The following is a 60,948-nucleotide window of genomic DNA, read 5'->3' as shown; positions in this document are numbered from 1 at the left end:
TCTATTCTGAGACTTCTCCCTGCTGGCACAGCTGGACCCTGCTCACACTGATCATCCCAGGGCACAGAAAGGTAAAAGAGCAGCAACATCTGTCTGATTTCTCTGTTACTGGAGGGTTCTCCTGTTGTCTTTTCTGTGCCGTGTTCCAAAGGGGATTTTCCAGGCACTGCCTTTCTCCACCCACCCGAGTCAAGCACTGCTGCTCTTCCATGGACATGTCACAGGTGAAGACCAGAAACTTCCTGAAAGAGTCAGATATTAACTGGTTGAAGGCTGCATCCCAGTTAAAGCCTCTCACACAGCTGGGATTGTTTCCATGTTTTCCAGCCTGGCTGGCTGTGGAGATGCAGACCTGGATGCAGTTCCAGGCTGAGCAGAGCAGCAGGAAGGTGCTGAGGTTGGGTTTTGTTTGGATTCTCAGGTTTCCAGTACAGATCTGATGCTGACAGGCACTTGGGAGAGGCTGTCCCACTTCAGGAGGGAACTTCAGCTCTGACAGAACCATCACACTTGGAGCTGTTAATTTAATTTTATCCTTTCGTTTTTCTGAGCTGTTCTCACACCAAGTGATCTCACTTGAGCTCCCAGTATTCTCTATCATCCCAAGCCCTGGCTGATACCATTAAAATGCAGCTTTGCCTCAAACCGAGATAACAATCAACAACTCCCAACAATTTCTGCAAGTCCAAGAGGAAATTGAACTCCCTCATCCCCAAGCACGAGCCTTCTTCCAAAACCTCCCCCTGCATCAGCACAGAGCATTCCCAGGGTAGGTGTTCCACAGAACTATGGAACTCTGCTTTCTGTACAGGAATTTTATTGAAATCAAGGTAATGGTTTTTTACACTAATGCCTCAGTGCATCTTCGAGAAGGAAGGGTTTTCTTTAAAAATTGTTTGTACATAAGACAAGAAATCATCCAAATGAACATGGTACAGCACAATCCCTAAGCATGCACAGCTGGACCTGGGGCTGCAGGAGCTGCAGGGAGGGGGCTCCACCTTTACATTCAGAACAGAAAGAAGCAGGTGCCAGTGGCCACTGGCACTTCATGGATATCTAGATCCAATCACCCTTGGTGATACTTCAGCCTAGCAGAAGACAAATCCAAAGGAGCTATTGTTCCTAGGAGACTGTAACTTTACCTGGGCCCTGATGGGAAGCTCCATGGTCAGTGCCACACGGGAAGGAGCAGCAGAGCCACCTCCCCCCCCTGCCAGTGTCACCAGGACCTCATGGCACCAACTCTGTGCCCCAGCTCAGGCACCAAAAGAAGCCTCCCCTTCCATCCCTCGCCTTCCCTGGGCCAAAAGCAGATTCCTTCCCCCCTGAAGCGTGTTTCCATTTTCTCCCTGGGAAAGGAGCCCCTCAGCTCCAGGACAGAAGTGTCCCCAGCCCCCTCCCAGGCCCCAGTAGCTCCAGCTCCTCAGCCAGGCCTGGCTTGGGATGGAGATGTGCAGCTGGCACAGAAACAGCACCCCTGAGCCTGCATTTGGTTACCAGCCTTGGGTTTGGTATGAAATCCTCCCACAGGACAACATTCATCCTCTGGCAGAGCTTTTCTCCCTCACACCTTGGAGAAAGTCACCAACCACCAACTCCAACACTTTTCTGTCCTCCAGTTTCAGCGCACACCTTCCAGGAGAAGCACAAGCAGCAGCTCCCTGACACCTCAGCAAACCAGATTGGCCCCAAATTCACAGTTGCCAGTGCCAGAATTATACTCATTGCAGTCCACCCTCCAAAGAAGAGCAGGAGAAATCATCTGTGAGGAAGCAGATCCAGAACCGTGTGCAAACGGCCCCGTTGCTGTGTCCGTTCAGCCACCAGCCCAGGGGGAGATGAGGAAGAAGTGAGGATGAAGAGGCAGCCATTGCACATGCTGAGGTGACCCCGCACCCTCCTCCTGCCTGCAGGATCCCTGCAGGAACAGGGAGGTGTCCCCAGCAGCAGCACCTCCACCTGTGAGTGCACAAAGCCCAGACCCCCTTTGCTCCTACCAGGGTGACACCGTGACCTCCCCATGGTGCAGCACTGGGAGCCACCAGATGTGGCCAGATGTGCAGGAGAGGCTCTGTGGAACCCCAAACCCACCTCTGTCCCTTTTAGTTTGGCTCAGCCCACCCTGAACCTCCTCTGTGGGACAGCTCCATCGCAGGTGGGAGAGCTGCAGCCACTCCTGTCCCCACCCAGGGGAAGCCACACGGACACGGGGCCAGCATGCACAGAACCCCCTGCAGGGGTGGCATTGGGACAGCAAAAGGAACACAAAAATCCTTTCAAGTAATTAACCCAGCCCACTCTTGAGGTCACTGCAGAGCAGTGACCAGCTGGGTCTGTCTGGGTGATAAGGCAAAAAGTCTCGAGTCCTGGAGGGATGGGAGGTGGAAGGTGGCAGTGGTGACGGGCGGGAGTCACTCCGGAGGTTCCTTCTTCACACTCTGCCTCATCTCCTGGTGAGCAGCTCCAGCTCCAGTTACTTCTGCACACAGCTGGGCCAGGCCAGCCCGCCACACACAGCTGACAGGATGATGTACAGGATCACCTGCAGAGGGAATTAGGGATTCCCAGCATTCACCAACTGCCACAGCACAGACCTGGACACCCCAGATGGTCAAACCCTAGAAGAACCTGTCTAACACTCTCCTGTCCCTCCACCCCTGCAGCTGAGAACTGTCCCCATGGAGGTGACAAAGTGCTTCTCGCCCTGACCCTGCAGTTGCTCCATCCACAGTCCTCACGGCTGGAGGGGAACTGTCACACCAAAAAAGCCACTTCAGAGTCACAGAACAAGATCCCAGCAGGACTGAGAGCTCAAAAGCCACCCCAGCTCAAGCAGGGCATCTCAGCTGCTCCTGGGGCAAGCAGGGGCAGCTCCTGGACACAGTGTTCCCATCTCCTCTCAGAGGTTGGAAAAGACCTCCATGATCGAGTCCAACCTTTGATCAAATCCCCTCACATCCACTAAACCATGTCACAAAGTGCCACATCCACTCATTTTCTGAACACCTCCATGGTGACCCCAGCACTGCCCTGGGCTGTCAGGGAAGGAATTTTTCCCAATATCCAACCTGAACCCCCCCAATGCAACCTGAGCCCATTTCCCCACTTGCCTGGGAGAAGAGGCCAATCCCTACCCCATCACAACCTCCTTCCAGGTGCTTGTAGAGCCAGAAGGTCTCCCCTGAGCCTCCTCTTCTCCAGGCTGAGCCCTCCAGCCACTCCCTGCAGTACTGACTGTCCAGGCCCTTCACCCTCTCCTCATACAAGCCCATCAGGAGGCACTGCCCTGGTTCTTCCCTCCCAGGCAGAGCTGGGCACACAAAGATCCCAGGACAGTGACAGGGGTTTGGAGTTTCCAGGGGTTCAGCCTGGCACAGCAGCTCCACACTCACAATGGACACAATGATGATGACGATGGTGAGCTTGAGGTTCTTCATACACATGGCTCGGGCAAGGTTCCTGCTGGTGGTTTTAAAAGTGACTGACTGCAAGAGAAAACAAGGGAAATCCCAGGATGGATTGGGTTGAAGGGACCTAAAGCTCATCCAGTTCCACCCCTGCCATGGCAGGGACACCTTCCACTATCCCAGGCTGCTCCAAGCCCTGTCCAGCCTGGCCTTGGACACTGCCAGGGATCCTGGGGCAGCCACAGCTGCTCTGGGTAACCTGTTATGGAAAGCTTGTCCCATCCCAAGTGTCCTCTCTGTACTCTGCAATTTCATGCATTCAAAATAGGGTTTGGGCACCAAATGACCCAAACCTCCCCAGGATGGATCAGCCATTCCCACACCTATTCCCACACAGCTCAGGAGGATGCACCTGCCCCTGGAAGCAGCCACTCCAGCAGCTCATCCCACTGGGTAGTGCCAGCTTTTCCTACAAACCACCCTCCTGAGGCTGCAGCAGGCAGGAACCACATCCTGGGAGATGCAGTTCTGCCTTGGGGCCCATTCCCAAGGTGGGGAACACCAGCCCTGGATCTCCAGGGATGCTTCCTCCTGGGCTGTGGGACATTCCCACTGAAGGATGCTCCATCCCTTCATCTCCCTGTGCTTCACAAAAGCCCACACTCCCTGGGACAGGTCCTCCATGAGCTCAGCCCAGCTGCTGAAGGAATTCCAGTCCCTTTCCCTAAAGCTTTACCTGAGCTTTCAACCCTGCCACCACCTGAGGACAGGGGAAGGTTTGAACACCTGGGAGCTCCAGGACTGCTCCCTGCTGGATAAACTCCAGGCATGTCTTCTGCCCTCCAAAGCAGGAGGGCTTTGGGACAGCTCAGGGATGTTTGGATCCCCACAGCTGCACACAGGAGCTCCTGGCACTCTCCCAGCCCAAGGACTGGATGCCACAGGAGCTGGGCACCAAGCCAGGATGCTGCAGAGGAGGATGCTGAGCCAGGGCCAGGGATTCCCAAAGGAAAGACAAAAAGCTTCCAGAGTGCACAGTACTTTGCTAGATAACTGTGCTTTATAATTACATTAATTTGGGGTTTTTTTAGTCTTCATTTCCTCAGAAACACTCCAAGAAGCTCCAGAGTCTTTAAACATTATTTAGATGCAACAACTCAGCTTTTTTAATTTTAAATCAGCCACACTTTCCCTGCTGGTATCAGAACAACTCCACAGATGCACATTTTCCAGATTATTTGCATCCAGCTGCCTTCAGCCAGGCTGCCAGGGAAGTGTAAATTGTGATTTTATCTCTCCTATCACTGCAGATCACGAGAGGGTTTCCCCCTCCTTGGGCACAAGGGATGTGTCACCCTTGGCTGGCTGTGGCACAGGGAGCAGGGGGAAGCTGAAGCTTTCCCAAACTGGGAAGCAGCTGGGAAACAGCTTGGAGGGGGAAGGATTCCCTGCAGGTCTCAATTCCTCTGTGTCCTTTAAGTGCCTCCTGGTGCTGTCCCCACCTCCCTGCTCCCTGGTGCAGTAACACAACTTCCCCACTTCCAGGACCTCCCCAGACTCACCGAATCCACGAGATTCTCTGTTTTATCAATCAGCAGCTCCAGCTTCTCTCCTCTTTGTGCCACAAGGTCTGAAGAAAAGAGACAAAAAAATCCAGCTCTGAAGGTGAAATCCCAGGGCAAAAAGCTGCTCCCAACACCCAAGCCCAAGCCAGGAGCTCCTGGCTGCAGCTTCCAGCCTTCCTGGGATAACCAGGGACTTCAGAAACAGCCTCACATCACACAGGCTGCATTCTGGGACTGAATTGTGCTCAATTCCAGATCTCACCCTCTATTTTGAACGGTCAGACTTGGCAGCACCCAAAGCCCAAACAAAAGCAGCTGCAGGGAGCATTTCCCAGGGAAGCAGTACCTATGTTCCGGACCATGATCCCTTTGAGTTCGTCGATCTGGGCTTGTGTCTCTGCCACCTGGTCTGGGCCCTTGCTCTCCGAGTGGTATTTCTGCAACAGAGAACAGCAGCTTTTACTCCTGGAGCTAGGTCTTATGAGCTCTAAGAGGAATTTATTACATTTGAGACAGGTCTGCTACTTGGAATGGTATAAAATTAGTAGGATGGTTTTTAAGGTTGTGTTGGAAACATAAAAAGGTTTAATAAAAGGCAAAATAACAAAGATGATAATAAATAGTTTAATAAAGTTTAATAAAAGGCAAAATAACAAAAGGCAAAATAAACAAGTTTTTCTTATAGAGAAAAACTTGACTTAGGGGTAAGAGGTTTGTACTCTTGTTAAAACACTCCATAAAAGTGATTATTTCTTGTGTTTTATTTTTTTAAGTTAATTACTGAGGTGGGACCTCGGCTTCTGTCTAATTGGGTAGCTCTAGGTCTGAGGGGAAGTCTTAAAGGTCTTATGAGATGTCTTTTTACTAAATTGAAGAGAGAAACTTTTGGGCTTTTTGCCTTTTTAAGCAGACAAAGAATCACTTGGTCACTCTGTCAACAGGGGTTACATTCCTAAAAGAACAGGCAGGGAAAACAGGACCCTCAAAAATCAGGAGCCAGGGAAAACAGGTCCCTCAAAAATCAGGAGCCAGTGAAAAGAAGGGCCTCAAGAAGCCAAACCCAGTGAAAAGAAGAGCTTCAAGAAGCCAGCAGTTTGGGAACACCACACCAGATGGTGAAGGTGGCCAGTTTGAGCGGCCTGACAGCTCTCCCCAAAGGAAGGGAGCAGCCAGGAGCCATCCCATGTCCTGGAGCCATCCCAGAGGATCTCCCCTGTCACCTCCTGGTCCAGCTGAGCTCTCACTGACAGCTCTGCTCCTGCCAGGCCCTCTGGTGTTTATCCTGAGTGTTGTTCCTGTCATCCCTCCCCCTCCATTCCCTTCCCGAGTGACAGGGACTTCCCTCAGACTGTCCCCCCATTTTGGGGATCCCAGGGATCCTCTGGTGACTGCAGAGCTAGGGGTGGGTGAGAGCAGCACGAGCCAACACCAGCTTAAAGGAGCCAGAGTGCTTGCAGAATCCAAGGCCCAGTCAGCAGCAGGGAACTGAGCTCTGCTGTTCCTGCATGGATTTTAGTCACTGCTCACATCACAACAGCTCTGCTCCATCATCACCCACACAGCTGCTTAAATCCTGATTTTCTTCTGGTTTGGAGTTCAATTTCTGACAGCACAGGGAACCAATCTGACACTGCCACCCCCACCTGGGCAGTCACAACTCACAGTGAAAGCACCAAATTCAGCAGCTCCTCCACCTCCACCTTCTCCTCAGGGGGAGATTCCCAGGAGGTTTCACACTGGCCAGTGTCAAAGCTGGGCACTGGTTTTACTGGAAGCACGGCGTCCCTCTCCAGGATTATCTGAGTGCTGCACTTGAGCTGGGGCTGGATCTCTGCCTCACACAGGAACCTCCTGGAGAACATCCCTGCTCCTGCACAGCAGGGAATGTCAGCCCTCACATCCCATGGGATCAGGGGAGGGAAGGGCTCTGTCAGCACTGAACTCCCCTCAGCTGACCCCTGGATCCCAGCGATGTGCAAAAGCTCAGGCAGGCAGCTCCTCCTGTGCTGAGGGAGATGGAAAGGCTGAGATTTTAGAGGAGTATCAGCCCCATGGCTCCAAAGACAGCCTGGCTTTTCTGATAAAGCAATTCCAGCTTATTCCAGCCCTGTAGAGCTTATAAAGAGATGAGTCAGCAGTTTGGGTGGTTTCACCAAAGTGCTGGTGGAGAGGAAAAGCTCCTTCCTCAGACACAGAAGTTAATCCTACTCATTATGCACTGGCATTGTTATTCCTTGCTCTCCCCCTGCTGTGGAAGGCAAGGAGCAGCTCCTGGAATGAACTCCTGTGATTCTCCCTGCTCCAAACCACCTGCAAAGCCCCAGATTCCAGTCCAAACTTCAGGCAGGAGCAGCACAGGTGCAAATCTTCCCTCAGAGCCCTGGCCTCACCCTGCAGCCACCACACAACTGGTACAGCTGGGACTGCTCCACAATTCCTGCACTGGGGAGGGCTCTGCTGTGTAGCTATGATATTATGAAAATCCTTTGCTGGGATTTTTCCTCTCCTGAGAAGCTGAGGAGCCTCAGGAGAGAAATGTAAACAATTACTACCTGCTGCTGTGGAATGCAGCAGGTGCATCTGTGATTGGTGCATGTGGATTGTTTTCCATTGATGACCAATCACAGCCACCTGTGCCAAGGCTGTGAGCAGTCACAGGATTTTTGTTATTCTGTTCTGTTCTATTCTTGTTGTAACCTTCTGATCTCTGTTCTTTTAGTATAGTCTTAATGTAGCATTTTAATATAATATCTAACATAATAAATCAGCCTTCTGAAATGGAGTCAAGCCTCGTGTCTCCACACGCGGAGAGTCCTCAACACTGCTGTGCCCACAAAGGGCCCCTCCTCCTGCAGCTGTGACACCCCCAAACCCGGCCCTTCCATGGGATAAACCAGCGAAAGAGCCAAGCCCTCCCTGGAGAACAGCCTGGGGACACAGACCAGAGGCTGGGGACAGCCCTAAAGCCACCGTTCCCAGGACACCTCATCTTTAATCCAAGGGACACCTCCAACTCTCCCAAACCCCGGCCCAGGAGGGTTTCTGGGGAAGCTGGGCTGCAGGGAGCAGCAGGGCCTCACCAGCTGCGCAGCCAGCACGGAGGAGAACTCGCTGTTCATGGCGTAGGGCAGGGCGGTCTGCGCGCGCGAGCCGTACGTGGTCTGGAACCGCTTCTTGATCTCGTTCAGGAACGTGAAGGCTCGGGAGCGCTCAAAGTCCTGCCAGCAGAGAGCAGAGTCACAGCGGCAGCCTGCGGGGCTGGGGGCTGCAGCTCGAGCTCCGGCTGCCACACTGGCAGCCCCAGGGCTGGGCCAGCTCCACCCCTGCACTCAGGGGGAGGATTTCCTGCAGCACTTGCAGAATTCAGGAGCACCAGGCAAATTCCGCTGGCACCCGGAATGGGCTCTGCACCACCAGCCACTGCACTGAGACAGAAAGTGGGCTGAGCCAAGAACTTCACCCCAAAACTCCCAATCCACAGGAGTGGAAGCTCCCTCCCATGGCAGGGCTGGAATGGATGATATTGAAGGTCACTCCCAACCCAAACCATCCCACAACTCCGATTTGAGCTCCAGGCTGGGTTCAAAGCTGTAACTGAGGTTACCGCAGCTCCAGTGGGAGAAAAGGCACCTCAGAGCAGCCCTCACTAATAACTGCCATATGGAAACCAAAATTCCCCGATTCCCAGGGCCTGCCCTGGCTGCAGCTGTGTCCCCAGTACTCACATCATCTGTGATGCACAGGTAAATGATCCTGTCCTGGCAGATGTAATGGAACAGGTAGCTGCAGGGAATGGAAAGGAACAAACAAAACGTCATTGGAAGCTGCCACATTTCCAGAAACCACTGCTGCCTGTGGGGCCTTTGGGGACTGGCAAGAGAAAATCCCAGTTATTCTACAGAGCTGGGACACATGAACATGTCCAAAGTAAATTCCCAAAAAACTCCCACTCCAGGGAAGTGAGGCTGGGACACAGGTCTCTGCCCTGAAGGACTGTTCCCATAAAAAAGTTCAAAAATCCTTGCACATCCACAACTCTCCTGGAAGGAGTGAAGTGAAACTTGTCAGGTACTACCCTGCAGACTCCTCAGAGAGGCCAAGAAGGATCCCAACAGCAGAGAGAAACCCAAGAATTCCTGATGCCAGAGGGCTGCTTTTCCTTGGAGATTTATACAAAAGACAGAGAAGTTGTTCTTAAAAACAAAAAGAACTCATTAAATGAATTTAAGGAGTTCAGAGTTCAAAGAAACTCAAGGTTTTCCCGTTTCAGAACAGGATGAACTATCGTGGACAGAACCCAGCAGGTTTTTCAGCCTATAGGCTGGGAGGCAGAGGATCCCTGGGAGGTTCCAGACAGGAGGAACAACTCCAAGTGCTCATCGAGCTTCACAGCTCCCACATTCTGCCCAGTTACCTCCAAAAATGCACCACAGCACTCCTGAAACTCAACTTTTCACTTGGTTGAACAGCACTCACAGCAAAGTGATTTTAAAGGAATAATTTAAAATATTACAATTTATCCTTAAAATTCCAGCAGGGGAGAAGAGCTGCAGCATCCAAGGTGTGTCAGACTCCAGAGCAGGCACTGCCTCCAAAACATCTCCCACAGGCACTGGCTGTGCTCCTGAGCGTGTGGGAAGCCCAGCCCAGTTCTGCATCCTCAGAACAGCTCTGAAACAGCAGTTTGGGCACCAGAGAGGATCCAGCCATGCTGCCAATTCCAAAAAAAGAGCTGGAATGGGCTCCAACACCTCTAAATCCGTTTTTTTCCACAGCTGTTCTAGTTTGTTCCCATTGACTCACCCACTTCCCATGTGCAGGAAGTCAGAGATGATGAAGCATCTACTCCCTGTCCTACCAACCCTGACTACAGGTTCAGAGAGCTGGGAAAATCCTGGGAATAACCCCTCTGTCCTGCAGACTCGATTTGGGGCAGCACAGGATGACTCCATGTGATCTGTGAGCACAGCTTGTCTCAAAGCCCCCAAGAAGGCTGACAGTTTCACTTAAAGCCACGTTCAAGCCTCAGAAAATCCAGGGAAAGCTTCCAGAAGCCAAACTCCAATTGTATAAAAATGGAAAATTTGATTTTGTATCAACTGCCTTGTGCTGCTGCTGGAGCTGAACTCAAATCCTGGTTATGCTGCAAAGTTCTGGGGGACAGAAGCAGCTGTTCCATCAAATGGGAATTCGGATGGAAAAAACCTGCAGAATCACAGAAAAACCCCCAAACACACCCAGTTTATCCCTGCCCTCATGCATCCCCAGAGCCCAGGAGAGGGGTTACTCACTTGCCATGGGAATAGGTCAGCTTGTTGTTCTCGGAGGGGATTTTGGCCAGGATCTGCTCAGTGACCTCCAGGAAGTTGCCCCCACACCAGGCGTGCTTGGCCAGGATGGTGGTGCCCCTCGCCACCACTGCAAACAGGATGGCCATGGCTGCTCTCCTGTTGGGACAAAACAGGGTGACATCAGGAGTGGGGGCACCTGCAGGGTGCCACAGGGACCTGCACAGTGTCCCCTGGCACAGGGAGCAGGACATGGCCAGGACTCAGCCAGGACACCACAACCACAAAGGTCTCTCATTTCCCCTTTTAGGCTCTGCTCATGATGACACTAAACCCTATAAAAAAGGTTTTTATCACCTCTGTGCCCTGTGAGGGTGGCAAAGCTGAGGTTACCCAGAGCAGCTGTGGAGCCAGCATCTCTACCTGAAGAGCAGCCAAAGCAGAAACCAGACCCAACAAGTTTATGAGGATGAAAGAAAATGAAACCTTGGATAAATCACATTAAATGCTGCTCACAGCAGAGGAAAGGGCAGCCCCCACAGCCAGAGCAGCTGTGGCTGCCCCTGGATCCCTGGAAGTGTCCAAGGCCAGGATGGATGAGGCTTGGAGCCACCTGGGGTAGCAGAAGATGCTGGGAGTTGGAACTGGATGAGCTTCAAGCTCCCTTCCAACCCAAACCTTTGTGGGATTCCCTACGTCTCCAGAGCTGGAAAAACATCCCTGCTGCCACAGAAAGGGACACTCTTAATCAGCTCAAGTATCAGCACATTAATCTACAGCCAGAGCCAGATCTAACACATGGAGCACATGTCAGAGCCCAGCTGGGACAGCTGCCCTGCTCATCCTGCACATCCATAAGCCTCTTTTCTGCTCAGGAAGGACTTAGGATGACTTTGGACCCTGCAAAACCCAAAAATCTCATTTTTCACTTTGTACTTAGGCCCTACTTACTACCTGCTCTGTTCTATGCCTCAACAGATCTGGCATGATCCCAGACCTCTCCTGAATCCTCCAGGAGAGCTCTCTGGGAATAGCCACAGAGCAGGAGGGCTGGCTGAGATTCTGGATTCAGATTTTCCATCCCCCTGGCGCTGCCTGGTGAGAATGAGGGATCTCTTCTGGATTAACAAGGCCATGAAGGGAGATCCAACCACCACTCCAGCAGGGCTCACCTGGGCAGGCTGAGCCCCACAGATCCAGGCCTGGCCAGCACCAACCAGAGCATCTACAAACCTCCCACAGGTCTGAGAGCAGCATTGGAGGGGAAAAGGATAAAATCATGGATTTACTCACAGGACAGACTCCACACAACCACCTGGGAGCACTGCCAAGGGGAACAGAACCATGGAATGGCTAGGGTTGGAAGGGACCTCAAGACCATCCCCATGGCAGGGATACCTTCCACTGTCCCAGGTGCCTCCAAGCCCCAGTGTCCAGCCTGCCTTGGACACTTCCAGGGATCCAAGGGTAGCCACAGCTGCTCTGGCTGTGGGGGCTGCCCTTTCCTCTGCTGTGAGCAGCACTTAATGTGATTTATCCAAGGTTTCGTTTTCTTTGATCCCCATAAACTTGTTGGGTCTGGTTTCTGCCTTGGCTGCTTTTCAGGCAGAGATGCTGGCTCCTGCAGAAGCTTCCAAGGAATTGCTTACTCCTTTACGTTTCAGCTCTGAGTAATCTCCACTTTGGCTCATTTTCAGGTCGAAATGCTCCTGTCTTAAATAATATTGTGAGCTAACTCAGCTCAGGGAATTCACTGCACCCTCCTGTCCCTGCAGAGCCACTGGACACAGGCTTTGGCCAGCCCAGGGCTGCCCCAGGCCTGTGGAGCAACAGCAGGGCACAGCCTGGAATCACAAACACCTCTTGAGCAATCAGCTTAATGTCCAGCACCAGGAAACCACTGTCTGCTCCTGCAGTCACCCAGGAGCCACAGAAAGGAGCAGCTGCAGCAGAAAACACACTCCAAACCCTGCCCAGCTGAGACTCAGGGTACAGAGCCCTCACACAGACACCTCAGTGCCCTGAGCAGAACAAATGCAGCCCCAGCTGAGGATTGTGGTTTAGACAATTCCTACAAATCTCTGCTCATTTAATACTGGATATTGGTGGAACCTGAGGTGAAGCTGGCACTGCAGGATCCCACAGTCCTCAGTTCCCTGAGTTCCTGGCTCTCACCTCCCTGGATTCACACCCTCAACTCCCCGAGTTCACAGTCCTGACTCCCCAAATTCCTGGCCCTTGCTGTGCTCAGGACACAGGAGCTCTGTGCCTGGCAGTAACACTAGCCCCAGCTCTGAGCAGAAGGAGTTAAATGAAGGAAAAGAGATTAACCAAGAGCATTTTTCTCCCTGAGCAGCCCTGTACCAGCCCAGTGTTACTCCTGTTAGTAACACAAATCTGTTAAACTGCCACAGAACGTCCTTCCTCAGCAGTTACAGGAGTCAGAAATGAAATCCCTTTACATCAACCCCCCTGCAGAGCTTTTTTACATCTAAACTTACAATATTACACAGCTGGAAGCAGCCAAGACCAAACCTTCCAAAAAGACACTGCAAGATGCACGAGCTGCTGTCTGAGGTCCCTCTGGGGATTGAACTGAAAGATCCTGGAAACACAGAAGGGTTTGGGTTGGAAGGGACTTCAATCCCATCCACTGCCACCCCTGCCATGGCAGGGACACCTTCCCCTGTCCCAGGCTGCTCCAAGCCCCAATGGTCAGCCTGGCCTTGGGCACTGCCAGGATCCAGGGGCAGCCACAGCTGCTCTGGGCGCCCTGTGCCAGGGCTGCCCACCCTCACAGAGAACAAGTCCCCACCAATACAAGGGCACAGAAAAAACCTCTTAAGGAACATCAGAAACACAGGCTCAGTCTCCAGCACGATGTTTAGAACTCCTGTAAGGATGATTTACTATTTTCCAGTGACTCTTCTGGCCCAGAAGAGCCAGTGAGCCATGGAAGGTCCCTGCCTTCACTTCCAGAAATCCTCTTAACAGAAAGCAAAGGGCACCGCTGCCGTTTAAGCAGGGAACAAGGGAACAACGGGAGGTGTTGCAACCCAGCGAGCTGCAAACTGCTGCAATAAAGAGATCGTTTGAGCAGGATGAGCTCAGCAGAAACAGCCCTGGCTTCGGGCTTCCCTTTAACCTCTGCCGGGCAGCTGGAAAAAATCATTATTTCATTACAGAATGTTCCACCATGAAGTCCTGGGGCTCTCCTGTTCATTTTGAACCTGAGAATTGCAACATTTGTGCTCCAACTTATCCCACGTTCAGCCTCCCTTCTGCACACAGAATTTACTTCAGGTTCCCCCACTGCATCACTACAGAAACAAATCACCAAGGAAATCAATCCACGTGGTCTTCCAGCCCCATCGCCTTTCCTGGAAGCAGCATTGCAGGGTTTGGAAAGGGGTAAGGACACACAACACGACGGTGATTGAGTAAGCAGCTCTCTGAAAAGGGAACACGTGCAGCCCATGGAATCGGGGAATTGGTGAGGTTGGAAAAGCCCTCCAAGAGCACCAAGTCCAACCATTCCCCAGCACTGCCAAGGCCACCCCACCCCATGTCCCCAAGTTCCACATCCACATGGCTTTTAAATCCCTCCAGGGACGGGCACTCCACACTGCCCTGGGCAGCTGTGCCAGGGCTGGACAGCCCTGTCCACGGAGGAATTTTCACCAATATCCCATCTAACCCTCCCCCGGCACAGCCACGTCCTGACATCCTGTCGCTGGTCCCCGGAGCAGAGCCCGACTCTCTCCAGCCTCCCCACGCCCCCTGCCAGCACACCTGCGGTTAATTAACTCATTCATTAATTAAACCATGCAGTGCAACATCCACAACACCGTCCACTCCTAGACACACCAGTACCAAGCCAGTAACACGCTAATAATACCCCGGTAACAGGCCAGTAACACACCAGTAACACACTAATAACATCCCAACAGCGTCCTGGTAACAGCCCCGGTAACAGGCCGGTAACACAGAGATATAACACCCCAGTAACACAGAGATATAACACCCCAGTAACACGGGAATAACACTCCAGTAACACACCAGTAACACCCCCGGTAGCAGGCCAGTAGTACACTAACAACATGCTAGTAACACTAATAACATCCCAGTAACATCCCAGTAAGACATCAATAACACCCCAGTAACATGGCGGTAACACCCCCGGTACCAGGCCAGGAACACACTAATAACATCCCAGCAATAACATCAATAACACGCCAGTACCACATCAATAGCACACAGTACCAGGCCAGCAGCTCTCCCGTGACACGCCAATAACACCCCGGTAATCCCCGGTCACCCGCTGTGCCCCCGTGCCCCGCTCCCGGTGCCGAGCGCGGCCTCCTCCCGCCGGCAGCGCCTGCCGCCCGCGGGGCAGGGCCAGGGGCTGGGGCTGTGCCCGGCCGGAACCCCCGCACCCAAACCCCCCGGCCCAGCTCAGCCCAGCCGGGGCTCCGGGCACCCGGGCCCCCCGCGCTCACCGGCGCTCCCGGGCCCCGCCGGCCCCGCTCGGCCCCGCCCGGCCCGGCCCGACGCGTTTCCGGCCGCGGGGCCGCCGGGAGCCCGGAGCTGCGGGCCCGGAACCGCCATGGCCGGCAGCGGCAGCGGGCCCGCGCTGGAAACCGTGAGGGGGCACCGGGAACCGGGGAGTGGGGTCGGGATCGGGGTAGGGAGGGGGGTCTGCTCGATCCCTTCCATGAGGCGGAGCAGGGAGCCGGGCCCTGCTCCCGAGGAAAAGCAGCTCACGTTGTGCCAGGGAGGGTCAGGCTGGATATTGGAGAAAATTCCTCCGTGGACAGGGCTGTCCAGCCCTGGCACAGCTGCCCAGGGCAGTGTGGAGTGCCCGTCTCTGGAGGGATTTAAAAGCCGTGTGGATGTGGCACTTGGGGACATGGGTTGGGGTGGCCTTGGCAGTGCTGGGGAATGGTTGGACTTGGTGCTCTTGGAGGGCTTTTCCAAGCCAAATGATTCCGTGCTTCCATGATTCTGTCATTCCCAAGCCTGGCTTAGTGGTAGGGCACCCTCGCGTGTGGTGGGGTGGCATCAGCATCAGGACAGATCACGTCAGGGTGGCTCCAAGGGATACCCTGTCATCCTGTGGTGCACAGCAGCAGGTGGAGGTCAGGACTAACCTGGTTTAAAACTAGGTGGAATTTTGGAGCTTTCCCTCCTCTCTGAAGGTGTTTTGGTCCCACAGCAGCACCAGAGGTGGCCCAGAGAGACCTACAGCCCTCCTAGCTACTCTGGGAAGCTGAGCATGGGAGCTGATCTCACCCTTCAGGTGTCCCCAACTCAAGGAGGTCACAGCTTCTCTCCTCTCGCACTGGTGACAGATCCAGGCGGATGGGACAGACGGGAACTGTGTCACGTTCGTGCTGCACGACGAGGATCACACCCTGGGCAACTCCCTGCGCTACATGGTCATGAAGAAGTGAGTGAGGCCTCTGAGGGGCCTCCGTGCCCTGCTCTGGCCTTCTCCTAACTGATCCACACTGCAGCTGTCCCTGGGATCAGGCAAACGATCCCAAATCCCCTCTGTGCACACCCTTCCAGCCTTTGTGTCAGACATGGAGCCCTGCTCCCACCTGCTGCTCCTCCTTTTCCTTGTGCTGTGTCAGGATTCCGAGAGCACCAACAGCCCTTAAAGGGCCTGACCAGCCTTTCCTGAGCCTCCACCCACACCCTCCCCTGCCCAGGAACATAAGTTAGGCTCAGCCCAGGGCTTTCAGTCCCTCCTGAGCTGCTGGAGGAGTAACTGGGTCCTGGACTCCCTTTGCTGCCCACAGAGACTGTGGATTTCCCATCCCTGGAACTGTCCCAGGTCAGGCTGGATGGGGCTTGGAGCACCCTGGGGCAGTGGAAGGTGTCCCTGCCCATGGCAGGGGCTGGGACTGGGTTGCCTTTAAGGTCCCTATGATAAATCACTATGACAACACAAAAGAAGCTGCTGGCCAAAGCTGGGGGCAAAGCTCCAGCACTCAGCTCAGCTGGAGGGAGAGGCCCTACAACATTTTGGGAGCTCCTCCAGTGCCCTGGACCACTCAGCCTCTTCCACCAGCAGAGCAGCAGCAGGTTTGGTTACAAGGAGAATTGCAAGCATCCAGGATCCCCTGTTTGGATCTGCAGAGCTGGCACTGCTCTGGTTTTGGCACCAGCTGTGTCTTTGCCTGCAGAGCTCCAGCTCAGCTCAGAGAGAGATAGGTGTGAGGGAACAAGGTCACACAGGGAGTTTCCCCTCAGCACATCCCTCCCCTAAGTCATTCTGGAAACATCCAGAGCCCCAGCAGGCCTGGCATGCCCTGAGCCTCTGTCTTCCCTGGGATTTGCTGTGGACTGGCCTGGGTCTCACTGCTCCCTCTCCTCTCTGCCCTCCTGCAGCCCTGACGTGGAGTTCTGTGGCTACTGCATCACACACCCCTCAGAAAGCAAGATCAACTTCAGGATCCAGACCAGAGGTGAGCCTGGGGCTGTCTCTCTGTGGCTGGGGCCCTGTTCTCATGGAATTCCCCTTGCTCATGCCAGCTTCCCAGGAGTCTGTTAAGTAAAAGAAAGCCCTTTCTCCCTGTCCTCTGCCAGGCACTGCAGTGCTGAGCCCTTTTGCTGAGCCTCAGAGGCTGCTCCCAGAATTCTGCTCCAGCTGCAGTGGGAAGCAGCATCCCTGGCTCCAGGCACCTGGGCTGGCTGGGAGCAGTCCTGGCACTCCAAGCTGTGGGGCTGGGGAGGGGGCACACCCCTGGGAGGTAAGGACTGCCCTTGGGAAGCCACGTCCCGTGTCCCTAATCCATCTTTTCCCAAAGGGGCCCTTCCTGCTGTGGAGCCATTCCGGAAAGGGCTGAATGACCTGATGGGTGTTTGCCAACATGTGCTCAACACCTTTGAGGTGAGACATTCCTGGAGAGCTCAGGGTCAGTTCTGTCCCTTGGGCCATTCCTGGGGAGCTCAGGGTCAGTTCTGTCCCTTGGACCATCCCTGGGGAGCTCAGGGTTGGTTCTGTCCCTTGGGCCATTCCTGCGGAGTTCAGGATCAGTTCTGTCCCTTGGGCCATTCCTGGGGAGCTCAGGGTCAGTTCTGTCCCTTGGACCATCCCTGGGGAGCTCAGGGTTGGTTCTGTCCCTTGGGCCATTCCTGCGGAGTTCAGGATCAGTTCTGTCCCTTGGGCCATTCCTGGTGAGCTCAGGATCAGTTCTGTCCCTTGGGCCATTCCTGGGGAGCTCAGGATCAGTTCTGTCCCTTGGGCCATTCCTGGAGAGCTCAGGGTCAGTTCTGTCCCTTGGGCCATTCCTGGAGAGTTCTAGGTCAGTTCTGTCCCTTGGGCCATTCCTGCGGAGTTCAGGGTCAGTTCTGTCCTTTGCCATTCCTGGGGAGCTCAGGGTCAGTTCTGTCCCTTGGGCCATTCCTGGTGAGCTCAGGATCAGTTCTGTCCCTTGGGCCATTCCTGGGGAGCTCAGGGTCAGTTCTGTCCCTTGGGCCATTCCTGGAGAGCTCAGGGTCAGTTCTGTCCCTTGGGCCATTCCTGGAGAGTTCTAGGTCAGTTCTGTCCCTTGGGCCATTCCTGGGGAGCTCAGGGTCAGTTCTGTCCCTTGATCCCAGAGTGGGAGGCTGAGACCTGTGTTGGAGACACCTTTGGCAGGACAAGCTGGGAGGTTTTTTGGCCAGGCTCTGCCTGATCCATGGCATGGCCTGTCTCCCTTTCCCTTGGAGTGACTGTAAAGCTCAGTCACTTTCAAAAGCACCTGGAGCTCTGTCAGAGCTTCCCAGCCTTTCCAGGCTCCGGCCAGAGCAGTCCCAGCACAGCAGGGTGGTGGCTCTGTGTCACCCCAGGTGACATTTGTGCTTTGCTTTTGTTTCAGAGGAGCATGAAGGAGTTCAGGGCACAGAAGGAGGAGGAGATGCAGTAGCCTTTGGGAATGGCATGGATGTAACCTCTGTGTGTTGAATTCCCTGTGTCCAAACTAGGTCTGTTTTGTTGTTATTTTTTATTTTTTCATGACTTTCCTGCAAAATGTATTTTCTTTAATAATAAAGTTTATTAATTTAGATGCTGTAGAGTTCACACTGTGTCCTGCTCAGCACAGGGATGGAAAATCATAGAACATGGAGACAGATTGCTCCACAGATTGGGAAATTTATGGAAAATGGGCTGGTCTTGAAATTCCTCAGTCTCTGTTTTCCTTGAAACCCATTTGTCTTTATGATTTATTTGTAAAACACATTTCAGTGAAAGTTAAGCTAAAAGCCCACCCCAACACCTGGAAAATGTTTTAATTGCATGTCTCATCTCTTCTCCCCTTTTCTTCTCTCCATTTTTTTCTATGACAAGGTAGAAGGGGCAAAGAAGGAAAAGAGAGAGGGAAAAGAGAGATGTGGGAAAACCAACAAAAATCATCAAAATCCTGATAAATACAACTTTTTCGTGTAGTTTTTGTGAAAATTTTGGCAAGAATGTTAGAATGGAATCACATGGATTCACAGTCACATGGAATCACATGGATTGCAGTCACAGACTGGTTTGGGTTGGGAGGGACCCCCACTCCCTCTCCTCCCACCCAATGGATAGGGACTCCTTCCCCTATCCCAGGGTGCTCCAAGCCCTGTCCAACCTGGCCTTGTTAAAATTGCTGGCAAATCACCTGGGGATGAATTATTGCCAATAATAAATGCGAGAGAGCCCTTTCCCATATTTTACTTGGTTCTGGTGGCTCTTCCAGCTGAGATTGGACCTTCTCCACTGCCTTTCCCACCTCCACATGACCTCGAGGATGTCTCTGTCCCTCACAGGGATTTACCCAGGCTTTCCTGGTTTTTACAGCTGGGAATTGTCGCTCTTTCCTCCTCACCCCACAGAGTGACCACCCCAACATTCCTTCCCTTCCCACACGCATCCCCCCGCCCCACGTTCCACCCTGAGGCAATGGCCAGAAGTCCCTTGGTTTTCCTGCGAGGAAATGAAAAATCCTGTGAGGATGTGAATGCCCTTCCCTCTCCTGCAGAGGTGACCGCTGGGGTCAGGGGCTGGGCTTGGAGCTGGTCCTGGGGAATGCTCCAGCTCCTTCCAGCTGGGTTAGGACACGACGGCAAAGCTGATTCAGGCCCAGCCAGGAAGAGCCTGGGAGAGGATCGGAGGGGTCCTGCTGTCCCTGTGCCTTGTCCTGGACAGTGACACGGATTTAGGAAGAGCTGTACTTGTTGCTCAGGCGGGAGCTGCTGCGGTCCAGCCCCAGCTCCTGCCCCGTGGCTTTCCACTTCCCAACAGATCCCTTCTCATCCGTGGGGGTGATGCTCAGGGCCGGCCTCTGGCACCAGCAGCACAGGCAGGACTGGGGAGACACAAGGGGGAGAGGTCACACGTGGGATATGCGAAAAGAGGGGGAAATATCCCCGTATTGTCCAGCAGGTGTCCCTGCACAGTGCCAGGCTGGGAATTGCTGAGCCTTGCTGTCCCGCAGCTCTGCTGGGAGCGGGTTTGCCAGGATACAGCTGGTGAGGGTGGGAAATGATACTGAAATCTGGGGCATTTTTTTATTATTGTGTGTTCTCGTCATTAAGGGACAGAAAATACAGATGATGCTTAGCTTCCATCCCAACTGGTGTGCTCAACTCCCATCCCATCCCATCCCATCCCATCCCAATCTCCTTCCCTTTCTTTCTCAGGGCTTCACTACTGCAAATTATGTCCCAAAGTCTTGGGTTCAAAGTCTGGAGCAGCCCCAGCCCCTGGTGTGATGGTTTGTGGAGATGTTCCTGTTCCAGAGTGACAAGGAATTTTTGGCTTGTCCTAAATCCTGCTCTGGCAAAAGCCTTCCGCCAGCAGGGCACTGAGCACTGGTGTACTTGGAGAAGAGAAATATCTAATGGGGAAAAATTGGGATGAGGAATAAGATCAGCTTGTGCCCCTGGGCCTGGGGGTCATTCCTACCTGGAAGCAGTTCTTGAATTTCCGGCTGACAAAGTACAGAGCCACGGGGTTGATGCAGGAGTTGAGGGAGGCCATGTTGATCCCAAAATAATCCATCACCAGGAGGAAGCTGAGATGGGAAGGGAGAGAACAGATGTGTCAGAAGCTCTTGGAGAACAGAGGGAATTTCCAAACTGCCTGGCCTGGGATCCTGCTTCTGTGGAGGAGCAGTGACTGATAACAGAGCCGAGCACAAATCCATCCTTCCCTGAGAAAAATCACTTTTCCTTGCATGGAACATTCCCTGAGGAAGCCAAGAACAGGAGCTGTGATTTCTCCTGGTGCTCCTGATGCTCCCAAACCCCAGCACAGCAGCAGCCCCTGGCCTGGGCTGATGGGTGGAAGGGGAGACAGACGGGCACCTCCCACCTGGCAGAAAGTGAGGAGCCCTCATCCCTGCTGGGAATGTTCCTGTGCCCAGGAGACCTCAGCATCACAGAGACATTCCAAAATTTAATTTAACCCTTCTCATGTCCCTCCCACCCTCTCCATGCCCATCAGGAGGGCGGTGCAGTCCGGGCAAGGAATTACTGAAAGCAGGAGGTGGAAGGCAACTCCCCCAGTCTGGCCCAAGCCACCAGGGCCTGTGCTGGTCCCTGGCTCCCAGGGCTGGGGGCTCCCAGGCCGGTGTCACCTGCTGGGGACCCTACCTGAGCAGCTCACAGCGGTTGGGATCCGTCTGGTCGTAGATGGTCTTCTTGAGGATGCGGCTGAGGTGCAGGGGCAGCCAGCAGAGCGCGAAGATCACCACCAGGCAGAACACGGTCTTGGCCACCTCCCGGCGCTGCCAGACAGGGTCAGTGGGGAGGATGAGCACAGGGGATTCCAAATTGTGGAATCATGGAATGGTTTGGACTGGAAGGAACCTTAAAGCTCATCTCATCCCGTCATGGGCAGGGACGTTTTCCAGGTTGCTCCTGGAACTCTGTATCAGGTCCAGGCTGCAGAAAGGGGCAGGGCAGCAGCAGCTCCACATGGGCCAGACTCCTCCCCAGCACAGCTCCTGGTGGCTCTGCTGGGATGGTGTTCCCTGGGACACGGGGCCTCCTCCATCCACCCAGCACACTATTAAGGTGACAACCAGCTGGAGCTCCTCAGGGAATCATTCCCAAAGTGTGGGAGGGGACAGTGAACTCTTCCCTGCACCCCTTGTCTGGGATTTGGCACATCCAGCCTTTGGTCCAGTGTGGTGTGGGCTGGGATAAATGACCAGGAGAGCTTTAATGAAACTGGGCTGCTGCCAGAAGGGTTTGGGGTCATCCCCAAGGCTGGAGATTATGGAGCTGAAGGCCCTTTTCCCTGCAGGTAATCCCTGCACCAACGTGCCAAGATCCACTGTGAGGATGTTGGATCCACTTGAGGATCTTTGCCAGCTCATCCTGTCCTTCACAGGGATGGGAAGTATCCCCCCTCCAAGAGCACTCCCTCCTCTTTGGGAATGCCAGCATTCCTCCCTGGTTCTCTCACCCGTTTCATGTGGTCGTTCAGAGCGATCCTCATCCCGTTCCTCTTGCTCAGCATCTCACAGGACATGAGGGTGTAGAAGATGCCCGTGCACACCAAGGGCAGGCAGAAATAGAAACCAAAAAGCCACCAGTCCTTCACATCCCGGTAGAACTGTGGGGGAAAGGGCAGCTGGAAATGGGGCAAGGGCAGCAGGGGTAACTTGGGAGGTGCATGTACCCTCCTGGAGCAGGATTGGGATTGGGATGCACAGGTACCCTCATGAAGTGGGATTGGGATTAGGATTGGGATTGGGACTGGGGTTGGGGTTGGGGTTGGGATGCACAGGTACCCTCATGAAGCGGGATTGGGATTAGGATTAGGATTGGGGTTGGGGTTGAGGTTGGGGTTGGGATGCACAGGTACCCTCATGAAGCGGGATTTCTGCTCCGAGGCCAGCATGCACACCCACAGGTGCTGCTCCCAGTAGCTCAGCTCCACCATGTCGAAGGCGATGGCCTCGGGCACTGCCAGCACGATGGCCACTGCCCAGATCAGCAGCACCTCCACGGCCTTCCACATGGGGATCCCAATGCCCTGGATCCGGCTCCAGGACGCCACTGCTCGGTACCTGCCCGCATGTGGGAACGTGACAGGAGCAGGTGGGAGTGAGAAGAGTGGCCAGGGAGGGGAGCAGAAGGTGCAGGTTAGAATTGTCCCCAAAGGTCCTTTACTTCACGCCTTCCTCCTCCACCTCTGAACCTTCCCAAGTGTGGGAATGGGAAGCAGAGGCTCAGAGGATGGATGGGATGGGGGCTGTCCTTAGCCACCCTTCCTCACTACCCCACCCACACCATGATTCTCCCATCAGCCTTTCCCAGCAGGATTTCAGCTCTGTCACCAGAGAGCTCCTGCTGGATTGCAGCTCCATGAGAGCAGTCTGTCCCCATCTTGGCACTGGCCTGGGGACGAGCTCCTGGTTCTGCCGCGGGTCCCCGCCAAGGGACAGGGACAGGCTGGGCAGGGCGGGGGTGGCTGTTGTGTCTCACCTGTCAATGCTGAGGGCACAGAGGCTGAGCACCGTGATGCCCACGGAGGCTTTCTGGATGAAGGGCACCAGCTTGCAGACCTGCACCCCGAAGGGCCAGTCCTTGGCCAGGAGCTGGGGAGGATCCACAGGTTACCAGACTGCTTTGGGAACTTGCTTCCAGCTTCCTCTCTGTGGGTGCACCCACGAGATGTGGGGAGCCCACAGAGAGCAGGCAGAGCTCCCTGAGCTTCCCACCGCTGGGAATGTGGGCACTTTCCCACGGTTTGCTGGCACTGGGAAACTTTCATTTCCCTGACTGGACACAGAGATGAAGGATGGTCCAGACACCAGTTCCTGACTCCAGAGCCTGGGGGGTTTTGAATGGATCTGAGTCCTAAACTCCACACTAGGCTGCTTTAGATTGTTTTCAAAGTGAGAATGAAAGTCATGCTCTGACACAGCCAAAATCCAGCCTGGACAGCTCCAAAGCTGTGTGTCCTAAGCCTTTTGCAGACTCTGACCCCTGAGCACACTCACTTTCCTGACAGAACATGGGCTCTGTGGCCCCACGCTCAGCTGGGACAAGCAGAGGTGGGGAGAGTGTGTCCTGATGGCTGAAGAAATCCAGGCCACTCATTCCAAAGGAGAATGGGGCTGAGCTCACAACCCTTCTGCTGACCCCTGGAGCCCTTCCTAAAGCTACCCCAGAACCAACCACCCATTCCAGCTCTTTCCTTTGGCCTCAGCAGCAACACAAACCATGGAATTCCAGAAGGGTTTCAGAGGGACCTCAAAGCCCATCCAGTCCCACCCCTTGTCACGGCAGGGACACCCTCACTACCCCAGACTGCTCCAAGCCCCATCCAAGCTGGCCTTGGGTACTTCCAGGGATCTGGGGGCAGCCCCAGCGTGCAGCAGCTCCTCCCAGGCCCCCGAGGTGGGAGCAGCCCCATCCCGGCGGTGCCAGGCAGAGCTGACCTTGTAGACGTTGATGGGCAGCGCGATGAGGATGTAGAGCAGGTCCCCCAGGGCCAGGCTGGCGATGAGGACGTTGGGGCCGTTCCTCATGCACTTGTTCTTGTAGATGATCCGCAGCAGCGTGGAGTTGCCGATGATGCCCACGATGAAGATGGTGCAGGACACGATGGTGTTGATGTACTTGAAGACGTGGCGGATGTCGGCGGGCCTGGCGCACACGGGCAGCAGCGGCGGCTCCGAGGGGCGGCTCCCAGCAGCGCCGTCCGACGCGTTGGACACGGGCACGGCCCGCAGCAGCCCGGGCTGCGCCAGGCCGCGGGCCTGCTCCTGGCCCGGCACCTCCAGGGACACGGTGCTCTCCTGGAAGGCCCGTGGGGTCTGGCTGTGCGCCCCGGAGAAGAGGCAGCTCAGGACAATGGCCAGAGCGGCCGGGAATGGGATTGGTCCTGCGGAGGAGAGGACGGCGAAGCTGGGAGCAGGAGTCCTCATGGTGCTTGTGGAATGTCCCCGGGGTCCTGCTGGGATCTGCCAGTGGAGAAGAACCAGGGAGAGAAATTGTTTAGCAGAGGAGGGAGAGATGGGGTATTGGAGAGAAGGAAAGTTGTCCAGCCTGGAGAGGAGAAGGCTGAGCTCTGACCTCATTGGGGTCTGAAAGCTCCTCACAAGAGGCAACTCTGATCTCTGCTCGCTGTGAGCACGGACAGACCCCAGGGAACTGCTGGAGCTGTGTCAAAGAGGGAATGGCTGGATATCAGGAAAAGGTTCTTCCCCCAGAGGGAAGCACTGCCCAGGCTCCCCAGGGAATGGGCACGGCCCCGAGGCTGCCAGAGCTGCCAGGGATGCCAGGGTGGGGTTGTTGGGGTGTCTGTGCATGGCCAGGGGCTGGGCTCGATGATCCCTGTGGGTCCCTTCCAACCTGGGATATTCTATTTTATGATTCAATTCTATTTATGAGTTGCTGGAGAGCTCCATCATCCCAGCAAACAGAAACAATGCCAGACTGGATCCCACCAGGCCAGAACTGTTGACCCTGAGGGTGGGGTTTGTGCTGCTAAATTTAAACAGCGCAGTAGAACAAACTGAAAGGAGAACAACCCGTCCCTTGTGCCTCTGACGTGGCCCTGCAGTGGCTGGGACACCTGCCTGTGCTCAGGGACTGTGGGAGCAGGGACTGCCCCTCCCGCATTGCTGCTCCTGTGGACAGTCCCAGCTCCCTTCTGTGCCCATCCCCTCCTCACTTATAATCCCAGAATCACTGACATTGGAAAAGCCCTCCAGGATCATCGAGCCCAAGCTGTGCCCAATCCCCACCTCCTCACCAGCCCAGAGCTCTGAGTCCAGGTGTTCCTTGGACACCTCCAGGGATGGACACTCCAAAGCTCCCTGGGCAGCCCCTGCCAAGGCCCAACCACCCTTTCCATGGGGAAATTCCTCCTGGTGTCCACCCTGAGCCTCCCCTGGCCCAGCCTGAGGTTGTTCCCTCTCCTCCTGTCCCTGTTCCCTGGGACCAGAGCCCGACACTCCCCAAGCCCCCATGGCTGTCCCCTCCTGTCAGGGAGCTGTAGGGTTTAGTTTTGGGACATTTAGTTCCTGACAGGTTGAAGTTGCAGTTTTGGGGCACCTCTGTCAATGCCAGCACATCTGGGCAGTTCTGCAGTCCCACCTCGGGGTCCAGAGAACCAGCAGAACTTTTCCAGCTCATTCCACAGGGAACCCGAAGCCTCACCAACTTCCCCCTGCCCAGCTGGTCCCACGGCTGCCCCTGCAAAGGGAGGGCTCAGCACAGACCTGCTGAGAAAACACTGCAGGGCTTTTTCCAGCAGTGCCACACTGACACCTGAGCTCTCACTCCACCAATGTGCAGCAGCACAGCCCCTCCTTGCCCATCCTCACCCCACTAACTGAACCCCTTCCTCCCCAAACCCCCTGCCTGCCCGGCTCCCTGCTCAGGGCTGCTCCCTGGGCTCTTTCCAGCCCTGGCTCCTGACACAGGGAAAGGTCTCCAGGGCTGGAGCACCAATGAATATCCCCGGAGTGGTTTTGTTTGCACAGCTCTGACCAGGAAGGAAGAGCCCAGGGGCTGCACCACGACCACGGGAGAGAGCTGAGGGTGGTGGTGGCACCATCCCAGGGGGTGGGTTTGAGGAAGGGGTTCTGGGACATCCAGGCTGAGAAATGAGCCCAGAGAAGGAGAAGGAGAGGGCAGCAAACTCCAGCCTGTTCCTCAAACAGGGATAAATCTGGGGGCTCCAGGATAGAGTGTGTAAAGAACACTTTTGTCAAACTGTGAAACTTCCCAGCTCTGAAAGAAGAAGAAATTGCTGTGTCTGGACTGGGAACTGGAGCCTTTGTGAGAGTGCCTGGGATTTCCCTGCTCCAGGGAACAAATGAGGCAGGGATCAGGGAGCCTGACTGGGATCAGAGCGGGGACTCAAGCTCTGCTCTGACGCCTCCAGGCAGAGCTGGGATCTGATCCCAAACCCACTGCACCCCGGGACCTGCTTCCAGGAGCAGCCATCCAAGGCACCCCAGGTTGCAGCAGGGCTCTCCTTGCCCATGGCAAGGGGAATCCCAGGCCCAGCACAGCTCCCACCCTGGGAGGAGGTGGCCAGGAGCCCCCAGGACTGAGCACAGCTCCTGTGGACACGGCTGCACCTCCCCAGGGGCTCGACCTTTCTGGAAACGCCTGGGCTGGGCTGGAAAGGGTGAAGAAAGGAAGGAAGAGATGGATAAATACCCTAAAGGTTCACAAACGTGGGCACAAATCCCTGCTCTGACCTGTTCCAGGGATTTCAGCCTCACTGAGCTCCCCAGCCACACCTGGCACAGGTGCCAATGGGGCTGTCCCAAACTCTCCTCCCCACCGTGCCCACGGGGTTGCAGCTCTCAGGGGAGGGCAGACCCCGCTCAGAATTCCTGCCCAAGGTCCCTCAGGGCTCTCAGGGACAGCTCTGGATGGCACAGCCACTCGTGGCTGGGGGACAGCGGTGGCACTGGCAGAAAGTGCCGGAGTACCCCTGGAGTCGTGCCCAGAGCCCCCCACAGCCCTGGGCTGTTTCAGGAGCCCAGCCTGACCTCAGAGCTCTGGTAAAGAAAAATGTAGAAGCATAAAAACCCTGGGGCTTGGCAGAGGAGCTCATGTGAGGGAGGATCACAGGACACGGCTCCTGCCCAGCCCCTCCACAGCACAGCTGCAAAGCACTGGAGAGGAAAAACACTTCCTCCCCAGCTCGCCTTAAACTGAATCAAGTCTTGTATTAAATCCAAAATTTAGGCAAGGAGAAACTGTTTTCTCCTGTCCAACTGCCCATTTACTCCTTGCTCTTCCCATCTTAGAGTGCTTAGAAGCACAGCTCTTCCTCAGCTAAGGGAAACTGAGGCATGGGAGTATCAAGAAGCTTGTTCAGATGGGAAACCAATACCAGCATGGTTAAACCCCAGATCCAGAACTGCTTTCACCCATCCCAGTAGGCATTTTAACTGTGCCAAGCCCAAATGACAGCTGAAGTCATGGGAATCCTGACATGGATTCAGGGAAACAGGGAGAGATCCCAGAGAGAAACTCAGACTGAAAACTGTCACCTCGACCCTACAGAGCCTGATCCTGTCTGAAAGGTGCTGTAAATGGGATTGGACTCCCTCTTCCCTGGAAACCCAGGAGAGGCCAGCACCTCCATCCTCACGTCCAGCAGCCTCTCCCTCCATCCTCCTTCTCCTCTTCCTCTCCCTCCCTTCCAGAGCATTCCACCTCTCCAGACTCATCTCTCCAGACACCAAACACAGCTTTTCTGTGGATAAATATTGCAGCACAATCTCTGTGGATGGAGGAGAGGAGGGAGAAAGGTGACAGCAGCACATCCCACTGCTCCTTGCCCTGAGCCCAGCCTGCTCCAGGAGCAGGAAGAGTTTCTACCCCAGGAGTGATGGATTTCTCCTCTCCCTGCCACATCCCGGACCTGGTCCAGGCACCATGATCCCTTCAATGCCTCCCCCAGAGGGGGCTGAAAAAATTCACCTGACACAAGGAATCATTTTGTCTGCAGATTAATGCACAGAAGAGCAAAGCTCCCCATGGGAGTCGTTACCTTCCTGCTGACCATGGAATTCGGGAGCTGTTCCTCAGGGCTCCTTCCCCCTGCGCGGGACGCTGGGCATGTCCTGGGGGAGCTGCAGTGGTTCGGATGCTGGAGTTGGCTTTTGTGAGGGGGCTGGAGCTGCGGGAATGCTCCTTCCTGCCGTGGCTCCGCAGTGGGTGGTTTTATAGAACATCCCAGGGCTCCCCCAGTACAGCCCCTGCGACCAATGGCTGAGGGCGGGATGGGGACGGAGGAGGGAAAAGCGGCAGAAACACGGGATAGCTGTGGGAAGGAGTGAAAATAATAAACAAATAAAGCTGCACAGGGGGTGGCACTGTCTGCTCCATGAGTGACAGGATCCTCATCTCAAGATTTGTTCTAAGTTGCTGATGAGAACTGGGCCAGCCTTGCTTTTCTCAGTGGCCAGCATTTGTAAATAGGGTATAAATCATCTGTACATGCAGGAAAAGCCAGGTTTAGTGGGAAGGACACAGAGGCAGAGTCAGGTTTAAGTGGGAATGACATGGAGGTAGAGCCAGGTTTAGTGGGAAGGACACAGAAGTAGAACCAGGTTTAAGTGGGAAGGACAGCAGGAAAAGCCAGGCTTGGTGGGCTGGGCTGGATGGACACAGCCCATCCCTGGCCTTGACTGGAGCACTCAGCTGCTGCTCTGTTTTGTCCAGTAATACCCAGAGATGTTTCCACCCTGTGTGACCCAGAGTTGACTCTTGAGATCAGTGGATCATTCCTGCACCTTGGTGTATTCCTTGGACTCTGGGGCTGGACTTTTGGTCTGGCCCACGGGGGAGCAAACAAGTCCATTGCCAGCTGGAGGCTCTCAAGGGCAGCAGGAGTGACCTGGCCCTGTCCCCTCTGCTCGCTCCATCCCAGGCACAGCAGGGAGCAGCCCCTCAAAGGGCTCCTCTGCCCAGGGCAGAATCCATGGGTTTAACCACCCTTTAACCCTTTGGCCTCTGTGAGGAGCTGCAGCTTTTCCTGGGCTCTCTTCCCAAAACAGCGGAGTTTGGGGCGTGCAGGGCCCCCTCCCTGCCCCTGGGGGGTCCTGCAGCCTATTCTGGGCAGTCACGTTCCTGCACGGGACAGGGCATGAATGGCCTTCTCTGTTCTGATGGGGACAAAGGATGACTCCAACCCCTGGGAGACCCCCAGGAAAACCCAACCTTGCCCAGCCAGAGGGTCCCTGACACACACTGGGGTCCAAGGCTGGTGCTGAGTCACTTGAAGGGTGAGAATGAAACCCCAGAGTGACACCACGTCCCATGCTTTGTGTCACAGCAGGAAAGCAGGAAAGCTTCCTGGGGAGCCCAGGGATCCCTGAGGCCTGGGGAGAGCCACAGCTCAGGGCACCCATCCCTCACAGCTTTACCAGCTGTGGGAATGTCCAATGGCTTTGTAGTCCAAGCCACGGGAACAGCTTTGCCAGACAGGGCTTGGGGAAGGAGAATCGCTGCTGCTTCCAGCTGGAATCATGGGGTTTAAGCTGCAGGTGGACAGGTGTGGAGCTGCCCCACAGAGGCTCAGCTGGGCTCTGCTTTGGGGTGAGGACATTGAGAGGAATCCGATTTACAGGTGTGGTCATGGAGCAGAGAAACATTGGGGAGAATCATTTGGGAGGTTCTCCTTTCCCCTCCCAAATCGCAGTCTGGGTGCTCACCCCCATGGCAGGGGGAATGCAGCTGTGTGCCTGGGGATGTGCCTTGGGATGTGCACAGGAGGGGATGGAGAACCCCCACTACTTGCTCTAAATATGGCACTAATTAGGGCACTAATTACTCTTCACAGCCCTGACCCCCCAGCCAGGCCCCAGACCCCATTTCAGTTCAGCTGGAGGATTCCCAGTGCCCAGGTGTGGGTCTGTGTTATCCCAAACACTGTGGGAAAGCAGGGATGCCTGGGAGGAAGGAACATCCCTGGAGGCATCACATACAGAGCCTCTCCTCTGGGAGCTGGACAGGAAAACTCGGAGACAGTCCCTCGGGAATTCAGACAGGTAAAACATTACAGAGAAGTGACTGCTGGGGACCTGCAGCGACAAGTCCTTCAGGAAGATGCTTTTCCAGGGTTGTCAGCTGGCAAATTCTGCTTTTGGAAGGCCTGGTGTCATCTGACTGAGATGCTGAGTGTATTTGTGCTCAGGCATCCTCTGGAAAGGCTTGGATTTAGTTTTGCACACTGGGAATGCTGAAGTGGAAAGTTCAGAAACTGCCTCCCAGCCCAACACCTCCACTGGCATCGCTTTAAATAAATAAATAGAAGACTGTGCCTGCATTTCTGGTCATACTGCTCAAGTTCTGCTGCCAGCATTCCCTTTGCCCTGCTTCTTATGCCAGAGGGGTCTGGAGTGCTGGAGAACAGCTCTGGCATCTTTCCAGCAGTGCTTTTCTGCTGCAAATATTTTCATTCACATCAAGTTCTGGTCTATGAATTTCCCCTTCTCCTTCCCCCCTCCAGGCTGATATTCCCTAGTTTTAACTCCTGGAGCAGCCCAGCAGTGCAGCAATGAAGAGTGAGGAGAGTGAGAGGTGGTGCCAGTTCCTGCCCTGCCCTCTATTCCTTTCCTTTCCTATCTTAGGGAGAACTGAGGCTGAAGTCTCAGAGCTGCCCTCCAGGTGAGCCAGGAAAAATGTCCCAGTGGCTTGGGAAACATGGAAGCAGTGAGGTGCAAACCCCCATTTGTCCCCTGTTGCTGGCCCTCATGCCCATCCTGCCCCATCAGCCCAAGAGGAACTCAGGTAATTCTCCCTGGATTTAATACTGGAACCTCCAGCAACTCCGAGCTGGATCCCCCAAACCGGGACATTCTCCTGTGCAAAGAGCTGGAAAACAGGGATTATTTCAGTGTCTGCAGCCCCCTCCCTCCCTGCAGCTGGGATGGGTGGGTGCAGGGAGGGGATTGCTCAGGCCCACGGGACTTTCCCTTCCCGGGAGGAGGGGATGCCTCGGGAAGCGGAGCCAGATCCCTGCTGTTCCCACGAGCCCGCGCTGACCCCGCACTTGAAGTCTTTTCGCTCATAACTTTCTTATCAGCCGGGGCCGAGCGAAGTCAAGTTCTTTGGAGCTGTTTGGAGGGGGACGGGGCCTTTGCAGCCCCGCCTGGGCGGCGCGGGGACACGGGACAGAGACAGGGACACGGGACAGCGACAGGGACACGGGCCAGCTGCTGCCGCTGCCCGGGCTCGCACGCTCTGTCCCGGGGTCGCGGCTCGGGGTGTGGCCGTGCCTGGGCTCCTTCCCGACATCAGAGAAACCGGGGCTTCTGATGAGCCTCGTGCTGTCTTCAGATGGCCCCGACGGCAAAGATCAGAGGCTGGGGGGCTGTGTCCCTTGGGGAGCAGGAGCCTTAAGGAAGTCGCAGGGGTTGGGGACATCTCTGTGTCCCAAAGATGTGGAAGGCAGCGATGGCAGGATGTTGATCCTAGCTTGGTGAGAAGAGAGATTAAAATCACAGAATCACAGAGCTCTTAAAGTGGAAAAGACCTTTTGGCCACCAAGTCCAACCATCAGCCACCACCATGAGCACTGCCAAACCTTGTCCCCAAGTGCCACATCCGTGTGGTTTTAACCCGCTTCCAGGGATGGGAATTCCACCGCTGCCCTGGGCAGCTGTGCCAGGGCTGGACAACCCTTTTTGTGAAGAATCTTTTCCCAGTTTCCAATCAAAACCTCCCCTGGCACAGCCTGAAGCCATTTCCCCTCATCCTGCCCCTTGTTCCCTGCGAGCAGAGCCTGATCCCACCTGGCTGCTCCCTCCTTGGCTTCTCCAGGAGCCCCACAAGTCCTAAGGGCTCTCCAGTGGCAGAGGGGAGGCACCTCCCAGGTGTTCGCAGCCACAGGGTCGGGATTACTGCTCTCCAGGTGGTTGGTGACTGCAGGTGACAGAGGATCCCCCAAAGTGCTGGTGGAATTGTCCCTCTCACCTCGAGCTCTGCCACGGCTCCCAAGAAGGTCCCTGCTCTCCTGGGTGTGCCACTGTGGTTCCTCAGGATCCATAGGTTGCTCCACAGCTGATCTGGTGCCAGGCTGGACATGGGAGTGAGGCACACGGACACAGAAATGGGATTTCTGCCAGGGTTTTATGTGTCACAAGGTGCATTTCCCTGAGGTGTTTTGGGGAGGTCTCCCACAAACCTCCCTCTGTTGGAAGCACTGATGCCATTTGCTAATGAACTTGATTAAAGGTGAGTACTGGCTCCTGCAGCAGAGCTGGGACGTAATTATTATATTAATTTCTCTTTAGTAGATCTTTGAATTCTAAATACTGTGGGCTTTAAACCTGAACAAACTCCCCTGCCCTGTGTAATTGTTCTAACCTTAATTAATCCTTTGCTTATACACACCTATGTATGGAAAAATATTGTTATTAATTGATAGAAAATGGGAGTGGATTTGCGCTTTTTGATTTCTGAATGCTGTTTATTATCTTCATTATTTTGGTAAATCTACTTAATTTAAGTAGTTCAGCTCCAGAACTGTGAATATTTTGAATTCAGGGCCAAACTTCCTAAAAAATTGGAATTGAAGTAAATCCAAGCACTGTCAGTACTAGAGTGGATCCAGACGCTTCATGCGAAACCCACAAAGATGTGGGGAGATCTCCAGATCTTCCCAGTGGCTGAAGAGCTGAGGCAGATCCTTGGTGGCTTTGGCAGGACCACGCCAGCACCAGAGCTCCCACAGCCACAGCGTCCAGAAGCTCAGTGGGACATTCCCTGGATTATTTCTCAGTGTCTCCCACCTTCCATTCCCTCCTTCTGCTTAACAAGCTTCTGAGAAAAGCTTGGACAAATGGGTTATTGCTCCTGAAATGATTGCAGATAATTATAGAGAGATTAATGGCCTCTCCTTGAAGAGCCACCGACAGCTTCAAGTGCTATTGACCTTTCCAGGAAACAGGAATGAGGAAAGGCAGCAGGAAACAGCTTGGACAAACAGTGTGGAATTTAGAGTCTTCAAAGTTCTGGGGAGGCCAGGACTGCTGAGATTCCCCCTATTCAGCCCATGGAACCCCCTCAATGCTCACCAGAGAAAGCTGGCAATGGGGAAGTGAAAAATGCCTCGTTGGTGGTGGAAAAAATGCCTTGGGAATGAGAGAAAGCAGAGGAAAACACAAGTGGGGATCCCCTCCCTGGCATCTGGGAGAGGACCTGTGCTCTTCCTTGTCTGGGCTTTGGTTATCCCTGGGGAAGGAGGGTGAAACAGCCAGGAATTCCAGGCTGCCCTCACTCTGGGATTTGCTGGATCACTTCCATACCTTGGTGGCCAGCTAAGGAAAGAGCCAGGAAAAACCAGAATTTAATACAGGTGGTGGCAAAATCACAACTGGGCACTGCTGAGTTCAGACTCCCCGCTGAGCCTGGACCCTGTGGGAAGAAAAAAACATGGATGCCATCCAAAAAAAGGAGAATCCCTGGCCCTGGGAGTCCCCACTGCCTAAAGAGGATCTGATCCTTTTTTGATGAGTTTTGCAGTGGCACCTCCAGCAGGGATCTGGAGGAGGCTTGGAATGAGCCAGCTGAGTTTTAGAGCTCTGCCCATTGGAGCCACCCTGGAGAGACAATTAAAGGAAGGATGGAAATTGCTTTAGGAGCGTTGGAATCCTGCCAGGAGATGTCTCCTACTGAAGGTGAGAACCCTGAAGTTTGGCAGCCCCACCACAGCCTGGGACAGCTGTCTCTGGATCAGGCACTCGCTGTTGAGGTCAGTGTCCACAAAAATGTTTGAGGAAGACAAGAAGTGTCCCATCTTTAATTCCCTGGCTGCTTCAAGGGAATCCTGGAAGGAGAGGTGGGACGAGCACATAGTGTGCATGTGCAGAGCTGGCTTTAGCAAGGAACCATCAGCTAAAAATCCATCTCAACACAGGAATCATCCCATCTCAGTCCCAGGGAGATCTTCCTGCCCTCAGCAGTTCCAGTCCAGGATTTAATGCCATGAACCTCTAAGCTTCCCAAGCCACCCTGCCTCCTGATGGGGAGGGGCACTCCAACCAGAGTGGGCAAATCTCCCTTCATAAATGTGTTGGAGAGCATCCCAAGGAGGCCTAAGAGGTGGTGAAGGATGGAGGGGAAGCCCAGGAGTGGTGGCTGAGGTGACTTGAGAAGGGGAAGCTGAGGTCAGACCTCACTGGGGTCTGAAAGCTCCTCACAAGAGGCCACTCTGATCTCTGCTCAATGTGAGCAGGGACAGACCGCAGGGAATGGCTGGAGCTGTGCCAGGGAGGGTTAGGTGGGAGCTCAGGAAAGGTTCTCCCCCAGAGGGTGCTGCCACTGCCCAGGCTGCCCAGGGAATGGGCACGGCCCCGAGGCTGCCAGAGCTCCAGGAGCCTTTGGACAGCGCTGCCAGGGATGCCAGGGTGGGATTGTTGGGGGGTCTGTGCAGGGCCAGGGGCTGGATCCACGACCTTTGGGGTCCCTCCTGGCTCAGGATATTCCAGGATTCTCTGCAGGAGGGGATGTGCTGGGGGGACAGTGTGGAGCTGCCCCTGGAGCCCAGGGTGGGTCAGGTGACACGGGGGAACAGAGGGGCTCAGAGGGGTTTCCATCCTGCTGGAGTGGGGCTGGAGTGACACTGATGGAGGGGAGAAAAAACCATGGAGAAGAGGAGTTGCCTTGTAAATGAAGGATGGCCTGGGGGCAGAAGCAGTCACGCGTGTCAGGGCTGACTGGGCCATGTGAGGAGCCTCAATGGGGCTCTGTGAGGGGACACTGGGCCCTCTGTGAGGGCTGCACGTCCCCACAGCGCCGCTGGGTCACAAGCACCACATGTGACTGGACACTGCCACCCCATCCTGCTGGAATGGGGAGTTAAGGACAGGGTTTTGGGGAGCCCCTCCCTGCTCCATGAATTAAGCAGGAGAGGTAGAGAGGGAATGGAAATGGGGGTTTTTTTAGAGGGTTTCATTATGAAAACACTCCCAATATCCCATTTTATGAAATGTTGGTTTCTGGGGATCTTTGTGGGCTCCTGCACAGGAGCTCTGCTGCCATGGGTGGATGAGGACAAGGATTTTCTTGTGAAGACTCCTCATTTGTCACCCCCAGATCTCCTCTGGGATTCAGGAAGGGAAAGCAGCACATGGACGGGAGCTGATGCCCTCTGTCACCTGCTGACCACATCACAGAACAGTCTGGGTTGGAAGAGACCCTGAGGGTCACCCAGTTCCATCCCCCACCACGGGATGCCATCCACCAGGCGTGGGAGGTTCCTCCACGCTGAGGTGTCTCTCCACCAATGAAAGCACCTCGAAAACACTCCTGGGACAGCCCTGGAAGGAAGGACCTCCTTCAGGAAGCTGACATGTCCTGAGAGCCTCACCACCCATCTGTCAGAAGGTGAAAACCAGGGGAGGAAGGAGCCCCACCTGAGAGCAGGGAAGTGGAGGGAGATGTCTGACTGGTGGGGGCTGAGACGAGCCCCAGAGCTTCCCACTTGAGGAGGGGAAAGCAAAAGTGGAATAACAATTCCAAATGAACCCCACTCCCCGCACCCCCACCCAAACAGGGATGGGACAGTGGCAGTGTTTAAAGGGAAAGCTGGCTCCTCCTGTTTATTTTAAGCTGGAAGCCAAGAGGCTCCTGCCGGTGACTTCAAAGAAAAGTTTGTTTCTGTGTTCTGCTAATTACCAGAACACCCAGACCCCTTCTCTGGGGCCTGGAGTGTTGCAAAAACATGGAAAGGTTAATTGAAGGCAAAGAGAAAAGGAGAATCCCAGCTTTAACCTTCCTGGGCTGCCCTTGTTACACTGACAGCACGGTGCAGGCAGATTTAATGACTCCTCATTGCCCTGGTACCTAATTAACCTCCTGCCCTGAGCACAGAGAGGCTGAGAAAAAGCTCCCTGCCCAGGAACCCCCTCTGCCAGCAGCCCCCAGGGTTAAAGGAGACATCTCCAGCAATGCCAGGCTCAAATCCTGCCTGGATTCCAGCTAATTCCTGTGACACAGAGAAGGGCGGGGATCCCAGCTCCGTGGTGCTGGATTTTGGGAATCTCTTTGCCCATCATCCCAATGGGATCCCCGGGAGCAGGGTGGCTCCCAGGAACAGATCTGGCACCAGGCTTCCAGTGGGCCAGGGAAGACCCTAGCTGGTCATGGCAAGGATGCTGCAGGGTTGTGTGAGGTTTTGGAAGGTGGTTTGGGAGCACAGACCTGGACAGCTGCCCCTGCACCCTCCTGGCAGCTACAGCAGGATCACGGAATGGGTCAGGTTGCAAGTGGATCCTCTGGTCCAACCTCCCTGCTCAAGCAGAGTCAGCATCTGGAATATCACTCCAGATGCTTGGGATTGTCCTGTATGGAACAGGAATCTGTCCCAGTTAATGGGGGAAAAGATATTGTGTGTTCTCTTTGCTGGATCAGCTCCTGTTTTTCCTCTCACCTCAGATACTGGTGCAGGTGAAATCAAGGACTGGCCCCTTGATTTCACCTCCAGGAGGCTGGAGAGGGATTTCCCCTGAGGGCATGGAGGGACAGGACAAGGGGGAATGCCTTAAGCTGAATGAGAACAGGGTTAGATGGGATATTGGGAGGGAATTGTTCCCTGGCAGGGTGGGCAGGCCCTGGCACAGGGTGCCCAGAGCAGCTGGGGCTGCCCCTGGATCCTGGCAGTGCCCAAGGCCAGGCTGGACACTGGGGCTGGGAGCAGCCTGGGACAGTGGAAGGTGTCCCTGCCATGGCAGGGGTGGCACTGGGTGGGCTTTAAGGTCCCTTCCAACCCAAACCATTCCATGATTCCATGACCCACACTTCCAACAGAGCTGGTGGGAGCTGCCAGTGCTTGGTGGGACCTGGCCCTGACTCTGAGAGGAAACATTTCTGTCAACTGTGGGAGCTGAACCACCAACATGAGCCCGGTTGGTTCAGGATTGGAATTTATTACAGAAATTGCAGTTTATTTCTTGGTGTCACCACCTGGAACAAGTCCATGAGTGCCAAGCGTGGATAAGGAGCACAGATGCCATGGCCACAGCCTCCAGTGGGAATGCTGAACATCTTGCTGCCCTTTTAGGAGCAGTTGGGCACCCATGGAAGAGCTGGGGCAAAGGAGGGGCAGCAGAGAGAAAAGGAGCAGGAGCAGAAGCGTCTCCATGAGCCACGGCCACGGGATGGGCCAGAAATGCAGAGGCCGGAGCTGGAGGGAGATAAATCACCCCAAGCTCCCCTGGAGAGTGCAATGGTCTGGAGGCTTATCTGGGCTTTGATGTGTCACTGAACTGCGCAGAGGAAGGGCCTGTGTGGAATTCACTCCCCAGGACATTAACTGGTGTCCCGGCGCTCACGTCCTCTGTCCCTGGGGGATCGGGGCCATCGGCACGGCCCGGCCGCAGCCCCAGCTGCACTGGGCCCACACGGGCAGCAGCTCCAACGCCTCCTGACCTCCTCCTCTCCCCCTCCTTGGAAACTTTGGGATTGCTGCTGCTGGGCAAGGAGAAAATCACTCGCTCGGGGTGGTGGCAGCAGACTGGAGGGGACAGTGAGGCCGTGGGGTGCTCTAACAACCACCTGGGGTGGCCTTTCGGGGAGGTGGGCGTAGGGTCCGACCCAAGCTGCCAAACCATCACACATCCACAGGGGTTTGTACATCATTTGTGTCCATTTATTTCCTTTCTTTAGGCATTGAGGATTTTTAGGATGGTTTGGATTGGAAGGGATCTTAAAAGCTCATCCCATTCCATCATCCCAGGCTGCTCCAAGCCTTGTCCAACCCAGCCTTGGATACTTCCAGGGATCCAGGGGCAACCACAGCTGCTCTGGGCAATGCCAGGGTCTCCCCAACCTCACAGGGAGGAAGTCCTTCCTTTCCTTATACTCTTGCCAAGGTGAGCCATCCAACCCCACCTGCAGCTCATTCCCAGTACCATCAGCCTGTCTCAGGTGGGATGGATCACATCCCTTCCTTCATTTCTGCTGGAGTGCAAAGACAGTTCCTGGGACTCTCCAAAGCAGGACCAGGTGTGACCAGGGCTACAGAGACAAAAATGCTGCAGTCCTGCCCCAAACCCTGAGCAGGGGCTGGCCAGCAGCTCCAAAGGGAAGAGTCAATCCCAACCCTGCCCCTTGCCATGGATAAACTGAGGGATCCCCTGGAGCGCTTTCAAAGCTGTGTGGATGTGACACGTGGGGACATGGGGCAGTGGAGGCTTTGGCAGTGCTGGGGGAATGGTTGGACTCAGTGATCTTAAAGCTTTTTCCCAGCCTAAAACATTCTGGGATCCCACGGCTGCAGCCTCTGGCCGAGGGGCTGGTGTTGGCCAGAAGATGGTGCTGGCAGGAAGGTGATGAAGCCTTCGCTCCACTCCGCTGCTGCCAGCAGAGGAGAGCTCAGATCTTTTCTTTTCTTCCCCTCCTTCTTCCTAGAAGAATCCCTCTGAAAATAACTGGGCACATTTAATGGTCCCAATCCCACCCCGCAGCACCCACTGGGTTATTTATTGCATCCAGCGGGGTCCTGAGAGCTCAGCTGCAGTAACCTGAGACCTGGGAGGCTCCAGCAGCTTCTGGGCAGAGGGTTCTCTAATGGAAGCACAACCCTGATGGATAATGGTTTTAAGCTGATTTATTTTTCCCCAGGATCCTTCTCAGAACGTCCTCCTGACAGACTGGGCTGAACCAGGCTCCCCCACAGTGGGTTAAATCTGGGGATTTCCCCCCAAAAGCAGCACAGGGGGACACCTCACCCTGGGGAAGGGCTTTTGGGGTTTTTAAGGGTTTGCCCTTCTGGCAAAGGCTGTGGAATGCAGGGGTTGGTTTATCCTGCTGCAGTTTGGGGCACTGAGAGGGACCAATCTTATTTTTATTTATGCCTCAACATATCTTATGTTCTTGTAGGGGCTTTACATGTGCTGTTCCCGGGAAGGCTTTGCCTGGCAGCCAACCAGGGCAGAGAAAGCCTCCAAGATTGGGCTGTGAGTGGCACCTGCCACGGGTTGGTGATGCCCCGATGCCCACGAAAAAAGTGTGCCAAAAAGCCTGCCAAAAATTCCCACCAAAAAATCTGCTAAAAAAGTGTTTCAAAAAGCCTGCCAAAAATTCCTGTCAAAGAAGTCTGCTAAAAAAGTGTGCCAAAAGGCCCGCCAAAAATTCCTGTCAAAGAAGTCTGCTAAAAATGTGCACCAAAAAGCCTGCCGAAAAAGTCCACCAAAAATGTGTGCCAAAAAATGAGTGCCAAGAAAAAAAAGCCTGCCATAAACACCCGCCAAAAAAAGCCCTCCAAATAAAAACACCCACCAAAAAAACCCCTCCAAAAACACCCGCCAAAAAAAGCCCTCCAAATAAAAACACCCTTCCCCCCTCGCGTTTTCCTCCCGTGTCCCTGTCTGCACCTCAGAGGGAAGATGTGAGCTCGTGTCTTACAAAAAATTGGGTGGGTGAAGGGATGGGTGGTGACCTTTGAAATGGGTCTGAATGTCGCTGCTAGCTTTGGGCAGCAGGTTTGTTGCAGAGCCCAGACAGGTTGGCTCCTGATAGAGTCAAGGGTCTGCACAAGTCTAAGTTTCTGAACTTTGGGGTAAAACAGTAGGTTCAAGGGGAGAATATGGGGTAGGCAGCTCGGGAAGGCTGAACCTTCCCAGTATCTCAGCCAGTGGGGGAAGGAAGAGGGCAACATGCGGCTGGGAGTTTGGGATAAAAGGAGGCTGCGCCCTCCAAAACCGAGAGAGAGAAAATCCATGGATGTGTGTCCCGGTGGACTCTCTCTCTTTGCCCAACAAAGTTGCAGGACTCCTCTGTCTCCTTTGTGGACATAAACCTCTGTTTTGTGGATCTTCCTGATGGAAGAAACACGCAGGGTGCTGCTGTTTGGGAATGGCGCCCAGCCCGGCGCGGGGCCACGCGGACACAGCGCAGCTCACGGCACACTCCGTCTGCCAGGCCAGGCTGACAGACACACAGGCTTCTTCTGGGAACCTGTCCCTGCCTGCTGTTTCTTTCTCTGTGTCTCTTTTTCCTCTCTCTGCTCTTTTTTTCCTATCCCCCTTTAGCAGGAACACTTACCCTTTTATCAATACACAGTTCTCAGGTATAATATTGCCATGTTTGCATTTTATTTTCATCTGAGTAATCAATCAAAAAGATCCCTTCCTCACTCCCCCTTTCACAGTGGAACGGGACAGGCACAGTCTATCCTGGGGGTAAATCCCCACGGGATCCAGAGGGGCTGTGGAGCCACAGGGACATCTCTGGTGCCTCTGGAGCTGCTGCCCTTGGCTGCTCCCTGATTCCCCTGCCTGCAGTGCCTGGCAATCCCACAGGGATCCCCGTTCCCAGTGGAGGGGGATAAGCTGCCCCAGTGTCAAGGAAAAAGGCACCAAAGCCATCAACAACCCCAGGGCAGGCTCCTTCCCTCCTCCCAACATCTTCCTGCTAGGCATGGCAGGAGTCTGGCAGCAGAGACTCATGGAATGGTTTGGGTTGGGAATGACATTAGAGATCATCTCCTTCCATGGACAGGGACACCTTCCACTGTCCCAGGCTGCTCCAAGCCCTGTCCAGCCTGGCCTTGGGCACTGCCAGGGATCCAGGGGCAGCCACAGCTGCTCTGGGCACCCTGTGCTGGGCCTGCCCACCCTCACTGTAAGAATAATTTTTCCTCATATTTAATAAAATCTGGCCCTCTTTTAGTTTAAAATCATCACCCCATCCCCGAGGTGTGAGTGGGCCTGGGGTTGGGATTTGCCCCAGGATCATGGGACACTGGCTTTGGGATCTGAGCCCCCAGCTCAGATCTTCCTGACCTGTGGAGCCGAGCAGTGATGCTGGAGGGGAAAGGCTGAGCTGAGCCAGATCTGATTTGTTGCCCGCATATCCAAGAACCCTAATTCCCAAGGGCCAAGGGCTTCTCCCCAGCCTGGGCAGTGCCAGCACGTGGGACTGTGCCCTTCCCGTGGCTGGTTGCCTCCACACTCCCACTGAAGGAGCTGAGGGGCGCTGACCCTTTGGGGTGAGTGTTACAGAGTGCGTGGGAGCAGGCTGGAATTTATTCTGATCTCGTCAGAGAATGAAATCATCCTCGTGCAGGGTGAGGATTGACAGCTGTGGCTCTCCAAGCCCTCGGCACCTGGCAGGTGAGCGGGTGGGGGCCACTCCCCTGTGTTGTGTGACATCCAGGGCAGTGGCAGGGAGGGCATTATCCCTCCCTGTGTCCCAGGGCTCCTGCAGGACCACTGTCCCTTCTGGAGGGGGATACTCACTCTGGACATCCTTTCAGCTGCAAACCATCTCCACTGGGATCCCCGGGCCTATTATAGGCTGATTAAATATTAAAACAATTCATTTTGTACTTAAACTGTTCCGAAGGCTCCTGCTGACGAGGACTTTGAAGTCTGTGGTGCAAGGCTTTGCTCTTGTTTCCTCCCTGCTCCATCCCCTCCTTCCACATCTTTTCCCAGGCAGGGAGGGAGGGCAGGGGAGCCCTGGCTGGCTCTGGCTGTCCCAGGGGATGGGGTCTGGCCTGAGGGTGTGGAGGGTGTGTTGGTCCTTGTGTGGGAGCTCGATGGCGCTGCTGGAGCAGGAGGAAAGCTCTGGGTGCTGATTCCAGGGACCAGGGTGGACTTTGGGAAGAGCTCAGCAGCTGCTGGGATGTGGATGCTCAAGGAAAAGGGGCAGTGAAGGCCTTCACCTGGTCCTGCTGGTGCCCTGGGAGCCCCCAGGAGCTGAGGTCAGCATTTTCATGTCAGGGAGGTCCCTGCTGGTTTTCCTGTGCTGCTCTTTCCAGGCACTTCAGGAACTATTTGATACCTCCGGGACCTGAGTCTGGAGCATCCTAATTCTGGGTGCAAAGCCTTGGTGACCCCCAGGGTGACACCCCTGGTGTCCTCCCCTCAGTGCCCTGGGATCCTGAGGTCCACACCCACCTGCAAAGAGCATTCCAAGGTGGGAAGGCAGGATGGGATATGGTGAGCTGATAGCTGCACCAGAGGGACTGAGGATGGAGATGTGGGAGGAGCACCCTGGGGTCTGTGACAATCCCTTCCAAGGGATGGAGCTGACTGAAGGAAGGGGAGGACAGCTCCTGGGAACGAGGGATTGCTCAGAGTCTGCTAGGGGCAAGGTCCAGGGTGGGACCCCAGCCCTGGAAGGATATCTGAGCATCTCAGGGCTTCCATTTCCAGCTGCAGCCTCCCTGTTTGTGCACCTGATCCCAGCTCAGCAGCACGAGGTTCCTGAGGACCTGAACCTCCTCCAGCCCCTGCAGGGAGAGGAAAATGGGAGTGGCGAATATTTCCCCTCCCCAGCTGGTTCTGGCCTCTTTCCCGCTTCCCTCCCCCTTCCCCAGTCCCATCCTTTACATCTGCAGGATGTGAAATGCAGCAAACTCTCAGCAGAGCTCATTACTCCGGGCCCACTGCTCTGAACGGGGCTGAAAGGTCCTGCTCGTAATGATTTGGAGGTGATTTGTATTTAAGGCGCTCGGCTTTCAGATGCTGCCAGGGGGAGGGGAAATTAAATAATTGAAAGCTGTGGGGAAAGGAAGGAGAGAGCCCTGGATGGAGGGAGAGGACCAGAGTTTCTCCTGATCCAGAAGTGTTTCGGTTCACCTGCATCGGTTGCATGGGTGCAGGTTTAAAAGGATTGAGGAAAATGTTCCTCTTGTCCATGCAGGGTCAGAACATGCTCCAGGGATTGATGGATGCCCCAGGGATTTTCCTGGGATGGCACAGCTGGGCAATGGGGTAAAAGGTCTGACCCGAGTGGGACAGGGACCCTCTGCCCTCGATGTCCCGGTGGGACGTGGCTGCCTTGGCCACACCAACTGCTCCCCTCCCCTCCTTTCTCCTCTTCCCCACTCCGTGCCTCTGGCACACTCCAAGCAATGAGGGCAATTTTCCAGCCTGGCAGTGGGGGTGAGGAAGACTGGAGCCCACGGTGATGTCCCTCAGCTGGGCAGGACAGAGCTGGAGCCCCAAAGCCACCAACTGAAAACTCACATTGAGAGCCTCAAGGTGTTTGTTAAGGTCTCAGAAAAAAAGAAAACCCCAGGCAAACTCTGTGGGGTGGGTGGGGAAACTGAGAAATGAAGGGTGGAAATGAACTTCCTGGGAAAAGGGCAGGTGGGTTGTGTTATTTACCTGGAAGTTCAAGCTGGGATACGCAGCTCAGACTTATCTAAGGCAATGTTGTTCCCCCTTCATACACCGAAGGTCCTTTCAGCCTAATTGCTTCTCTCTTTTATTGACCAAATTGCCAAAAAATCCACCAGTCCGGTCTGGTTCTACCTGAAAATAAATGAACCTGTACTCTGCAGGGTTGTGGCTCCTGCTCCTCTTCCAGCTGATGCCGGAGCCTGGGATCACCAGTGCTCCTGGGTGTTTGTGGGGTTTGACACTGGCCTGTGGCTTCTGGAAAGCAGAGCACCCTCACAGAGCCCTTCTGCACCTGAACTTGGAGTTTAAGCTCCGAAGCTCTTTAACCTTGACCCAGACTCGTGCCTGGCTGCAGGTGCCCGGGGGAAGCTGCTCCCCAGCCTGGGGAACCCGCGGATGCTGATGCCCTTGCCAGGCCCTAATGAGCTCCTGACGCTTCCAGAAGCCCTTGGAGAGGGCAGGTGGCCCATTAGGCTCGGTTTTAGGGCTGGGAAGGGGAATTTTCCTTTAGCCTGGTCAGTGCAGATCACAGAATCAGCTCAGCTTAGCCTGCTCTGGGGCTAATGAGCCAGGAGAGGGCCGTGGAATGAAGGTCAGGAATCAATAGCCTGGGAAGATCTGATGCTTTTCCACAAGCCCTTCATGTATTTCCCAGCTCTGTGCAGAAAGCAGGGGAGTCTTAGGAGCCTCCCCTAAAGTCTGGTGTTTAACCCTTGTATGTTTTCCCCTCCAGCCCAGTTTTCCCCACCAAGGTGGGATTCCCACAGCGCCATCCTCCCAGAACATCACATTTTCTCCCAAAAAAGAGGTGGAGGTGTGTGCCTGGCTGTCTTGTAGAGAGGGAAGTCTAAGAAACTGAGCTTTTCTTAATCCCATTCACTTCTAGGCTAAAGAGACTGGAAGGGCAAAGGTCTGGGAGAGGTGATAATTCCCTAATATTGGCAGCACTCGTGTCCAAACCCAGCACCCAGACACACCTTTCCTTGCAATCTCCTGGGGAAAACACTCTCCTCCTGATTTTGGGGTAAGGACAAACAGCATTTTGTTGTCCCTACCCACACGTGGCTCTGTCTGTGGCTGGAACTGGCTGGTGCCCTTGAGGTGTCTGGCCATTCCTGCCTCCCTCCCTCCACCCCTCTCTCCCTGCAGGCTCTCCAGGCAGGGGAAGCAGCCTCTCCTCTCTCCTGCTGCATCCTTGGTGGATGTCCCTGGTGGACCTGCAGGTCTCCCATTCCCACTGTGGATCACAGCCATGAAGAGAAGAGTGAAAGAAAAGTGTTTGGAGAAAATGCTTCCATGTTTTTGTAGATCCAGCTGTGGGAATTCTGGATCTCTACTCCAAATGTGTGTCTTTTTCTTGTGATCCTCACGTCCCATGACAACTCCCAGCCAGCACCTTTGGGGAGTGGGAAAGCAGTATCTAATTAAAGAAGGTTTAATTAAACCTGCTGCCAGGCAAGTCACCCCCGTCCATCCCATATCAGCTTTCCTGGGTGGTGAATTTAGAACTTGTACTTGGAATTTGGGGTGAAAATCAGCCAGGGATGGAGAGAAATGACCCAGAACACCTGGACGGAGAAGTGGGTACCCTTAATGTGCTTCCTGATAACTCTTTTTGCCCTAAATTTATTGGGAAAATAATTAAGTTGTATGAAAAATAATGACAATATGAACAACAGCAACAATAATAATGACAATGACATTAATAATATTATTAATAATAATAGAGACCCAGGGGGTTTACAGAGCATTGCATCCATAAAAACATTTTCCTGAGAACCCAAATCCATGGTAAACACTCTATCACAGAGCTCCACAAGAACAGCTGGAATGAGCCCTAAATATTTATTATTAATAGCAAAGCTGTTTATTTTTTACATATTAAATAGGTCATATCTCATCTAATAAAACCTCAGGGCTGGCTCTGCTTGCCGGGAGAAGGATTTTGCTGTTGTGCTGTGAGCAGAAAGAGGGAATACAGGAGTTCCTGCTTGTGCTGGGCAAGCTGGGATCACATCCAAAGTTCCAGCCTTTGGTTTTGCAGGAGGGCTGGAAGATTCCTGCCTGGGTAACTGCATGGCTGCTTCTGGCATCTCCCAGGATGTGGTCTAGAAATGTGACCAAGAGGTGGGGATGCAGGTCCAGCCCCAGCCCATCCAGGGATTCCCTGTGTCAGGATGGATAAACCACTTAAACCCCAGACTGGGCTGGAGTCTGGAAATGGGAAGGCACCAAGCAGCCCTTTGGGATCCTCGGAGTGACTGGGAGGCGCATGGTGACAGCAAAAGCTCTTTCCCCCCTTCTGAGACACCAATAAGCAAATATCTACCAACCTTCCTGAGCTCCAGAGCCTGAATTTCTGAAGTTTGCTGGATGCTTAAGTGCCTCAGGACTTAATTGCTGCCAAGTCCAGGTGTCGAGGGGAAATGAGTGTTGCACAACCCCCCATCATTTCAGCCCCTTTCCAATGGCATTAACCCCACATCAATCTTCCCAGGCCTCCCAGGAGCTGGCAAAAGCTGGGTATCCCCATGGAATTTCCTTCCAAGTGCAGTGCAGCCCCTAATTCCTGACCTGGATGTGGGATACAGCAGCAGGCTCTGCCCTTCCCCATGAACTGGGGGTGTCGAGCCACCCCTACAAAGCTTGGGAAGGAATTCCTTCCTGAGAGGGTGGGGACAGCCTGGTCCCAGCAGCACTGGGGTGGCTCAGGCCAGGGACAGCAGGTCCAACCCTCCTCACTCTGAGAGACCAGGAGTGAATGTGGGTGCAACCACAAACGTGGGTTCGACTCGCTCCTGGGCTGGTTTGGGAGCAGAAATATGTTCCAAAAGCCCAAGTATCCCATTTTCAGGACAAGGTATTGCATCGTTGGAGACACTCAAGAGCTTTCCCAGACTGTCAAACCCTTCCTGTAGGACAAGAGAAAATGGCCTCAAGTTGTGCCAGGGGAGGTTTAGGTTGGATTGAGGGTATTAGGGAAAAGATTTGCATGGAAAGAGCTGTGGAAAGCATGGAAAGGTGCTCATGGCCAGCCGTGGCACAGCTGCCCTGGGCAGTGTGGATTCCCCATCCCTGAGGCAATACCTGACCTGTGGATGTGGCACTCGGGGACGTGGGTTGCTGGTGGCTTTGGCAGCTTTGGGAGAACAGTTGGACTCGATGGTCTTGGAGGGCTTTTCCAACCTGAAATGTTCTGTGATCCCATCAAAAATCCCACCTCCCACCCACCCGTGGTCCCACCAGTCACCTCGTGAGCAAATCCTGCTGCACCTCTGGCAGCTCCAGCGCCAAGTCCAGGCTCCTTCCCTGCTCCCACAAACTCTTCCTGGCACATTTCCATGGAACGCAGAGCCCCACGGAGCATTTCCATTTAAAACAAGCCAGGAAGCTCCATCAGGAGCCTCCCTCCGAGGGCCGACGGAGCCTCAGCAGCATCATGTCAGTAATTTGTTCTACATTGGTGATAATAAGCAATAAGAACATAAACACAGGCAGGGCTTTGTGTGAAGAAGTTTTTTTTCTCTTTTTTTTTTTTCTTTTCCCTTTTTTTTCCCCTAAAGGAACCTCTGAGGTGGGGGGGAGAGCAAAAAAAAAGGCATGAATGATTCATCGATGCGAGGGGGGAAAAAGGCGGAGAGAGGGAGAGAAGGAGAGAGAGAGATTAAGAGAGAGGAGCTTCAAAGTGACTGGAGAGGATTTGAAGTGCTGAGCGTTCCTGGGCTGGGCAGAGCAGCAATTCACCAGAGAGGCCCCGTCAAGCTCCCTCCGCCCCGGCCTCATCCTGGCTGCCTCCTCCTCCTCCTCCTCTCTGGAAAAATCAGCCTCCAAATCACAGGTTCAAAGTTCAGCATCATCTAATGAGGGGAAGGCCTCCCAGCCCCTCTGTGAGTGGCATCTGTTTATAGACATGGCCCTTCCCTGGTGGTTTAGCCTGGCTTAAAATAATTTTAAAAAGAAAATTTATATATATATATAGATATATGTATTAGAGGAAGAGGAAGTGGGGAATGAGATGCAAGGCTCCATTAAAAAAAAAAATTGTAAAAGAATCTACTGGTGGTGAGGTGCCTTTGATTCTGAATATTAAAAAAGGCCATTGGATTTCAATGTAATGAGAATATTAACGCTGCTGCCTTGATTTGTATTCACCGGCCACCCCAGCCAGGCTGGGGAGTGGGGAAGGGCGGCACAGCTCACTCCTGGCTGGAGCTGTCACCCTGGGAAGGGCTGTGAGAGATGGAGGGACCAGCCCTGCCCCTCCCCATCACACAGGAATGGGATGGGCTCTTCCAACGCCATCCCCGTGCTGGTGGAAGTGGTCAAAACTCAATATTCTTTCCCAGGGAAATTCAGGCATTTTGAAACAGCATTTTGGGTTCATTCAATGGGAGTTGGAGGCCGGGTTTAGATGAGGTGCTAGTTAGGAATTAAAGTGGGGTTAAATGGGATTTGGGATGGAATTCCTGGCTGTGAGGGTGGGCAGGCCCTGGCACAGGGTGCCCAGAGCAGCTGTGGCTGCCCCTGGATCCCTGGCAGTGCCCGAGGCCAGGCTGGACATGGGCTGGGAGCAGCCTGGGACAGGGGAAGGTGTCCCTGCCATGGCAGGGGTGGCACTGGATGGGCTTTGAGATTGCTTCCAAGCCAAACCATTCCATGATTCCACAACTCTATGAATTCCTTTTCCATGGAATACGAGTCTTGAAGCAATTAATTTCTTTTCAATTTTGTCCAAAGAGCCCTTTGGTTTCTGCTCCTCCAGTTGTCACTGAACTGAGCACCTGTGCACTGAGATAAATCTGAGCAAGAGACAAGTGACATCCACGAGTCCTGCAAGACCCATTATTGCTCCTGTGTCACAAAGTGGCCCAATGATGAATGGCTAATTAGCAATTCACTCTATTTTATTAATCAAAGGCCATGCCATTCACTGACCTAATGAAAGAGTTTCATGTTTTAATATTTCTGAAAAAGGGAAAAAAGAAAAGATCTCAGGACTAATTAGAGGAGAAGCTGATTTTAGAAGGAACATCTTAAATTATTGCTTGGCTGAAAAAAGGGTATCAAACACTGCAAATCTCCCAATTTGGGAATGAAAAGAACAAAAAATAAAATCAGAGGCTTGAAAACGAAGTTAAAAAAAGAATATTTCATAGTTGTCCATTCTGTCATACCAGAATATGTCAGGATGTGTCATCAGGAGTCACAAGTAGTGAGTATGTACAGCTCTGAACAAAACAGAAAGAAATTACAGTGAACAAATAATTCCATCACAAATATTTGGCCACAGATAATATTAATAAGGTGAACTTTCAGGGATTTGTAACTTATTTTTGGGAAGTGCAATATTCTAAAGACTTGGATAGGCTTTAAGGTCCCTCCCAATACAAACCTTTCCATGAAATGTTCCACACACTCCTAAGCTGGAAATGCCAAGAGGGGGATCAAACAGGGCCCTTCTCCTGTTTCGTCAGAAGTCCCTTAAAAATCTCATCTCCATGTGACAAACAATGACCAAGGACTGATGGAAAACCGACTTCATCAACTCCCAACTCCTCATTACCAAAGTCTGGGTGAAGCCACAGCCTTTTAGCAGAGGGAAGGGAAGCTCTGGAAGTGGTTGAATTCCATGGGGCTCCAGCTGGGGCTCTCAGAGAACCTGGGCCAGGGTGTTGCCATTGTAATGGGATTTCCCCCAGAGGAAAATTCCCCCTGCAATGCCCAGACACAGAAGAAAACACAATTAACTCCACTGGAGGAGCCTTAAGCCCACTTTCCTTGAGTGTTGTGTAATTAAAACCTCAGCCTTGTTAATACATTAGTGAGATGTTTGCATATAATTCATCAAATGTTTATGAAAATGCGTAACAAATAATCCTGACAAACAAGTTGCTTAATTGAGAGAAGGGCTGGGAAGCCTTGTGAATTTTTAATAAAAAGGGGGAAGGAAGCACACTACATTAATCAGACAAAGTTATCTCATTCAATATTTTCAAGTGGCTTCTCCAGCACACATTTTATTTCATGTATTGCACAAAAGGAACGTCTTGGTGCTCCAGTGAGATTTGCAGAGCAAACCCTGCCTTGCTCCAAACTGGCCCTTGGCTGGAGGCATTCCCTCTGTTACTCACCAAAATCCCAATTTTTGGTTCTCAGATAACAGCACTGAAGCCTGGCTGGGATTTTTCACTTTGTGTGTGGGAAGAGGAACCTGCGTGTCTTTCTGCAGGTTGTAGAGAACCAGAGGTGATGTCAGAACTCACAGCATGGAGCTGAGCTCCCATCTAACCCTGCCCTTTTGCAGCCACTCTCCCTTGTCCTGTCACTCCATGCTCCTATAAAGTCTCCATCTTTCCTGTAGGATTCTTCCCCACCACGCCCATCTCCTCCTGGAGCCAGAGGCTGTGAGTCCACAGCTCCTCAGGTCTCCCCATCAGCACAAGAAATCTCCCCTGGGGATGGAGATGCACCCTGAGGAGAGAGGATCTGATCCCAGAGCAGCCTGGGATCCAGGGCTGATCTGATCCCATTGTTTCCTCCAGCTCCTCACAATCCACTGGGATCCCACAAATCTTTAACCTGGATCTGTTGTTCAGAAGTGCAGTGTCCATCGTCAGCCTGAGCTTCCTCAGCCATTGGTTTGGTGTAAGTTTGTATGGACAGGACAAAGAGCAAGGCTGGGAGTGGTGGGGAGAGAAAGAGTGGAACAGAAGGAGAGAATGGATGGAAAAGGAGGGTTTGGGATGGGAGAGGTGGAGATTCACTGTGGGTGTTAACAGGAGAGAGCAAAGGGTTAAACCTGGCCAGGTGTGGACCAGAGCACCAACACCACACCTTGCTTTGGCCTCCTGGCAGATCCTCAGCTCCTCCATGGTCTTCCTTCATCCCCAGCTCCTGCCCTGGCTGGTCCCACCCCACTCCTCGTGGCTCCTTCCATCCTGGCTGGAAGCAGGCAGGAAAAGCTGCAGTTGGGAACCTGAGGTGAAAATTGCTCAGCCCCAACAAAGCTCACCCTGGCACGTTTGACTGCACTCCCAAAGTGCTGCCACTGAGCAAGTCAGGGATGAAGAACAGAGACTCTGTGGTTTAAAAAGCTCCCAGCCCAGAGTCAGCATTTCTGCCCTGCCCTTCCTCATGGATTATTCAGCACGGGACTTGTTGATGCACACTTATATTCTTCTCCCAGTGGAGTTGATGATCTTCCTTCCTCAGAACGGCCTCTGCTCTCTCCCCACCAGGGGGGATGGTGGCCGGAGCAGGGCTGGGTTGTCTGGGCTCACTGCTGGGATGTCCAGGATGGGGATGGAGCATGGAGCTCATGGCCACGGCTGGTGCTGCTGGCAGCCAGGCAAGGACTGGGGGACAGCGATGGGAGAGTGGTCTATGGGAGGGAGAAAAGTGGGAGAAGTGCAGTGGGAAGTGAGTGGTGTTGATGAAATATTCAGCAGTGGTGGGCCTGAACGCATTGCCGAAATTGCAGAAGCAGGGATGATTAATATTTCACAGGGTAAGCTGCCACTTGGCTGCTTTCTGCACACAGATTCCACCCCCACTTGCACACACACCCCTTCCTCCTCCTCCCCACCCTCCTCTGCTCCCCCAAACTCTGCCTCCACCAGTTCCCTGGCTCCAGCTGATGGCTCCCACCACGGCTGGGGGAGGTTCCCCGGCCCCTCCATGAGCTCTGCCCAAGGGACACCAGGTCCCAGAGTTGCCTGGTGGGAAAAGCACCAGCAGGAGGGGGAAGGGAGTCAAGGGAAAGCACATAATTTATTTTTCATGGGAATGGGAGAGCAGGTTGTCCTATTTAGTCACATTAGATGCTCTGTTAACACAACAGGAAGGAAAAAAAAGAAAAGGGGATGAATAAATGCTTGGAGCTGAAGAAGGCCGCTCCCGGGTTCTCTGGGAAAAGGGGCCTGGTCTTTCAGCAGTTGAGTGTTTTGGCTCTGGATGAGTCTCCCGTGGGATGTCCCACGTAGAGGATGGCAGTTAAGAAGTCAGGAAATGTGAGGCTCTTCATCAGCTGGTTTGCTGTAGGTGGAATGGCCCAAGGTGTGGTGTTTGGAACATTTCCACCCATCCGGTGTGGAGACAGGGGAGTCCCAGCACATGGAGGAACTCACTACAAACACCCTCAGAGGTAGCTCAGTGCTTGGCCTCTTGCAAACAAGAAGCTTTGGGGTGACCTTGTCATGGTCTTCCAGGACCTGAAGGGGCTCCAAGAAAATGAAGAGAGACTTTGTACAAGGCATGGAGGGACAAGACACAGGGAATGGCTCCCACTGCCAGAGGACAGGGCTGGGTGGGATATTGGGAATTAGGAATTGTTCCCTGGCAGGGTGGCAGGCCCTGGCACAGGGTGCCCAGAGCAGCTGTGGCTGCCCCTGGATCCCTGGCAGTGCCCAAAGCCAGGCTGGACACTGGGGCTGGGAGCAGCCTGGGACAGGGGAAGGTGTCCCTGCCCATGGCAGGGGTGGCACTGGGTGGACTTCGAGGTCCTTCCGACCCAAACCATTCCATGGCTCTGGGATTTTCCTTGCCCCTGGCAGATTCTTGCCACACCCACCCAGCCTGGCAGGGGCACAAAGCCCATCCCAGCCACCCCTCCTGGAGCTGCTGCCCTGTTGTGACCAGGGTTACTCAGGACAGATGCAGCTCGTGAAAGCCGAGGTGGGCAAGGGCAGGGCCGTCTGTGGCAGGAGGAGGAACCCTGTGCAGAGTCCCAGGTCTGGGGAGAACAGACGCCTGGATTTCTATTGTGTAAGCGGGGATTTGTCCAGGATGGTGGAGGAACAACTCAGATTAGAAAGGAATAAAGAGTGAATTCTTCCTTTGTCCCAGGAGTGTTCCCTCCAGGGCAAAGGTCAAGTGCATTGTGTGGCAGTGTTTGGATTCAGAATAAAATAAGTGACAAGGGCGCAAACCTGGGGCATGCACAGGGACTGAATAAAGAGGAGTGTGGGTGAGCCAGCAGAAAGCACCCCCTCACCCTGGGGGTCATTAACATGTGCAGGAGGTGACCTGGTGACATGGTACAGGGGACAGGGACACCGATGTGAGGCATTTAAATGCTGCCCTGAGCATATTCAGTTATTGATTAGAGCAGATTTCTGAGCACAGCTATAGGGGAAGTGATCAGCTCCTCTGGAAAAGGGAGACTGTGCTCAAAGAGTTGGCTGGAATTTACTCTCAGCTCTGTTGTCCACTTGGAAATCAGGGGCTTTGTTGGTTTCTCCCTTCAGATTGGCCCCCCATCCCATGGGGAAGTGCTGGTTGAGATGGGATTTGTGCACAGCTTCTGTAGAAGGAGTACTTCCTAACTCAATGAAATTCTGGTGAATGATGCTGATGACCTCAGGAAGTTCATCCTTTGTTGTGAAGCTGGATCAAACCTAAACCACAGCCCACTGAAAATCTGTTCTTCGGGATCTCCCACCTTCCCCACCCTCTGTGCCCCGTTCAGCTCGGGGCTGTTGCCCAGCTGGATATCAGCATGAGACCCTGCACATCCTGGCACTGTGGCTTCAGGGTTGAGTCTGAAGAATTGCTTAGGCTATTGACTTATTCCTCTGATTTATTTAAAGTCAAGAGCTGTTTTGAGGTTCTCTCTTCTCAATCTGAACTCAGATTGCGAGACCTTTTCTTAGAGCTCAGGTTTATTGGGGCTGCTCAATAGCAAAAACAGGCTTGAGCAGCAGGCCCTGGCCTGGAGAGGGATCTGGGTTTGGGATTTTAGTTTGGAACTCTTCCATGCTGTGACACAGCTGTTCCTGGAAAATTTGAGATGTTATTCAGAGATATGCAGAGGAAATCTGATGGAATAAATAATATAAGAGAGTTTCACCCACGTGCCTCAAAGCCACAGAAATATTTGGTGTCAGGGCAGGTGAGCTGGGTCTAACCAGCATCAAAACTCCCCAACTCAACCATGACCTCACTCAGATTCCTCATCTTTCCTTTTGATTGTGTCCTGAGTTCTTTTGTTCAGGTTCCCTGTCTATAATGCCATCAATTCCCTTGAAGACTGTTCAGTGACTGTGGAAAAAAAGACAAAATTCTGCTCATGGGATTCTCCTCCTGCCTGGGGTGAGCTGCAGCCCCAGAGGGAGCGGGTGGGTCTTGGTTTGGAATCCTCGTGCCCAGATTTTATCAGGACTCATTGAATCAGGCTTCTTGGAGACCTTCATGGAGAAAAGCCCCAGCAAAGCCTGACAGAAAGCCGCAGTTTAACTTCCCTGGCCATGGCAACAGCGGAGTGTTTGGGAACAGCAGATGTGCTTCTGCACCAGCACCACCTCCAAGTGCCAGGCCTGGTAGCCAAGCATCCATACTGGATTGTCCCAACCACTCCCAGCTGCGAGGGAAGCTCTGCTCCCTGCTCGGATCATTACCCTGCCTGAGAACCAAAGCCATCGATTTTGATAGTGACGCTTCCTCACCACAGGAAGGGCCACAGCCCGCCCTTGCTACTGTGACACCAAGCTTCCTCCTCATCTGCTCCAGTGACAGCCCTGCTCTGCCCCCAGACTGCCACTGAGCCGGGGACATTCTCCTTTTCCCACCAGGAATTCTGCCAGCTTTGCAGTTCAGTGCTGGTGTCACAGTTTGGCCTCATGGTTTCTCCCAAGGGAGCTACAAGCAACATTTCTGGAGAGGGAAGAGGAGCAAGTTTTGATCTCATTGATGGAATCACAGATTGTGGAATTCCAGGATGGTTGGCTTGGAAGAGACTTTAAAGCTCGTCTCCTTCCTTGCTATGGCAGGGACACCTTCCCCTGTCCCAGGCTGCTCCAAACCTCATCCAGCCTGGCCTTGGGCACTGCCAGGATCCAGGGGCAGCCACAGCTGCTCTGGGCACCCTGTGCCAGGGCCTGCCCGTCCTCCCAGACAGGAATTCCATCCTGACAGAAGGCACAGAGCCTCTGGTTCTCCACAAGCCTGGCTGCCTGCCATGAGCAGCACAGTGATTTCCAGAAATCCAGGAAATATCAGCAATCCATGCTCGGAGTCAGGTGCTGAGGGAGGAAATCCAATCATTTGACACTGGTCAGTGAATGAGGATATGGGTTTGTCAATAATTGGCTTTAATTAAGTCAAAGTTGTTTCATTAATATTATTTTAAATGGATTCCCTGCAAATCCTGCCTGGGGGAATGTCAGGGTTGGGAGAGGCTGATTTTACTGCAGTGTAACTGAGGAGGGACTGGGACCCCAACACAGTAGAGGGAAAACCAGTAGGACCAGGTGAAACCAGGTGAAATATTCAACTGCTCCGCCTTTTCCTCCTGGGAATCTGGCTCTTCCCTGTCAGGGCTTGGGGACTTACAAAAATGCCAACCAAGCTCTTTTTGGTTTTGTTAGCCCAGTGATTTCTGTCCAGAAACTGCAAGGAATAAATTACTTATTTTAACCAAGAACTGGATGCTGTTGCCTAGTTTTCCCTCAGAAGGGACAGGACACTGGAAAAGCTGCTCTATCCCCAAGCCTGGGCTCTGATCCAGGAAATGCCTTTTCTTCCTGACCAAGCTGGGAGGTTAACTTGTCAAATCCCAACCAGCTGACGTGAGCTCCTGGGTGCCACCCAACCACTGAGTGCCATTCCCCATCCCTGGAAGTGGCCAAGGTCAGGTTGGATACTGGGGCTTGGAGCACCCTGGAATAGTGGAAGGTGTCCCTGCCCATGGCAGGGGTGGAATGGGATGAGCTTTAAGGTCCCTTCCAAACCAGCCATTGTGGGCTTCTCTTTGGATTTCAATTCTTTCTTTTCCATTTCTTTTCTGATACAAGTGGCAAAGGCTGCATGACTTCCAGAGCACAGGGGTTGAGGTGTGTTGGTATCCAATTCCTCACTATTAGCTGGGACAGTCTAGCAGTGGGAATTCCCCACTGACCCTTTGCCCAGTTTTAATCTGCTCTTTTATCAGGCCAACCCATCCCTTTGAAGTCCCTTTAGTTGTTCCTAGAGCCGAATATCTACAAACAATTCCCATTTTCTCCCTACTCACTCACGCCCAAAACCCAAATGTTCCATCATCTAGTCCCCAGCATGTTTCCCCTTCTATTTGTGTCTTCTTGGATAAAAAACAAATAAAGATGTTCCTGCAATGAGACTCCTGCCCTGGAAACCACCACCAACCAAACCATAAACTCCTCCTTGCTTGGAGCCACTTGATGCTGGGATGGTGCTCACCCCAGTTTGAATTCCGGTAAATAATTGAAATTTTTGCTCCTATTCTTTTGTTTTGTGCATTTTTAAAAACAAGAACTTAAAAATTAACCAAATCACGTTGCTGGACTCCCCAGTGAGGCGTTGTGTGCAGCAAAATAACAAAGTGTAAATAAGGATGTGAGGGGTGGTCGGGGCAAGGATGTGCTCTGCCCCAGGGTGGCTGCAGAATGTGAGGAAGGGCCATCAGGAGATTCCTGCATTCCCATCCCCACACCCTCCTGTGGAGGGAGCCTTTGGCATTTTGTCAGGACAGGACCAACCCCACTGAATCCTGTGGATCAGGGAATGTGCAATTTATTGAAATTGTGCTTCAGCCAAACACAAACTATGGGACTGCTCAGGGGTAGCCCTATGGTCTGTGGGGCAGAAAAGCCTGGAGTATCTCCCAGTTCCTGGGAAATCCAAGCTTTTGTTGCCATTCCTGGAAGAACAATCCTTTTGGCAGGTGTTTTTTCTATCTGTCTCACACTTCAGTCCAGGGTGAGTGAATCAGCTCTGGGCAGCTCTGCTGTCCCTCTCCATGGCACAAAGGGATGCTTGGGCTCAGATACCTCATTTTTGGGTGGATGGAGCTGTGGGAGGCCTTAGGGAAGGGCTCTGTCCTGCATCCTCAGTGCTGGATCGATTGGAAAGATGCTTGGTGGCACCAGGACTCTGACCTGTCCCAGCAGGTGAAGCCACCTGGCCATCCTGAGAATCAGGTGAGACACCTGTGCCATGGTCAGAACAAGAGGTCGGGGTCACTGTCAGACCCAGAAGGTCCTCAGCCCTTCCTTCCCTTTGGCTGTCTGTGGAGTTTGGCCATTTCTCACCTCAACTCCCTTTAAGCATCTGTGAAACCCCCCCACCCCTCATGATGCTTTCCTTCCATCACCTCCTGGCACATCTGTCACATCTGGTGACTCCTTCTGTCCACACCAGCAGTATGAGCTCCGGCCAGGTGCTCATCCATGGTCTGGGCCACTCTCCAAAAAGCATGGGCTGGTGGGAAACAGATGGACCAGGGCTCGTGCTGGAGGTCAGATGTGGGATGTCCTGGATCAGGACCCTCAACTCCCTTTAAGCATCTGTGAAACCCCCCCACCCCTCATGATGCTTTCCTTCCATCACCTCCTGGCACATCTGTCACATCTGGTGACTCCTTCTGTCCACACCAGCAGTATGAGCTCCAGCCAGGTGCTCATCCATGGTCTGGGCCACTCTCCAAAAAGCATGGGCTGGTGGGAAACAGATGGACCAGGGCTCCTGCTGGAGGTCAGATGTGGGATGTGCTGGGTCAGAGGTGTGGGATGTGCTGGGTCAGAGGTGTGGGATGTTCTGGGTCAGAGGTGTGGGATGTGCTGGGTCAGAGGTGTGGGATGTGCTGGGTTAGAGGAGTGGGATGTGCTGGGTCAGAGGAGTGGGATGTGCTGGGTCAGAGGTGGGGGATGTGCTGGGTCAGGGCAGGTGTGGGATGTGCTGGTTTCACCATTCTTTCTTCTGGTGCTGCAGGACAAGGTGAGACAGAGGGTTCCCCTCAACCCTCTGGGGATGCCTCACCCTGGAATTCTATCCTGGAACGCCTCACCTCATTCCCTCCTGGAATGCTTCACCTTGCCAAGGGCTCCCATGGCAAACCCTGGAGAGCCCCTGACCCTGGGCATGTGCCCCCCACCCCACAGGTGCCCTCTCCCCCCAGCCCTGCCCAGGGCCCTGACCACCTCTTCTGGTGGAAGCAGGAGATTTTGGCTGGCTCCTGCAAGGGAAAGCAAAGCCTTTTTCTTTCCCCTTCTTCTTCTCCTGCTGCATTTTGATGGGGCTGGAGATCTCTCAGAGGAAGATGCTCTTCCCTTTTTATCAATTAGGAGCACACACGCGGCTCCCTGGCTCTCTCCCACCCCTGCTCTGCTTTCCTCCCAGCTCCCCTTGGCTGCAGACAAAGATGTGTGAGTTCTTTGATCTGCCTGGCAGCCCCCACTGGGGGATTGGCTCCGGGGTTAATTACACACAGCCCGGCTCCGGCTGTGGCACGGAGCCGTTCGGCTGGAGAGGGAGCTGTCCCTTCTCCCCCCCAGCTACAAACTTCAAGGGGACAGGAGGGCAAGGAAGGTACCACTGAAACCCCTTTTGATATGACAAACGGGCTCCTTGCTTGGCTCTCTGGTTCTTGTTTTGTTTGTCTAACTGGTGTTTGAAATATGGATGAGCTCTCAGTCCTGAGGGTGCAGCCACTGTCTTAACAAAACCTTGTCTTCTCCCCCCATTTCCCATCCCTGTCTGGAGTTCAGCTCTGTCCATCTGTCTGTCTGTCATTCCTGCCCATGTGTGCTTGGCCAGGAGCCCTCTGGTTCAGCCCATTCCCAGGGGATGAAGAGGCTGGACCCTCTCTCATCCCACAGCTGAGTGCTCTGCAGCAGTGACAGGACCAGGGACACTCCACCAGCAGAGGAACATCTTGGGAGCCGATGGTTGAAAAGTGGGAGCTTCGTATTCCCTCCCTCTCCCTGTGCCTGCCTTGCTCTGGGATTATCTTCTTGATTTCCTCTTTATTTCATTTAAAGCCACTTAAATCCCGCTGTGCCTCAGTTTCCCAGTCTCCTTGATAAAGGCAAGGAACATTTATCCCCTCCTCAGGGCTGGATTGAGGCTGATTGATTTGCTTGTCCAACGTCCTGAGCAAAGCAGTGCTGTGGAGGAGAGCTCCTGGCTTAATCCCCCTGCGTTAGGAAAATCCATCCCAAAAGGAGCTTACACAGCAGCTCCAGGGCAGCATGTGCTTGGATTTCAGTGGCTCACCAGCCCCTCTACTGCCTCCTGGGCTTCCACACCGTGTCCAAGTGTGAGACAGTGGGAATTCTGGGCAATGAGGTCAGCCTTCAGTGGGATCAGAGCTGGGCAGCACTTTGTGTCCTCGGTGCAATCACCACACAGAGCACAACCCACGAGGCTTCAGAGCAGGTTTAGGGCAAGGTCCAAATTCCCCACATAAAATGCTTTTCTGCTGACTTCCAGAACCAGCTCCACTTCCTGTCGGTGGAGAAAAATCTATGATTTGGGGTAAAACTTTCCTGACTTGAGGGTTTGGACAAGGTCAACACATGGGAGAGGTGACAGAGCCTAGGGCCAAGCAAGATGAGGACACACAGCAGCATTTCTCCCTGGCAGGAAGAAGTTCCAGTTGCCTTCTGCATGGACCCCTGGGTAGATCCCAAGCCCTCCCACACCACAATGGCCTTTGGACTTCTTCTTAGACCTCACTTTGCACAGCAGACATTTTTCTTCCTGGATGAACCACCCAGGAGATGTAGCTCATCCTCCTTCTCCTCACCACCCACACACTGCTGGGTAGAACACACAGCTCAGCTCTTTCTCCATCCATCCATCATCCATCCATCCATCCATTCATCATCCATCCATCCATCATCCATCCATCCATCCATCCATCCATCATCCATCCATCCATCCATCCATCCATCATCCATCCATCCATCCATCCATCCATCATCCATCCATCCATCCATCCATCCATCATCCATCCATCCATCCACCTCCCCATCAGTGTCCCCAAGCTCCACATGTCTCTTTGAAAAGCTGCTCTGTGGGCAGGGGACTCATCTGGAGGTGGCACTTGAGGGCTGGCAGCCACCCCTGGGGCCCTCTCTGCTCTTTCTCGGAAGGTCAAATGCCTGGGCAGACCAAGAGCCTCAGAGGAAGTTCCTTCCCCTCCTCTGTCCTGTCCCTGCTCGTGGTGTCACCATCTGCTGTCACCCTCTGCCTCCTGGTACTCTCCCCAGGCACCCCATAACAGAGAAAAGGAGAGGAGGTTCCTTTCAAACTTTCCTGGTGGAAGAGAGGGAAAAGATTCCTTCAGGGATGTTTTTCCAGCATCAAGTTCATGTCACACTTCCTTGTGGGGCTTTTTTAAATCTTGGATCCATTTACCCATCTCCTGCTGGCACTGAAGGGAGATGCTGCAGTAGAAGGGGATACAGTTATCAGGAAATGAAAATTCACAGCAGAGGAGAGTTTGTCTCTCTCAAAGCAGCTTTAGGAGAAGGGGGCTCTTCCTCAGAACTCCTTAAACACTCGCTGTCTGAAGGAGCTTTTCCCTCTTCATGTTCTGTGGGATCATTTCACAACCCAAATTCAACCCTCCTGCCCCATCTGGCCACAGGGACAGATCTGGGTGAGGACTGCTCTGGGTTGACCACTTTTTTATGGAGAGGTCCTGCCAGGGTGGTAGAGGTCTCCCAGAGCCCTGTAGGACCCCCAGCTCCCTCCAGGATCCCTCAGAGGGTCACTGCTCACCCACACTCAGCCAGGTGCTTTTATTAATTTCCTCCTTAAATGTGTCTTCTCAGGACAATTGTAAATGAAATAACACAACTAAAAAGTTGATTTTTAGTGGGATTTTTACTCATTTGCTTGATTGTTACATGTTTTCCTTGGCCAGTGGACCTCTCTGCCCACCTCTGGGGGAGCTGGGGCAGGGAGGCAGAGGGGGGTCTGAGAAGTCACCTCAGTGCTCTGTGCTTGGGCTGAGCCGTGTGAAAGCAGGTGCCCAGGGCTTGGCTGTGGTGTGGGAAGCCATGGCCACCAAAATGGGCTTTGAGGACATGTGGAAATCAGCAGTGCCCACAGCAGCAGCTGGGTTGTGCAAAAACGGTCCTGGAAGCTGCTCTTGTGAGACACCAACAAGCTGTTCCTGGGGCTGCCTTCCCTGGAAGGAGCTGGAGCCTCTCCCTCCCACTCTCCCAAGCCTCAGCTTGTGCTCAATGGTGTCTCAGCACCCCCAGGCACTGCTGCACCCCCTCTGCAATGGGGGGACATGAGCTGGGGACCCCCTGAGCAGCAGCACCCCCGGGCAGGTGCCATCCAGGGAGGCAATAGTTAATCTCCTGAAGCCTTCAACCCTGGTGGGCTTTTCCCCGGGAATAATGAGAAGCGGAGTGTGCACATGGCAGTGTGATTATTACCTGTTTATTTTTTCATGAGGCTCCTCCACTGTGTGTCACTCTCGTCCGTAAACACATTGATTCCACCATTCCCGGGAACAGCGCTCCTGCTCCTCGCTGGACCCCTGTCCCCGGGGGCTCTGCAGTGATGGGGTGGGCTCGGAGCCATCCCCCGGCTCTGCTTGTCTCCTCCTGCAGGATCCACCCCTCCTCTACCTCCTCTCTTTCTTTTCCTCTTCTGCCTTGCTCATCCCATGCTCCACCTCCCCCTCCCACGGAGTTTCCTGGCCCCTGCCCACAGCTGTCCCAGCCCCAAACATCCCCTGACCTGCAGCCACTCCATCAGACCCCTGCTCGAGGAGCATCCCTGCATCCCTCCAGGCACAGAGATGCTCCTCAGGGGCCTCTCCTGCAGGAGCTTCCAGCTCATAGCAGTGCCCTGGGGGTGTGGACCTGCAGGGTGGGATTAGCCTCATCTCCCCTAAAGGTGTGTAGGAAATAAAACCTGCTTTTTCTGGCATCAGCTGAGGAAGCAGCCGCTGCAGGGACATGCCGAGGAGCTCACTGGGGAGCTCTGTGGAGCTGTTTCTCCCTGGATGAGAAGGGAAGCAGCCACCTCAGAGCCCTCACCGTTAACCACAGGAGGGGGATAATTCCCTGGGGACCCACTGGCATGGCTTCCCTCACACAGCAGTGCCCGGGGCACCTGGGCACTGCCCTGCGCCGGGAGCAGCCTGGAATGGGAACCAGCTACTACTCTACGTCTGAAATCCACGGATGTGTGGCTTGGGGAAACTCTGGAGAGCTGAGTGTGATCATGCAGGTGTTGGCAGAGTTCACCTGCTCAGAGGGGACCTTCCATTTTGGGATTCTGGGATATAACCTTGGAAGGTGCAAGAATGAAGGGAATAAGAATGGAG

The 60,948-nt window shown here is 53.9% G+C and overlaps 3 protein-coding genes across 6 annotated transcripts; 1 reads left to right on the top strand and 2 right to left on the bottom strand.

Moving 5' to 3' along the window:
* Positions 1 to 800: 800 nt before the first annotated feature.
* Positions 801 to 14,810, bottom strand: VAMP7 (vesicle associated membrane protein 7). 4 transcript variants are annotated; one of them, XM_041424274.1, is made up of 9 exons: positions 14,763 to 14,781; positions 12,765 to 12,868; positions 10,267 to 10,422; positions 8,701 to 8,758; positions 8,056 to 8,193; positions 5,322 to 5,412; positions 4,973 to 5,040; positions 3,396 to 3,488; positions 801 to 2,545 (listed from the first exon to the last, which is right to left on the bottom strand). In XM_041424274.1, exons 3-9 carry the CDS (start codon positions 10,410 to 10,412, stop codon positions 2,477 to 2,479), a joined length of 663 nt encoding a protein of 220 aa, XP_041280208.1. In that variant the 5' UTR covers positions 10,413 to 10,422; positions 12,765 to 12,868; positions 14,763 to 14,781; the 3' UTR covers positions 801 to 2,476. The 4 variants fall into 4 exon arrangements, with proteins under 4 accessions (XP_041280208.1, XP_041280209.1, XP_041280207.1 ...); XM_041424275.1 differs by lacking the exon at positions 14,763 to 14,781 and adding an exon at positions 14,527 to 14,750; XM_041424273.1 differs by lacking the exon at positions 12,765 to 12,868 and having other exon boundaries at positions 14,763 to 14,810.
* Positions 14,811 to 14,827: 17 nt separating this feature from the next.
* LOC121346450 (DNA-directed RNA polymerases I and III subunit RPAC2-like) lies at positions 14,828 to 18,318 on the top strand. Its single transcript, XM_041424280.1, has 5 exons — positions 14,828 to 14,905; positions 15,615 to 15,712; positions 16,660 to 16,736; positions 17,079 to 17,161; positions 18,132 to 18,318. The coding sequence occupies exons 1-5, from the start codon at positions 14,870 to 14,872 to the stop codon at positions 18,177 to 18,179; spliced, it is 342 nt and encodes a 113-aa protein (XP_041280214.1). The 5' UTR covers positions 14,828 to 14,869; the 3' UTR covers positions 18,180 to 18,318.
* Positions 18,319 to 18,356: 38 nt separating this feature from the next.
* LOC121346433 (endothelin receptor type B-like) lies at positions 18,357 to 27,892 on the bottom strand. The gene is made up of 8 exons (XM_041424250.1): positions 27,773 to 27,892; positions 23,688 to 24,212; positions 22,729 to 22,841; positions 22,106 to 22,310; positions 21,704 to 21,853; positions 20,887 to 21,020; positions 20,198 to 20,306; positions 18,357 to 19,598 (listed from the first exon to the last, which is right to left on the bottom strand). The coding sequence occupies exons 1-8, from the start codon at positions 27,785 to 27,787 to the stop codon at positions 19,449 to 19,451; spliced, it is 1,401 nt and encodes a 466-aa protein (XP_041280184.1). The 5' UTR covers positions 27,788 to 27,892; the 3' UTR covers positions 18,357 to 19,448.
* Positions 27,893 to 60,948: the final 33,056 nt, after the last annotated feature.

This window comes from Onychostruthus taczanowskii, unplaced genomic scaffold (genome assembly GCF_017590055.1).
Source record: "Onychostruthus taczanowskii isolate IOZ18803 unplaced genomic scaffold, ASM1759005v1 scaffold81, whole genome shotgun sequence".
NCBI classification, from domain to species: Eukaryota; Metazoa; Chordata; class Aves; order Passeriformes; family Passeridae; genus Onychostruthus; species Onychostruthus taczanowskii.
This window is presented reverse-complemented; position numbering and strand designations above follow the sequence as displayed.

What these genes read in the sequence shown, in the direction of transcription:
- VAMP7 (XM_041424273.1), bottom strand. Translation starts at nt 10,412, where the DNA reads ATGGCCATCCTGTTTGCAGTGGTGGCGAGGGGCACCACCATCCTGGCC. An exon ending in GATCATGGTCCGGAACATAG is followed by an intron (nt 5,041 to 5,321) that starts GTACTGCTTCCC and finishes TCTTTTCTTCAG; the next exon opens with ACCTTGTGGCACAAAGAGGA. An exon ending in TCATCATCATTGTGTCCATT is followed by an intron (nt 2,546 to 3,395) that starts GTGAGTGTGGAG and finishes TTCCCTCTGCAG; the next exon opens with GTGATCCTGTACATCATCCT.
- LOC121346450 (XM_041424280.1), top strand. Translation starts at nt 14,870, where the DNA reads ATGGCCGGCAGCGGCAGCGGGCCCGCGCTGGAAACC. An exon ending in CGCTACATGGTCATGAAGAA is followed by an intron (nt 15,713 to 16,659) that starts GTGAGTGAGGCC and finishes GCCCTCCTGCAG; the next exon opens with CCCTGACGTGGAGTTCTGTG. An exon ending in ATGTGCTCAACACCTTTGAG is followed by an intron (nt 17,162 to 18,131) that starts GTGAGACATTCC and finishes CTTTTGTTTCAG; the next exon opens with AGGAGCATGAAGGAGTTCAG.
- LOC121346433 (XM_041424250.1), bottom strand. An exon ending in AGAAATCCCGCTTCATGAGG is followed by an intron (nt 21,854 to 22,105) that starts GTACCTGTGCAT and finishes TTTCCCCCACAG; the next exon opens with TTCTACCGGGATGTGAAGGA. An exon ending in AATTCAAGAACTGCTTCCAG is followed by an intron (nt 19,599 to 20,197) that starts GTAGGAATGACC and finishes GTGTCTCCCCAG; the next exon opens with TCCTGCCTGTGCTGCTGGTG.